The sequence below is a fragment of the Magnolia sinica genome, chromosome 3 (genome assembly GCF_029962835.1).
Source record: "Magnolia sinica isolate HGM2019 chromosome 3, MsV1, whole genome shotgun sequence".
In the NCBI taxonomy this organism is placed as follows: Eukaryota; Viridiplantae; Streptophyta; class Magnoliopsida; order Magnoliales; family Magnoliaceae; genus Magnolia; species Magnolia sinica.
The window spans coordinates 107,572,325-107,644,413 of record NC_080575.1 but is presented as its reverse complement, the minus strand read 5'-3'; the positions used below and the strand labels follow the sequence as shown (position 1 = coordinate 107,644,413).

At 39.0% G+C, this 72,089-nt stretch overlaps 4 protein-coding genes and 2 long non-coding RNA genes across 7 annotated transcripts in view; all 6 read right to left on the bottom strand.

Moving 5' to 3' along the window:
• LOC131240603 (probable leucine-rich repeat receptor-like protein kinase At1g35710) overlaps window positions 1-993 on the bottom strand; it is a 2,258-nt gene extending 1,265 nt beyond the window's left edge. For both annotated transcript variants that reach the window (XR_009168825.1, XM_058238911.1), the window contains exon 1: window positions 1-993. This exon is cut by the window's left edge and continues 115 nt beyond it. Coding sequence is in view for 1 of the 2 variants with exons in the window: in XM_058238911.1 (XP_058094894.1) it covers window positions 1-168 (168 nt within the window). In the remaining variant the exon portion in view is untranslated.
• A 1,329-nt stretch (window positions 994-2,322) lies between these two features.
• On the bottom strand, window positions 2,323-4,234 carry LOC131238686 (uncharacterized). The gene is made up of 2 exons (XR_009168023.1): window positions 3,931-4,234; window positions 2,323-2,597 (listed from the first exon to the last, which is right to left on the bottom strand). It is a non-coding gene; the product is annotated as an uncharacterized LOC131238686 (long non-coding RNA).
• Window positions 4,235-38,382: 34,148 nt separating this feature from the next.
• Window positions 38,383-43,037, bottom strand: LOC131239062 (probable leucine-rich repeat receptor-like protein kinase At1g35710). The gene is made up of 3 exons (XM_058236621.1): window positions 42,202-43,037; window positions 40,160-42,111; window positions 38,383-39,104 (listed from the first exon to the last, which is right to left on the bottom strand). Exons 1-2 carry the CDS (start codon window positions 43,035-43,037, stop codon window positions 41,505-41,507), a joined length of 1,443 nt encoding a protein of 480 aa, XP_058092604.1. The 3' UTR covers window positions 38,383-39,104; window positions 40,160-41,504.
• Window positions 38,749-41,069, bottom strand: LOC131239063 (MDIS1-interacting receptor like kinase 2-like). Its single transcript, XM_058236622.1, has 2 exons — window positions 40,160-41,069; window positions 38,749-39,104 (listed from the first exon to the last, which is right to left on the bottom strand). Exons 1-2 carry the CDS (start codon window positions 41,067-41,069, stop codon window positions 38,749-38,751), a joined length of 1,266 nt encoding a protein of 421 aa, XP_058092605.1.
• Window positions 43,038-51,918: 8,881 nt separating the features above from the next.
• On the bottom strand, window positions 51,919-56,277 carry LOC131239061 (MDIS1-interacting receptor like kinase 2-like; the record flags this gene model as incomplete). The annotated part of the gene is made up of 2 exons (XM_058236620.1): window positions 53,487-56,277; window positions 51,919-52,115 (listed from the first exon to the last, which is right to left on the bottom strand). Coding segments are annotated over exons 1-2 (2,934 nt in total), but the record flags the coding sequence as incomplete, so codon positions are not given.
• Window positions 56,278-70,921: 14,644 nt separating this feature from the next.
• The window catches only part of LOC131238685 (uncharacterized), a 1,923-nt gene continuing 755 nt past the window's right edge, over window positions 70,922-72,089 (bottom strand). Inside the window, exons 2-3 of the long non-coding RNA XR_009168022.1 lie at window positions 71,710-71,815; window positions 70,922-71,287 (exon numbers count right to left, since the gene is read on the bottom strand). This is a non-coding gene — a long non-coding RNA (uncharacterized LOC131238685). The remainder of the gene's footprint in view (window positions 71,288-71,709; window positions 71,816-72,089) is intronic.

The following is a 72,089-nucleotide window of genomic DNA, read 5'->3' as shown; positions in this document are numbered from 1 at the left end:
AACGTTGTTGCTCAATAAGTCCTGATGAACTATAGAAGGGGTGCGATCATGGTGCATGTATGATAATGCATGGGCTACTCCTCTAATAACCTTCATTCTCTTCACCCAATCCAATTCTACAGCTCCTTCACTGTTGCTGAGGATGCCAGCCAAGCTTCCCCTCTCCATATACTCGTACGCTAGAAATGAGCACCGAACATGCGAACAAAAACCATAGAACTTCACGCTGTTGCGATGTCGAATTTCTGTTAGTGCTTGTATCTCATTTCTAAAGCTTCTTTGATCAACTTGCTCACCACCCTGGGACGAATGAAGTTTTTTTAACTGCTACTACTTGACCTGTGGGCAGATCTGCTTTATAAACTCTCCCGTGGCCTCCCACCCCAATGCAATATTTATCGCTGAAATCCTCTGTTGCCCTGATGACGTCTTCATATGCAATCTTTCCATCAAAATTGCATATTGCAACTAGATTTCCATTGTTCACTTCTACATCCCTAATCTCTGCATTTCTTGTTCTCTTAAGAAAAATGGAGCAAATGATGGCAAATACAAATCGAAGAAATAATGTTGCCACAATAGGAATAACGACGATGATCACAAGCTTGGGGTCTTTCCTACCACCAACAGGGTTTATCGAAGAGGAATTACATGGTAGCATACCTTTTACTTCACCGCATAGACCTTTGTTTTCAACGAATGCTTCCAACAGAGCCAGATGGAAGGCTTTGCCGTCGGGGGGAGGGCCCTCCAAATCATTGTAAGAAAAGTCGATGGAATATAAACAGATCATCTCTTTGAAAGACGACGGGATGGAACCAGAGAGTGAATTGTGGGAGAGATTTAGCTTTTCCAACATTTGCAGTTTCCCAAGTTGTTGGGTTCTCTCTCCCAAAAGTAAGTTACAGCTGAGATCCAAGGTAATCTGTAGGCCTCTTAGATTACCAATCTGAAACGGAATGCTTCCATTCAAATAATTCTCACTCATGCTCGAATACCACTACACCAAAATCGTCATTTAGGAACGGTTCTAAACCGCTCCTAAATGCTTCAGGAACGGTTCAATACCGTTCCTACAAGAGGCGTCGCAGAAAATCAGGAACGGTTCAGAACCGTTTTGGGTACCGTTTCAAAGGAATTTTAGGAACGGTTTTAAACCGTTCTGGTGCCAACGGTCACATTTTCAGCATAATTTTAGATATGGTTTTGAATGCTTGTTAATGTTGCCAACGGTCAAATTTTAGGAAGGAATTTTAAGAACAATTTTAAACCCTTTCATTCATTGTATTTTGGATCTTCCATGTGAACAGTAACTCGTCCATGGTAGGGTCTAGTAGGTGCTGGGTTCTAATAACCTCTCAACCATACAAATCGTATACCTCGGCCTTGGGGAGATGTTACGGTAGAACCATCTCTACAAAGTACACGTGGCAGAGAAATGTATAGATCAGGACCGTTCATGTAATGGCCTTTATTATTATAATGAGTGGTTCATTTTATTTATTATTATTTGTTTTAATCACATTTGCCAAAATATTTAGCCATTTACTACTTTCACCTCAAACCGTCACTTTGAAGGAAGGCCATCCATCTTTCAAATGTGAGAATTAGCAAGTAAGAGTAATTTCTGGTTTCATCTAAACTGGTACTTATAATTTGGACCAGTTTATTTTGAATTATTTGTGTTCCAAGTTTGCAATTTCTCGATAATTTAGAACTGCCTGCATATAATCCATCACACTTTGCCAGAGTTTAAAGTATCTCTCATTCAATGTAGTCGACTGTATGGGAAGTTCTCATACATTTGAGCCGTGTCCGGGCCATTGATATATGTGTGCCATCAACCCATTTTACATTTTTTTCCTGCCGTGCGACTCACCTGAGTTTTGGGTCAGCCCATGGCACAACTGATGGATAGACTGGTTGCTACACAAACATCACAGTGGGCCCCATAGAAGCTCAACTGCATGGGAACTTCCCATATATTGGATTATTCCATTTGTGAACACTTGTTTGTTGAAATAGGACTGTTGGATTTTCCCACCATTGTTAACCATCCAATAAATGTCCACCAATCCAATAGTCAAATAATCAAACAAGCTTAATTTTTATTCATGATACATCTACTGGGAACGCCATAATTTGGACGGCATAATTTGACTTGTATGCCATGTATGCAATTTCTAAGTAATTTCAAGTGCCTGCACATTATCCATCACACTGCCAGAGTATCTAAAGTTTCTCTTTTTCAAAAGCAACCACCTATAATCCGTTCAAGTGCCCAAGCAAAGATGAGAAATGCTAGCCAAATGTAGATGGGAATGGGAAAACTGGAAGCCATTTTCAGATAAATGGAATACAAGCACAATACATTGTCTAGTTAGTAATTATATTTATCATGTTGAACATGTTTGCTTTATCGCCACCAGAAAAGACGAGGGGAAAAAAATAATAATAAAGAACGTGCCATTGTAAATAATCAAAATACCATGAAAATAAACCCAAGTATACAGATGCCTAACAAGGTAGAGAGAGTTGAACCTGGACTACCATGGGTCAATGCTAACTTTGTCCTGCATTCTCTACTGTTGATTTCTCTGAAAAATAAAAATTTAGAGTCAAAATCTATCAAACAACAACAGGATACAATCTCAGTGAGGTCGAGTCACGACCACAACCAAGTTTCCCAGTGATGCAGCTAAAAATCTCAACAAGTCAGAGTTTACTCCCTCGAGTTTTGAGTCGAGTCATCAGTGAGTTTTTGAAATGTGCAATAAAAAAGCCAAGAATTGATATATCCAATGGCCTTTGTAGAAAAATTCTAAGAGAACAGTGAGGTCTCTACTATTTTATCTAAAGGATATTTGGACCTACTTATCCAACCAGAATGATGGTATGAGCTTTATATCCTATTTTTAATTAAAAAGGGACCAAGTGAAGTGAATAATGAAATCAAACTCCTAATTACAAGAAATATCAGCCCCATGCACTTAAAGGTTGCATTTCCATGTCCTGATTTTTTTGCCCAGGCAGGATGCTTTTCTCCCCAAATCAACATCCCCAGTGTTTCACATCCAACCTGAATCTGGATACTGATTTGGCGCACACAAGGCTGAAAAATGGGACCTTCGATAATGCAATTTCAAAAAACTTGCACCACTCCAAGTGTCAGATGGAACAAATAGCCATCTTTTAAGCCAAAAATTCCCATCGATTTGCAATTTAGATGACAACCAAATGCATCATGATTGTCTGAGAGGACCACAACTAAATTTCCTACCTCTCCCTAGACATGATTGAAGAAAAGTATAGTGCCTGCCTCATTAGTTAGTCACAACAGCCAACAGGGTTGCAGTTTAAATTAACATGCTCGAGGTCTAAACTATCATCCCAGTCTACCACGTCATTTTTCTTTTACCAATTCCAAGTCCACATTCTCCTTGTTGTGGCAGATTAACTACTACAGTCTATAGTATGTATTAGTAATGGAACAAAAAAAATAAAAATAAATAAATAAATCCAGTTTAATTAATGCAGTGTTTGAAACCCAAACTGGACCAGAGAGTCCCAGTCGAGACCAGTTGGGAAATCCCGGTTAACTAAGATGTTCATTTGCTTTCTTTTAAAAAGAAAAACAACTCTATCAGGTAGAGTTCGATCCAACAACCTCTAATTCAAAAATAATTGCCAAGCCAATGACAGATATGTATTATTCGTTATCCTTTTAGTTACTTTCTTCTAACTCGAGTAGATTTTCAGATTGGGTAAAAACAGTCTGAAAACCCCACAAAATGCAAAACTACATGTTCATAAACGTTTATAAATACACCAAAACAAATATCTATCGGAAGATTATAACATGCACATTCATGATGAGAGATTCTAGAAGACGTCGTTTCAATTTCATGGAGTAAGCAGACGTCACATTACCTTCTTCCACAGATTCAAATGCACGACTGCATCTTTCATTTGAGAGGAAATGCAGGGAGAGGGATGTTGCAGGGAGAGGGAGATCGAGAGAGGGAGGGAGAGTGAGAGGGAGATCGAGAGAGAGAGGGTCGAGATCGGAAGAAGGAGAGGGAGATCGAGGGAGAGGGAGATTGAGGGAGAGGGAGATCGAGAGAGAGGGTTGAGATCGGGAGAGGGCGATCGAGAGAGAGGGTTGAGATTGGGAGAGGGAGATCGAGGGAGATTGGGAGAGGGAGATCAAGGGAGATTGAGAGGGAGAGGGAGACGCAGATGGTGATGGTGTAAGGAAATGAGGGATTTAGGGCGTTTTGGCGGAAGGAAATGAAGAAAAATATTCGGTATATACAGTAACGTGGCTCTCGGGCCATGTGGGGTCCACTCAGAGGTTACTTATAGAATCCATTCTGTCCATCTGTTTCAAAATAAAACAATAAAGCATAATAATAATAAATAAGAACATCAAACACTCAATTAGGACACACCAACAAAAAAATGGAAACAACAGAGTATAACAGCAACTAGCCGAGTACGGTTCATTACCGTTTCAGATCAGAAACGGCTCTAAGCCGTTTCTGAACCAAACATCCAGCCGTACCAGATACACGATTTTGGTGTAGTGTACCTCAATTTGGAGCTGTCCCTGAGTTGTTGAGGCATCGGCCCACCTAGTTTGTTCTTCGACGGGTTAAGAATCTCCAAATTGGATAGTTTTCCAATTTCACTCAGTACCCAACCAGATAGATGGTTATTTTCTAAACTCAACTTATAAATAATAGACAGCATCCCAACTGTATTGGGAACCTTTCCTTCTAAGCCGTTCGATGAAAGATCAAGTTCTCGTAGCCTACTTAATAGCCCAATTTGCAGCGGAATTGTACCAGTGATATTGTTGTTGGAGATTTTTAGCAGTTGTAGATTTGGACATTCTCCCCAATTTGGGGAGAGCTCACCATTCAATCTATTATAACTCAGGTCAATGTACCATAAATCAGGATATACTCCGAAGAAGTGGGACAAATTTCTGGTGAGATGATTATGTTCAAGCCTAACTCTTGTTAAGGCGTTGCAATTTCTCAGGCTTTTAGGGATGGGACCAGTGAAATGGTTGTTTTCCATATTGAAGTGTGTGAGTGATCCACCTTGGCATACTTGAGGTAGGTGGCCAGAGAAGCTGTTGCCACCCAAAAGGAACATCTGCAAACGTGTTAGATTCGATATCTCTTGAGGTATTGAACTAGATAACTGATTATGAAATAGAACAAGTGAAGATAGTCTACTCAAATTGCTGATAGACGGAGGAATTGGACCACTGAGCTGATTACTACATATTTGTAGATGGTATAGATTCTTAAGATTGCCAAGTTCTTGAGAGATCTGTCCAGAAATCTGATTTCCACAAAGGTATAAGAAGGAAAGCTCAGTTAAATTTCCTAAAGTGTAGGGTAAGGAACCAGTTAGAATGTTATTGGACAGGTCTAGCTGATTCAGTTTCGTAAGTTTTCCTAATTCTTGAGGGATTGGACCGTTTAGAAGGTTACCGCCCATGACCATGTATATCGGATTCCTCAAATTTCCTATTTCCTGAGGGACAGGGCCCGAAAGTCTTTTCAAAGAGGTACAGATTCATCAGTTGGCTCATATTACACAGAGATGGAGGGATGACACCCGTGAGACTGTTTCTGCCCAATGTTAGGGTGAGTAGATGTTTAGGTGTTCCTATTTCTGGAGGTGTCGAGCCAACTATCTGATTATCGGAGAGGTCTAAGTAACAGAGATTTCTCAGCGGGCTAATTCTTGACAGAACTTGTCCGGTGAGTTGATTGGTATGGATTTCAAGGGAGGTGAGTCTGGTCCAATTGGTGAAGAAATGAGAGGATATTACACCAGTTATCATGATGTTAGAAAGGTGGAGCTCTAGAATGCGAGTAAGATTAGCTAGTGAAGAAGGCAAAGCACTTGATAGTTGATTGGCAGACAAATCTGTTGCGCAGCACGCGAACAACGCAGTGAACCAAGATCCAATCTCCGGTCTCACCCACAAACAATAAACAAGAAGAAATATCGACTAGAAAAAGAATCAAAGCATTCCAAACAAACTACAAGACAAGATATAAGTAGAAAAACCCCAACAAGGGCAAAAACCACGGATGCGAACTTCCACTATGAAGAAAAACGAAGATTACAAGGCAATATACTAACCTCTCCCTCGGAAGTATAGAGAAAACCCTTTGCCCACGCCTTAGAATTATTTCCCATCATACCTAGAAAAGCCCTAGGAACCCCTATTTATAATTTAGGCAACTCTCCTTTCGCACCCTCGTGAAAACCGACTCAAATTTTCGCAGTCCGTATCAAATCCGGACTCAAATCTGCGTAAGCTCGACTGGTCGTGCGGAATCTCGAGCACGTCCCACGACTGGTCGAGCACCTCGGAAATCAAAAATCTTAACTCGCTGGAAAACGAGTCGAGTCAATCCACGACTAGTCGAGCGGGTCACTCGACTGGTCGAATGGCCGTCCAGATGTGGCTCCACATCTCAACAATCTCCTACTTGGAGACACATCGCCAAAACCTTCATCTTCTACATCCGGAGTGCATCAACTCCCTGTCTTCAAACCTGAAGACCAATCAAAGCATAACAGAGCTTCAGCTTCTTCTGTGTGACCGCCCTGGTCAGCATATCCGTAAGATTCTCACTTGTATGAATCTTCTTCAGAGCAATCGATCCATCTTCCAGTAACGAATGTATAAAGTGATATCTGATGGCAATATGGTTAGTCCTTGAATGAAAGGTTGAATTCTTAGCCAAGTGTATTAGACTCTGATTGTCACTGTACAGCTTGAAATCTGCTTGTTTCTTACCTAACTCTTCCATGAAACCTTGCATCCATACCATCTCCTTTGTAACACTCCAAATTTTCAGGACCCGAGTATATGACTCGTTTCCCAAAAACCCGAGTGTTAACCTTAAAGGATGGTCAAATTCGAGTGTAAATTTTTTTTCTTTCATCAGAGTAAGCAGAGGAGCGTAGTATGGACAAATCGACATAAAAGAAAATTTCTTTATCATTCAAATATACAAGTTGCCCATAATGACTTATACAATCCAATGTCTCCATTCTTACAAACACAAAATGAAACAACATTACATGTGAAACAATGTAAATTTGCAACAATCTTGAGCTGTGAAATCCTGTAGCAGCCCTTAGCAAATATAATCATGCACCCTTGTCAACCATAGCCTGCTCCTCACCAATATGAATGTGAACATCATCAGGGCCACCTGTGCTACCTGTACAATTATATTTATTTGATGGATGAGTGGCCAACTCAGTGTGAACTCCCTTTAAGATTACACACCGCCGCGTTAGGTAAGCATAGTTATAAAACAAAGCATATAAAATAATACATGATGCAGGTCTTATTAGATGCATGGATGCGTGAATGCAATCATCGCCCCGGGGATGCTCATCCGTGCAGACAGTGGGTCGTCACCCATGCAATCATCGAACCTGGGAAACATCATCCAGTCGGAATCATCGAATCTGGGAAACATCATCCGGTTGGAACAATACGTGCCATGTATGCATGATTAGCCCAGTCATTATTAGTTCATTTACAATCAACCAATTTAGATAAGCTCAAAGGTCACTACGGGGAGCACATGGCCCAGCGTAGGCCGACGGCTCGAGCATAGTGTCCTATTACCACCATCCCCGGCCCATGAGGCTACCATCTTAGGATGTTTAATGGAAACCTGTCAACTAGTGACCAATCATATTACAGTATATAGGGCTTACCATCACATGGTTGCACGGTATAAAACATCGAACCCACATAGGAAAAATACTAGAACAAAGCCACATAGGGCGATATCAAAACAGCCACGTAGGGCAATTATCAAAATAGGCCACATAGGGCGAGTGTCAAAACCATGCGATAAAAGACCATTCTTGAAAATCATTGGACACAACAACCCTGGATGGTAGGCCCACATCAATGGTCAATTTAAACTACCCTTCAATAACCTCTAAGCCGAAGGTCCATTTCAATCACAACCAGTCGGGTTACATCTCAAGTATGGGTGTACATTTATAAGTGAGGGTTTCCCACTAATGTACCAGTTTAAAGTCTATAAGCAATCCACCAATAATACACAAGCATGAACAAATATACAGGATGAACGTTAGGCATGGAATATAGCAATTCAATTTCAACAATTAACACATGTGCTTATAGAATGGAGATATCATTTATAAATTAAGATAAAACTAAAACTTAAGCTAATGAGAAGATGGAAAGCTCAAGGGGAAGAATCATCACCTTATACTTTGAATCGCCTCCTAGTGTCGCTAAGTGTTCGCGCTCTTAGAATTGTATCCTACCACAAATCATGAACTTATACAATTAGGTCCAAATTCTACATACTAACTAGGGTTTAAGATCATAACCTAGGGTTCAGATTACTTTTAGGGTTTTAGTATAGAATTAGAGCTTCATGCTAGAGTTTAGTCATAGGCCTAAGATTTTAAGACTTAAATTCTAGGTTAGTATTCCTATTATTATTATTATTAACATTGTGCAATGGGTTAAATATTCCTAATGGGAGTATTAATCTATTAACATTAATAATGGTCGACATTACCTAACATCTTTATAATGACCAATAATCTCTCAGATCATACAAATAATAATAGTAGGATATTTTTTAATGATAATACAATAAGGACTAATGCTAATGATAATACTTTCTAATGATTTTAAATCATAACTATCAATTCCAGTTACGATAATGGATACTATGATTTACCGTGAATAATGAGGTCCTACAGTTAGATCCAACCCTAACCCACTACTTAGGGTTAAGGTCTCAATCTAGGGCTTAGATTGCTTAGGCTTTTAGGGTTTTAGTCCTAGGGGTTGAACTATAGCATGTGTGTAGTTTTAGCAAAATGTAATAATATGGTTAGTCATCATTCATCGTTGATGATATATATATATATATGATTAATACTTGCAATCATGGTAGTAACAAGTATTACATTGGTAACAAATATTATAATCTATTACTAATGGTAATATATTTCAAGTGATGGGTGGCATACTAATATCATTTAATAGTTAGTTTCTAATACTAACGTAGACGGTGTGGTGATGGTTATCCATGAGTAGTAACTATCATGACAATGTTTAGGAGTAACAAATGAAGCACTTATACTTAACCATTGTAACTAACATAGTATAGGTAGTTTATTAATGGTTAATCATGTTTAATAAATCTAATGACGATTGTAATGATAACAATATAATCGGAATAATCTTTATATGAAAAGGAAATATGGCTCACCTAGTTGACTTGGTTGAGTCAACTCGACTCAACACATGCCCTCTCTCTCTCTCTCTCTCTCTCTCTCTCTCTCTTCTTCTTCTTCTTCTTCTTCTTCTTCTTCTTCCTTTGTCTCTCCCTGCCTTTCCCTCTGTTGGAGATCCAGCAGTAGCAGCTAGATGCTCAGAACGACTCGGTCCAGTCTCGACTCGGTTCGAGTTGAGTTGACTCAGCGAACTCACGAGAACAGGCAGCGAGTCGGCATCAACCCGAGTCTCCTCCCTCTTTTTCCCCTCTCTTTTCTCCCTCTGACTGCTGGAAACGTCCAGCGTGGGTGTCGAGTTTGGCGTTTGGCCCGACTCAGCCCAACTCGGCTCGGTTGAGCTTAACCCGGTAGCCGCCCTCTCACCCTCTTTTCTTTTCCATATTCTTTCCTCTATTTTTCTTCTCTCTCTGTTTCTCCTCTTACTTCTTTTCTTTCTTCTTCTTCTTTTCCAGTTGGAGACGCCCCGTTGGGACCGGACATGGTCGGGTCAGTGGGGTGCGGCACCCACTAACAATGGCCTGTTGCACGCTGTCTCGATTGGAGCTCCACCTCAACAGTCCCTGATCAGCTTTGGGACGATTGGTTGTGATCGGATGAGCTTCAGGAGGCCCGCCTGATGGAAATCTAGTGGCCACACAACTCAACAGCGGCCGTTTCTCGACGACGAAGGAGACCCGCTGTTAATGGCGGATGTCAAACGGGAGTTTCTTCCTCCAATACGCCTTCTTCAGACTGTTCATGGGGACCCTAGGAAGCTTGTAGAAAAGGATTTTCGAAGCTTGGGAGAGCTTTGGGCGGTGGGTTCGTGAGTGGGAGGAAAACGGCGATTTTTGAGTTACGACTGCCAGAATGGAGGGCGAGCTCCTGTTGCCCGATCTCTACGCTTCTTATGCTCGCCCTAATCCCCCCTAAGCCTTCGGATCATCAACAAGTGGTTCGGATTTTCTCTGGCCAAGACCGCCTATGAAACCGTGGGTAGAAAACCGCCGGTTTGTCTTTGGTTTGCTAGGAAAACCCTAAGTAATGGATGGCTGCGATGTGTTGCATCTCACAGCTGAGATTGAGAGAAGCCAGCGGTGAGGGTTCGACACTACGAAAATAGGATTTCCATTTTTAGAAAAATCCACCGCAAGCCATAGCCTTGCTCCTGTCACTGTGGACATGAGTGCGTTCTTGAATGAGAAAAGATGACATGATCTTGGTCAGGACGTCCCACCCAACGCGATGGACGGTTTAGATCAGAGATCCGACTTCATTTGGTGGGCTACCGATCAAAATCGCGGACGCCTGTCCGTTTGAAGCAAAACCGAGCGGGAGAGCTATTTTAAGATAGTAGTGGGTCAGCGCTGGTCAACCAGCATACCACGGTCTGGTGCACTGCATGCACACCGCTCGTGGTGCATGCGCACCCTGATGTGGGATCCATTGAGGTGTATTTTCTAGATCCGCCTCGTCCATTCCACTTGGAGGTCTCCATCAAGGCACCTGGTCAAAGATCAGGCTTACCCAAAACTCTGGTGGGCCATACTCTTAAGTTTCGACTTCTAATGGTTGATTTTTGTTGATCTAATAGTTGGATCATTTTGAATTTGAATTTCAGCGGTTAAAATGGTCCTAGGGGTCACTTAGTTGAGAATCGGCGGTTGAATTAGGGATTCGATGCCCTCTCATGTGTTTTAAAGTAACCAGTCAAATATTCTTAACAAATCTGTAAACATGTACTTAATCAAACTAATCAAATATTTTAATCAACCTAAGATATGCATTTAAGTTAACCTATCAGGTATTCTAATCCATTCCAAGACATTTGTTAAGTATTCTAACTAACTCTAGGCATTTGTTTAAGTAGCTAGCCAATCCCAAGACATTTATTAAAGTAACTAAGTAAGTATTCTAACTAATCAAATCAATTCTAAGACATGTGTTTAAGAGAGCAAATCAAATAATCTACTCATGTCTAAGACATAAGTCCAAGTAAGCTTCCGAATGATTAACCTTTTAAGGGTCATTGTTTGTAGTTATAACAAGAACTATCATTAGTCTATTAGTGAATTGAAATCCTAAATTAGGCTTCCATCCTATCACCCGAGTACTAAAAATATGGGGTATTTTATCCTTGCACGTTTCTGTAGCTGCAACATATTCTGCTTCCATCATACCAATAGATACTATCTTCTGTAACTGAGAGACCCAACTGACTGCAGCACTATCCAAAGAAAAAACATAACTTATAGTGCTTTTTCTGCTGTCGATATCTCCTGCCAAATCTAAATCCACGTAGCCTTGTAGCTTGATTTCCGATCCTCTTTAACACAGCCCTACATCCTTAGTACCTACCAGGTATCTGAAGATCCACTTCATAGCTTTCCAATGTTTCTTCCCGAGGTTGTTCATGAACCTGCTAACAACTCTCACTGCTTGAGCAATATCTGATCTCGTGCTCACCATAGCATACATGAGACTCACATTAGCTGACGCGTATGTGACTTTAACCATATAATCTCGTTTCTCCTGCATCTTTGCACCTTGTTCCTTAGAAAGCTTGAAGTGGTTGGCTAATGGAGTACTAACCGGCTTAGCACCTCTCATATTAAATCAATTAAGTACCTTGACTATGTACTCTGCCTGTGATAAAATCAATTTCTTATTTTTCCTATCACACTTTATCCTCATGCCTAAGAATTATTTTGCAGCTCCTAAATCCTTCATGGCAAATTCTCTAGACAGTTATCTTTTAAAATTTGAGATGTCCTTCATGCTTGAACTGGCCACAAGCATATCATCAACGTACAGAAGAAGGATAATGTACAACGCATCAAACTTCTTCAAATAGCAACAGTGGTCTACATGATATCTCCTAAAACCGTTTTTCGACATAAAACTGTCGAACTTCTTGTACCACTGCCTCGGGGCCTACTTCATGCCATATAAACTCTTATTCAGTCTGCACACCTTGTTCTTCGTTCCTGGTGCCACGTATCCTGTCGGCTGATGCATATATATCTCTTCTTCGAGGTCGCTATAAAGAAAGGCTGTCTTAACATCTAGTTGCTCTAAATGTAAGTCCTCTGTAACCACTATACTCAAGACCATGCGAATCGTAGACATTTTCACTACTGGTGAAAATATTTCAGTGAAATCGATACCTGTCTTTTGTTGAAACCCTTTCACAACTAGTCTAGCCATGTACCGTTTCGAACCATCGTGCCCCTCCTTCAGTTTGTAAACTCACTTGTTATGAAGTGTTTTCTTACCCTTGGGTAGAGTGACTAACTCCCATGTACGATTAGACTCAAAAGGGTTCATCTCATCATCCATAGCCTGCTCCCACTTAACTCGTGTATCTGAATGTAATGCCTCTTCAAAACACTCTGACTTACCATTATCTGTCAGCAGTAGATAATGTAAGAAAGGTAAGTATCAGACCGTGGGTCTCCTCTCCCGAGTAGACCTCCTCACAACCGGTGTTTGTAGCTCTACCTCATAATGCTCATGTGCATGATCATCCTGTGGCGCTATAACACCCGTGTCCAATAACTCTTCCAACTCTATGAATTCTTTCTCATTGGCCTTATTTTCTTGCACACTGTCCTTACGCATCACTTTTTCATTGAAGATTACGTCATTGTTTCTGATAATTTTTCTGTTTTCTACATCCCAAAACCTGTAGCCAAAATCATGCTGCCCGTAGCATATAAACGTGCACCTCCTGGACTTCGCATCCAGCTTGTTTCTGTGCTCTGCATCAATGTGAACATATGAAGTGCAACCGAACACTCTGAGATGTGCAAGATTCACTTCTTTCTCAGTCCACGTTTCTTCTAGTAGCCCACCATCCAATGGTGCTGAGGGACTTCTATTAATGAGATATGTGGTAGTATTCACAGCAACTGCCCAAAAAGTCTTGGGCAACCCTACATGTAACCTCATGCTCCTGGCGCGCTCAAGGATGGTCCTATTAATGCGCTCAGCCACACCATTCTTCTGCAATGTCCCTGTAATCATTTTCTGATATTTGATTCCTTTACTACACAATAGTCCTCAAACCTCTTATCACAGTATTCTCCCCCATTATCAGATCTGAGACACTTTACTGTTTTACATGTCTCGTTTTCTACCATAACTTTCCACTTCTTAAATATATCAAATACATCAGATTTGTGTTTTAAGAAATAAACCCACAGTTTTCTACTAGCATCATCAATAAAAGAAACAAAATAACGTGAGCCACCAAGAGATATACCTGTGTCGGTCCCCACACATCAGTATCTACAAGCTTCAACAGATGTGTCTTTGGAGCGCGTCCTGTTTTCTTGAAGCTTACACTCTTCTGCTTGTCATACATGCAGTCCTCGTAAAATTTCAAGTCAATAAACTTTAGCCCTGGTAGCTTCCCTTTTGACAATAGCACTTTCATCTATTTCTCACTCATATGTCCCAACCTCTGATGTCATAACTGCTCATTCACTCCAGTTGATGTGACTGCGAGTGAACTATACGATCCTGAAGTCACGTACAAAGTACCTTCCTTTTTACCTCGAGATATCACTAAAGCACCTTTTATGATATTTCAGGAATCACTGGTGAATGTTGTCATATAACCGGTATCGGCTAACTGTCCCACTGAGATCAAGTTCCGTTTCAAACTCGGTACATGTCTGACATCCTTTAATTTTAAAGTTGTTTCGTCTTTTTGATTTATATGAATGTCTCCATTTCCAACAATACTGCACGACTCATCATCACCCAGGTAGACTCTCCAGAAGTCACCTGATACATAATTACGTAGAACTTCCTTACATGAATTGGCATGAAACGAAGCACCCGAGTCTATAACCCATGACTCATTCCTCGCATCAAGGGACAAGATCAACGCCTAGGTGTCACTCTCCCTAGATAGATTCACTGAATCCTTCCTACCTTGAGAGCTTCCTTCTTGTTTCTTAAGCGCCCTACAATCATATTTCATGTGCCCCTTCTTGCCGCAATGCCAACACTCGTCTTTGTCTTTCGGTCCCTTGGACTTCTTCCTTGACTTAGAATGTCTATGTTTATTGCCACCTTTGTTTAACGATATTCCTCTTCCTTCAACGTTTAGAGTATTCCCTGAATCCCCTAAAACTCCTGATGTTTTTCTTCTAGATTGTTCGCTGAGAATTAGACCGGCCACATCATCAAATTTCAGTTTTGTCGACCCTGAAGAATTGCTCATAGCAATACCAAATCATCCCAACTATCTGGCAAATTGGACAAGATCAATAACGCCCTGACCTCATTCTCAAAAATAATGCCAATGGATTCCAACTGGTTCATGACTATATTGAACTCGTTTAGATGTTCAGCCACGCTCCCACCATCTGACATCTTCATGTTGAATAGCTGTTTTATAAGATGAACCTTTCTAGAAGCCGAGGGTTTTTCATACATGATGGTTAGGGCTTCCATTAATTCTTTTGTAGTTTTCATCTTTGATATATTGAAGGCGACACTCTTAGACAAAGAGAGTCGGATCGTTCTTAAAACCCTCCGATCCAATAAAAACCATTCATCATTTGTCATCCTTTCTGGTTTCTTCTCTTTTCCTCCTAGACGAATATAGATGTCCTTCTGATACAGATAATCCTTCATTTGTATCTTCCAGCAGGCAAAGTTTGAACCATCAAACTTCTCAATTTTAGTCTTCCCTTCTTTTGTGATCGCTCCCAATAGAACTAAAACCAATAGCTTTGATACCAGTTGTTGCACAGCACGCCAATAAAGCAGTGAATTAAGATCCAATCTCCGGTCTCACGCACAAACAATAAACAAGAAGAAATATCGACTATAAAAAGAATTAAAGCATTCCAAGCAAGCCACAAGACAAGATATACATGGTAAAACCCCAACAAGTGTAAAAAAACTACAGATGTGAACTTCCACTATGAAGAAAAACGAAGATTACAAAGCAATATACTAACCTCTCCCTTAGAAGTACAGAAAAAATCATTTGCCCATACCTTAGAATTATTTCTCATCATACCTAGAAAAACCCTAGGAACCCCTATTTATAGTTTAGGCAACTCTCCTTTCGCACCTTTGCGAAAACCGACTCAAATTTTGACAGTCCATATCAAATCCAGACTTAAATCTGCGTAAGCTCGACTGGTCGTGCAGAGTCTTCGATCGGTCGAGCGGCACCTTTGACCGGTCGAGCACATCCCACAACTGGTCAAGCACCTCGGAAATCTAAAATTCCAACTCGCTGAAAAACGAGTCGAGTTAGTCCACGACTGGTCAAGTGGGCCACTCGACCGGTTGAGCAGGTCACTCGACTAGTCGAACAGCTGTCCAAATGTGGCTCCACATCTCAACAAAATCAAAGAGGATGAGTTTTGAAAGAGAACCAATCTGGGTCGGTATGGCTCCACGGAGCAAGTTTTGGTTGAGAATGAGGTCAACGAGGTTGGGAAATGAAGAGAAGATCAAATTATCAAGAGTACCTTGTAAGCTCGTATTCCGCAGGTTTATACCTACTACACTTGGTAAGTGATCACATGTGATTCCGGTCCAGTTGCATGGAGAGCTCTGTCGAGCGGCAGAAGCGTTGGCAATGGGGAATAAGTACCATGAACGGAGAGCCTCTATTTGAGAGAGACTGGCTTTCCATTTCAGAAGAGTTTTTGCTTCCTCATATGCTGATGATGCTGATTCCTTGGAAGAAGTTATTAGTAGTAAGAAGAGAAAAGAGAGAAGGGATTTTTTTGGTACATGTTTGGATCTCCGTTGCTAGTGCCGTGGGTTTGTGTTTGGCTTAGGAGAGGATGCTTCCATTTTATAGGGACGCGGATTTCATGCGAAAGCCTTTCGCAGGAAGTTCCTGCGCAAGGATGGTGGGCAGGGCCTACTGCGACGTATGTGAAAAATACATTCCGTCCATCCATTTTGAGAGCTCAATTTAGAACGTGCGGTCGAAAATTAGGTGGATACAAAACTCAAGTGGGTCACACGAGAGTGAAAATTGGGGAAAGAAATTCCTACCGTTGAGACCTTCCTTGGCTCCACCTTGATGTTTATATGCTATCCAAACCGTTTATAAAGTCCTTTGTAATGCGTCAAGTGAAAACACAAAAAATATAGCCTGATACAAAAGTTTTATGGCCATGAGAATGCTTCAACGGTTCTTACTTAATGTCCACTGTTTCCTTTGGTGTGTCCCATTTAAGAGTTGGATACACTTAATTTTCGGTCTTATATCCTAAATTGAGCTCTAAATTAGGATGGACGGGGTGGATTTCTCAAAAACATCGAGGTAGGCCCCACCTGGCATCCTTGCGCAGGAACTTCCTGCGAAAGCCTCGCCAACTTAGGAAGCGGATTGGCTGATGTACCACACATCAGCTTTATAGCTGGTGTAGGTATGTGTCGTGCGAAGACAAGCGCTGACACTCCTCGAGCTCTGAGTTATGCAAACGGTTTAAAGGAGATCAAAGTTACACGGCCCAAAGTGATGTATTTATTATATCAACACCATTTATCCAATTTTTGAGATTATTTTATAACATATCTAAGATCAACTGAACCACACCACAAATATATAGTAGCGGGGATAATGATTTTCACCGTTAAAAAATTCATAGGGCCCACCATAACGTTTATTTTCCATTCAATCTGATCATAAGGTCACAAAGATCTGGATGAAGAGGAAAAAAAATTCATATTCATCCAAAACTTCTGACCCCTAAAATAGTCTCAATGGTAGATGTTCAATCCCCACTGCTTTTTGCAGTGTGGTCAACTTGATAGTTAGAATTATCTTATTATTCATATCAAGACTTAATACGAGCTCGCCAAATGGATGGACGGTTTGGATATAAAATATACCTCATGATTAGACCTACACCAGCTACATAGTGTGGTACATCAGCCAATCGGCTTCCGCCAACTTATGTTGTTGGCGACGGAAGTCAAGCGCTCTGTCTTGAACCATGATACCCTGCGACACCCATTTGTAGGCAGCGGTTAAAATACCGTCAAGCAAGTGAGCCTGGAAATGGATTGGCTACTCCACCTGCCACCAGCCCGGTGGCATGTGGTCGGTGCTCTGTGGGCCCTCCATGATGTATGAGTTTCATCCATTTTTTAAGATAATTTTAGGGCTTATTACAAAAAATGATGGGGATATAAATCTAAGGCGGACCACACCACAGGAAAACAATAGTGATTGGATATTCACCATTAAAATCCTCCTGAGGCCCGCTGCACTGTTTAATTGATGGAAGCGGCTGGTGTACCTCTCACCAACTATATAGCTGCTGTATTGATGTAAGCAAGTTTTGTAGATCTAATCATGAGATATGTGTTATACCCAAACCGTTCATCCATTTGGCGAGTTAGTCTTAAGGATTGAGACGAAAAATAAGACAGAAATAACTATCAAGTAGACCATACTACAAAAAGCAATGGGGGATTGAACATCTACCATTGAAACCCTTTTTGGGGTCACAGAAGTTTTGGATCAATATGAAATTTGTTTTTCCACTTCATTCAAGTCTTTGTGACCTTATGAACAGATTGGATGGAAAATAACGTTATGGTGGGCCCTAAGATTTTTTTAACGGTGAAAATCATTATCTCTACTGTTGTTTGTGGTATGGTCTAGATGATCTTTGAATATGATTTATTTTTTGAATAATACTCTAAAATGATCTCTAAAAAAAGATGAACAATGTAGATATAATAAATACATAACTTTAGGGCCCATGTAACTTTGATATCTTTTCAACCGTTTATACAACTTGAAGCTTGAGGAGCGCCAGTGGTCATCCTGGCACGACACGTACCTATAGCTGGTGTGAGGTACACCAGCCAATCTGCTTCCTTATTTGACATCCAATCTGTTGATTAGGTCATACAGACCCAGATGAAGAAAAGAAACAAAGATCAGCTTGATCCAAAACTTTTATGGCCCTCAAATTGTTTTTGATGGTCAAAGTTGATTCAAAATTGTTTCCTATAATGTGGTTCACTTGAGATTGTTATATACCTAGTTTTTTGTCTAATCTAAAAAATTAAATGGATGGCATGGATGAAACATATACATCATGTTGGGGCCCACAGAGCACCGACCACCGGACATTGGCTAGTGGCAAGGGGAGCAGCCAATCCGTTTCCTGTGAGCCTTCTAATGTGTACGGTATCTTCAGAAAAAAATAATAATAATAACAATATACAAAAGCCAGTTCGGTCACAACATCAGAAACTGTGTAGATCACGTGGAAAAAACAATTGTGTCCTGACTTAGTTTTAGATCGGTTTGCTTTTTGAAGGGTCTATCATATCAATCAGGGTGAGTATGTCATGGAATACACACGCCCTACAAGAACACCTACGTCCATATCTGATGCCCATTGTTTCCTAGGACGGGATCATTTTTGCCCCAAAATCTAATTTCAAATGTTGAACCTGAAGGAGTGAGCAATTGTCACACACACAACTGACACAGGGAAGGATGTAAGGTTGAGCACCATCTTCTTGGGGGGTAACTGCTCCGAAATCATGGAACTTTTCTGGACTTTTCCCAGAGACTCCTTATAGAGATTTCTCAAATTCATGAGGCAAAAAAAAAAAAACAAACAAAATAGAAATAAATTCTATAAAATTCGTAATGTAATTGATATGAATAAATGAGTTTACACCCATTTAAATATAGATACTAAGTCATGAAGTAAGTTTCGGAATCAAAATGCAACTAAAGCTCTTAGAAATCCTGACTTATTATAAATAGTAAATTTGCTATTCATAGACAGAGTGTACATAATTTCGGCCTGCCAAAAATAGTGTCCTATTTGGCCGTACCATGTTGCTCCCTAACTTTTCATTTTGGATGCAACTCCTAAAGCCAAATGGATGAAGATTTATAACCAAACTAAAAGTTACTATAAATTGTAAAATAGAAATCAAAACAAGATTTCGATCATCAATCTGGTGGTATTTTGCAAATTCGGCGTGGGCAACCCGGCATAGCAGGGTTGGGTGGCTAAAGTAGCTTATCCTACCCCAAAATCATATATGGTATGTTTGATAGGTCATTTTGATTTGCGAGATACCTTTGTTTAAAGTTCTGATGATTGGGATCACTTTTGTTATCAACCGGGCCTTTTTTTTATCCACATCTGTTTTAAGTTTTGACGATCGGGATCACTTTTGTTATCAACTGGGCCTTTTTTGATCCATATCAGCCATGAAACTGTCCACAGCACGCTCTACATCATTTTATTATAAAAGGTGTGTTTCAGGATTGTGCAGGCTCAAGAATTACACAACTCTGGGCTTTACCATCAGAAACTAGCTAGCTACTGCATTCAATCGTTGTTACAATGAGCCTTGGCACATATATCACTTGATACGATGAACCTTGGCACGTATATCAGTTTGCAACGGTGGGTTTCACCTTTTAGTCCATTTAACCTGAGTTAACCTTCGTGATGGTGGGCCATACGATGAATCAGTCAATCCAAGACGTCAGCCAGGAATTGTAGTTAGTCAAAGAAGAGAAATTAAGAAGCCTCTTCATTTGCGCAGCAATAATAATATTCTATGCTGTCTTGGAAGTGGTTGGAAATTTAAAAATCTTTTAAGAACTATTCCTCTTATTTTGAAATTTGTTTTTATTTTGTTGAAAAAAGATGGGCCGTGTTGATCAAGGGTCTGAATTATCTTAAGGATGGGATAATATGATCGGGTGTACCAGTGGACCCACAAGTTTGATACATTCAGAAATTCGTACAGGGATTGGCTGCCAGAATTATAACACATTCGTACTTCCGTGCAACGAGGGTTGCAAATAGTGTGCAGCTTTTAGACAGAGGAGTTTTGATGATGGGATTGCAATTACTGTAGTGCTACGGTGCAACTGGGATTGCAACTCGCATGTAACATGTATATAACAGTGCTGCGTGCTCAATGGAAGCGGATTGAGTCTACTCCCGCTTGGAAGGTAATCGGTCTTGGCAGAGCTCTGTAGGGGTCCACTGTGATGTAAACATCTTATCCACGCCATCCATACCTATTAATAGATCATTTGATAGCATGATACAAAAAATAAAGTAGGTCAAGATCTTCAGTGGACCACACCAAAGGAAGCAGTGGTTATAATGACACCTACCATTGAAACCTCTCTAAGGGCTACTGTGATGTTTTTTACTATCCAATCTATTTATAAGGTCATGTAGACCTGGATGAAGTGAAAACACAAATATCAACTTGGTCTGAAACTTCGTTTTTAATGGTGGCCGTTCAATCCCCACTATGTGGCTCACTTAAGCTTGGTTCTGCCTCATTTTTGGGTTCATACTGTATAATGTTCTTTAAATAGAGATGGACGGCGTAGATAAGATGTTTGCATCACAGTGGCCCCCACAGAGCTCTGCCCAGATGGATTACCGTCTGGGGGTAGTACGCAATCCGCTTCGTCCTGAATTGCATGACCGGAAGAAATTTTCTTTTTTCTTGTTTTTAGTGGAAAGATTTGACAAAGAGAAACTTGACTCTGTCATGGTGGTATCTTATGACAAACAAGAAGAAATTTTTCTTTTTCTTTTTTTCTTGTTTTTAGTGGAAAGATTTGAAAAAGTACTTTGACTCCGTAACAGTGCTATCTTATAACAGACACCAGGAAATTTTCTTTTTCCTTTTTTTTTTTCTTTAAGATTTGACAAAGAGAAGCTTGACTCTGTCATGGTGGTATCTTATGACAGACAGGAAGAAATTTTTTCTCTTATTGGACAGTTACAAGAAAGAAAAACCTCCAAGGCTCCCATTTCAACCAACAAGTACTGTTCATAGATAAGGGTTTAAGATTATTGAATTAATCTGATTTTGAGATCGTGAGTTATCAACGATGGATTCCACAATTTACTGCCCTTAGCCTGAGTTAACCTACAACACGTGTATAATTTTCGAGAGCCTGCGAATCAACCGGCATGGACTGCGTATCTTATAACTCCTCCACAAATGTGGGTGCATTGACATTTATAGTCATCGGAAGAAAACATAAAAAACAGAGTGCGGATGTCCGCTTGGAAGGCACATGGAAATTTGGTGTTTTGTCATTTAGGGAGCGTTTGGATAGTAAGTTATTTTTATCTGGGTTTCTACTTAATCAAAAGATACGTATATTTAATAAACAGCATACTTGACACATCCATATCTCAAGTGGTAGACCAAAAGAAGATACCTCGTTTCAACACTTGAGGTCATGGTATCGATTCCCTAATGGGGGTGGCATTGTCCGTCATGCAGAGCTTGTCTTGGATGTGGGTCATTCATCATTAAGGGCGGACCTTTGATGTCGATCATCTATCATGTTGGGCCATCATCATGTGGGGCTCACTAGATCATTTACTCATTCATTGGATGATTTTCCAATCAAATGAATTTAAAATGGGTTCATGGCCACATAGTATATTTCCTTCAATAATTTCATAAGTTGTGATGTGGCCAATAAAAATAAAGGAAATAATTTACAATTGAAAGTTGAAATATATATATATATATATATATATATATATATATATATATATATATATATATATATATATATATATATATATATATATTGAAGTTGTAAGAGTGGATTAATTTTTTGTTTTAAAGTTATTTATTTAAGTTTAATAATCTAACTAACTTAGTTAAGGAAAGTAAGTTATTAACTTAAAAACACTACTTATTTGGTGATATCCAAATGGACCCTAGTATCTATTTGGTATGCTAGATTCATCTAAACAGTGTTCTACTCCGACCGTGCCCCTTTGCCACTTGCGTGCCAGTAAAATGTTTTGAGAATTAATCAAGAGGCACGTAATACGCCCCCAAAGAAAAAAAAACAGGTACGGTTCACATGCAAGTGAAAAGGGATCAATATTATATGAACAGGATATTAGATCCTTATTGAAATTTTGTTAAAATCTTGATTGAGTGAGCCGCCCTCATGCAAAGGCTCAAAACACGTGTCCCACATCCGGCCCATTCATCCAGTAAGGTACACCACCATGTGCATTCACCATGTGCCCTGTCTGATGAATGGTCCGGATTTATCCCGGTCCATGAAGAGAGGACAGCTCACTTAATATTTCTCTTTTTTTCTTACTGAATGGTGGAAATTAATAAGCATGTCAAGAATATAGAAACATGGCCCACAGGCCGCGTGCTTGTAGAAACTAAATACACGTGCATTGTACAAACTGATAATTGATCCTCTTATGGAAACCGTCATCCAAGCCTATTGACAAATTCGTTGTTGCTGATTTAAAGTCACACGGCATCTACAATTTATTAAGATAATTAGTAATGAATCCGTGATACGCGCTCGGATTTTATGCTTTCGGATTGACTTGAGCTGTAGGTTCCTTTTATTAGAAAAAGTATAGAAATAAAAAAATGTGAATGCCACCCGCTCATGTCCTAACCTTCCAACTTAGATTCATGTGCTTAAATTCACTTTTTTTAGTGTGGTGAAAGGTGTATAAGATTAGTTTGGTTTGGCTTCACTTCCTTGAGTGGGCAATATCTTTTTAACACGGCTGAAATGGCATATTAAATATTTGGAGTAGGTGGAGTCGCAAAAAAAAGAATATGATTTCAGAATTCAGTTAGTTAGGACCTATAGAATCGATTGGAAGACGAGGATTCATAAGATTTCTCAACTCAGTGACTCATTTGTTGGTCTACACCGTAGATTTTGGGTGAGGAAATTAGTTATGAAAAATAAATGGGTTAGACACCCTTTACTTTATGGAGTAGTACAATTTCTTACAGGATTTAAAGGAACTTCCAATGTTGCTAAATTAAGCCATATTGTGATGGTCTTCATGACTCCAAATAGGTAAAATAAATAAATGTATAAAAAGTAGTAGAAATTATGTATGTGTGTGTAGAAGTGGTTGGTGTTCAAGGTATGTACGGAGTAGAATGCGGTTTGATTTGAGATATAAGAAGAAAAAAGGAAAATCAAACCTCTTTCGGTCAAAAGGGAAGACCGGATTTTCAAATTCCAAACCTACTTATCGACTTGAGAATTTTTTTAGCCATGACTTTGATGAGGCAAAGTAACTTGGCAGGGGAGTGCTTCAAAAAGGATAAAGGGTCAGGCATATGCCCTAATAGGAGTAGGGAGAGTATATGTCGTTGTCAAAGCAGATTTTGGCATAGCCTCACTCTTGTGGCCGAACTCTCTACCAACATCGCTCCTCCTATTCCCCCTTACATTCACCGGGGAGCCCCTTAAATGGATGGTGAGGGCCTCTTTTGGCCAATAGATTGGTTACCTATGACTCCGAGCGGTGCACATAGGGATCATGGTAGATTATGATTGGAATGTACATAGGTGGTGACATAGGCCAAACCCATAAATGATGGGTTGACTGTTTTCACTAAAAAATGGTCCTTCCTAGATCTTTTTTGCATGGAAATGATCCTTGGCAGATCGTTTTTGAAGAGAAACTGGCCTTTCTGGTCCATATGTAGCTGGATAGCCTTTTTAAATAGAGTTGGCGTCCTATGGTTATTCTTAGGATCATACCACTAAGAATACAGGTCCTTACCCTTGCCCCAGTGGTAGACTCTTAGGATCAACACCCGTTCAAGGGTTCAAGTACCCATGGGTGGTGAAATTCCACTATGGTGTGAGTGTGTGGGGTGTGGGCATGTAAATAAAAAATTAAAAAAATAAAAAAAATAATAATTTAAAAAAAAAACCCTAAGAATACTTGGGTTCACAATATTTATACTAATTGCTCTCACTACTTATGCAATGTCTTTTTAATTTATTTTTATTTTTATTTTAAATAATCACTTGAACTTTTATTAAAGAGAGGAGCCAAATGGATATACAATATACCACATTTCAGGTGTACCCCCCAAAAAAGGGACGAGGACCATCTATCATATACTACCAAAAAAAAAAAAAAAAGGAAAAAGAAAAACACCCATCCTCCAACCTCAAGTCATAATCTTTGGTTTAAAGATCCTGATGGAACCTAAACCCATATTGTCTAGCATCACCAGTCCTCTAATTAGTTTTGAGAGCTCTGTTGAAGTTATTTTGGGAACTATGCCAAAGTAGTGAAAAGGCCACACAAAAATTCTTAGTTTTACGACCGATATGGTCCGTTGCAAAAAAAAAAAACTTGGATTAGCCGATAAATTTTGCGATAGATCATGTCTGTCACAAAAGCACGAAAAAGTCCCTAAAGACCTACACTGGCAATTTTTGGGTAGGATTCTACGGATTGAAATTCGTCGCAAATTGCTATTTTGCGACCAAATGTTGTGACAGATATATTCTGTTAAAAATTAACTTCTTTTTGTTGCAAAAAAATAATAATTTTATATAAATATATATTTTAAAATTAACTTCTTTTTGTTGCAAAAAAATAATAATTTTATATAAATATATATTTTAAAATAAATATAATATAATATATAAAAGTGTTTGAAAAACACCTCGTGGGTTTAAGGAATAGTCCCACATTAAAAAAAGAAGAGAAAAAAAAATGGTTTAAATGAAAGTGTTGGAGTACTATAATATTTGCTTACCTAGTCCGGAGACAATGGGACTTGCGTACGCACTAGAACACCTGTGCGCGCACTCGCGCTCGGGCTCGGGCACGGTCACAGGATCGGTGCGAGGGTGTGGGCATATGAGGCAATGTGGCTGTAGAGGCGCTAGTGACGCACTTTGCACTTCGCACGTGCGCATCGTGTCGCAGAGGGTCGCTCCCTTCAAGAACCAGAGCAAGACGTGGGCGACCAGTTGGCTAAGGTGAGTGGCTGGTTGGAAGGAAGACTAGAGGACTGAGAGAGAAGTCCGCCAGTATATATAGAGAGGCTGAAAAGAGCTGTTGTAGCAAAAACTGTAACAGTTATGCCATTAGTGCAAGGTCTAGCTGTAACTACTGCATGGCTAGCCCAACAGCTAGAAAACGGCTAGATGTTGTCTCACAACAGTCAGCATACAGCAGCTTAATGACCCATGCACAACAGTCAGAAAACGGCTAGTTTTCTCCAACAGCCAGAAAACGGTCATGAGATTTATTTCCCTGGACCATAACCCCCAGCTACCACAGTCTATATAAATAAGGCCTGGATGGGTTTCCAAACCATCTCAACCCACTCCAGTAGTCTCATACGAACCAAAGCATCTCTTCTTCTACAGACCAAATTATCAGCAGTATAGCAAGGTTAATCAGATCCATTGCTTGAAGAACAGACCAACGGTGTGGTCTAGAATGGTTCAACTGAACCAATAGCTGAAAAACTGACCAGTGCAGTGATCTAAATCACACTTCTCTTCTCTTTTTATCTTTTGTGATTTTTCTTTATTGTATTTCTGTTAGACTGAGTGTAATAGAGTTCCATTTGGTAAGCTTTCGTGTTTGTTGAACGTAGACCCACACCAGGCTCATCATATCCTAGAAGTGGTTTGCCTATAACCTATCAGTGTACTCAATTCACTTGAGTAGGGGTAAATAATGCTTTAAGAACAACGTCCCAGACATGCTTCAGCCTTTCCTTATTCAAGCTAATTTTTATTTTTTGTTTCCACATTATACAGAAATAATATAAATTTGTATAATTTTCAACAATCTTAAAGCGTTATTTTATGGAAGCCGACAGTGTTTCATCCATCAAGTTGATGAATCAGGACTTGATATATCTTGATCGGTTCAATGGAACCAATTTTATAAGATGACAACACAAGCTAAAATTTCTTTTAACGGTACTGAGCATCTACTACATAATAGATCCAAATCTGCAAGCACTACCGAAGCATCCGACACAGACACACCTAAATAGGTTGTTGCCCGCACTAAAAGAGCTAAAAACGAACTCTTGTGTCGAGAACACATTCTGAACGTGCTCTTGACCGCCTGTACAATCTGTACTAACAGACATCATCAGTAAAGGAGATCTGAGCAGCTTTTTCAAATACAAGGCTAAAGAATGAGGAACCAACAAATTTCTCATCGTCAGGTATTTTAACTTCAACATAGTAGATAACAAACCACTACTGCCCCAAATCTAAAAACTGCAACTAATAGTAAATAAAATCAAAGCCATCAAAATTGATCTTCCTGAATCATTCCAAGTCGGGGCTATAATCGTTAAATTGTCACCCATGTGGAAAGACTATAGAAAGAGATTGCTACATAAAACTGAGGACTACACACTGGAACAAATCTAGAAACACCTCAGAATTGAGGAAAAATCCCGTAACCGCGACAGAAAGAATGAACAGGAATGCCTCGTCCAAGGTACATGCAGTATACAACAATAATACAAGAATCCCGAGAAGGATGATTCCCTGAAACCCAATAAAGAAAAATTTAAGAAAAACACCTAAAAGAAGAACGGAAAGTTCGAAGGCCCATGCCATGTCTGTGGAAAAATCGGGCACTATGCTCGAGTATGCCGATATCGCAAATCTAAAAAAGAGGAAGGCGATATTGTGGTTATGATCACTAAGGTGAATACCATCCAAGGTAAAGTTTCAGGTTTGTGGTATGATACTGCCATTATAGTATATGTGTGCTACGACAAATCAGCTTTCAAAACCTATGAGGAATTGACCGATAGTCAAGAATTCCAAATGGGTAATGAAGTCCGATCAAAGGTCGTCGGCAAAGGAACTATCAAACTGATATTCACCTTTGGAAAAAAAGTGATTCTAACTAATATACTGCACATCCCAGACATGAGGCGAAACTTAGTTTCTGGGGATCTTCTGGGTAAACCAGGCATAAGTCATGTAAACTAATTCTGTCAAAGAATGAGAATTTTGTCGGAAAGGGATATGGTTATAACATGATGATTAAGTTTTCTCTGAATAAAAGTAGCACTTCTGTGTATATGGTTGAGTCCGTTGGATTGTGGCATGATAGACTAACACATATAGGGTATAGTACCTTGAAGTTCATGGCTAAGAATAGTTTAATCTCATACACACATAATGAAACCGATAAATGTGAAGTATGCATACGATCCAAAATGATGAAAAAACTTTTTTCAAGTGTTGAAAGATCATCTCAAGTATTGGATCTTGTACACAGTGATATTTCTGAGTTAAACAACATTCTTACTCGTAAAAGTAAACGATACTTCATAATCTTTATAGATGATTACTTTAGATATGTGTATTTTATCTATTAAAGAATAAAAATGAAGCATTGAACATGTTTAAAATATATAAAGCATAAGTAGAGAATCAACTAAATAAGAAGATAAAAATTCTCCGTAGCGATAGAGGAGGAGAATACTTTTCAAATGAATTCGATAACTTTTGTAAAGAACATGGACTAATACATCAATGTACTGCGTCATACACACCTCAACAAAACGGAATAGCTGAAAGGAAGAATATAATATTAGTAGAGATGGTCAACTCAATGCCGATAAAAGCAAAGTTGCCACTAAGTCTATGGGGTGAGGCACTGCTTGCAGCGTATCATATACTAAACAGAATTTCGTCTAAAAAATATAAAATATCTCTATATAAATATGGAGAGGTAGAAAACCTAACCTAAGATATTTAAAAGTATTGGGGTGTCTTGCATATTACAGAACCCTTGATCCAAAAAGAACTAAGTTACGACCAAGAGCTATTAAGTGCGCCTTCATAGGGTATGCACAAAATAATAAAGCTTATAGACTTCTAGACATAAAGTCTAATACAATAATAGAATCAAGAGACGTTGAGTTCTTTGAGAACTCGCTATCCTTGGAGTCAAAGGATAATGAAATCCAAACTCCTAATAGAGAACTAGATAGCACAGCTTCACAGATAGTGGAAACTCCTATTGTACCTCGTGGGAGTCAAAAGATAAAAATAGAGAAGAATCTAGGAGATGACTACATAGACTCACAACACATCGTTTTCCATCTTGTAAAAGGAGATAGAAAATGTTATAAGACAAATACCTATAGTAATTACTATAGAAGATGATCCTAAAACAAATAAAGATGCTGTATCCTCTAGAGGCTCAGCTTTCTGAAAAGAAGCTATAAACGATGAAATGGAATCCATACTATCAAATCAAACATAGGAACTAGTAAACTTACCTCCAGGTTCTAGACCCATAGGTTTTAACTGGGTATTTAGGAAGAAATATCACACTGATGGGACTATCCAAACCTTTAAATCTTGACTAGTAGTTAAGGATTTTAGACAAAAAGAAGGAATAGATTACTTTGACACATACTCTCCTATAACTAGGATAACATCCTTTAGGATATTATTTGCGCTAGCTTCTATACATCATCTTCACTTTCACCAAATGAATGTAAAGACCACATTTCTAAATGGTGACCTCAATGAGAAGGTATACATGAAACAACCTGAAGGATTCGTTCTATCAGGAAATGAAAACAAAGTATGTAGATTAGTCAAATCTTTGTATGGATTAAAACAAGCACCAAAACAATAGCATGAGAAGTTTGATTCCAAAATACTATCTTATAGTTTCATGTATAATATAGTTGACAAATGCATATATTGTAAAGTAGATGGTAGTTGTATCGTTATTATTTGTTTGTATATTGATGACATGTTAATAATAAGTAATAAAATGGAAGGTGTAATTGAAACAAAAAGGCTTCTATTTTCTATATTCAAAATGAAGGATCTTAGATAAGTTGATACCATCCTAGGTATCAAAGTTAAAAAATATTGTGGGAATTATGCTTTGTGTTAATCTCATTATATTGAGAATATATTAAATAAGTTTAACCATCTAAATATAAAGGAAGCAAAAACCTCATTTAATCCAAGTATCAAGCTAAAAGAAAATATCGGAAGAACAATTGCATAATTAGAATATGCGAGTGCTATAGAGAGTCTAATGTATGCTATACAATGCACTAGACCTGATATTGCATATGCTGTGAGTAAACTTAGTAGGTTTACTAATAACTCCAATACTGAATACTGAAATGTAATTAGTAAAGTCCTTAATTACTTAAAAGCAACTAGAGACTTAAGACTATTTTATTCAGAATTTCCTTCCGCATTCGAAGGATATACCGATGCGAGCTGGATATTGAGTGTAGGGGACAATAAGTTTACTATAGGGTGAGTATTAGCCCTAGGAGGTGTAGTTGTATCTTGGGGATCCAAGAAACAGACTTGCATAACGCACTCAACTATGAAGTCTGAATTTATAGCCCTGGCTGCAACAGGCAAAGATGTTGAGTGGCTAATGGATCTTCTATTAGAAATTCATTTCTATGTAAAGCCTATATCGGCTGTGTTACTATATTGTGATAGTGAAGCTACATTAGCTAGAGCTTATAGTGGCACATATAATGGTAAGTCTAAACATATCAGTCTTCGACATGATTATACCAGACAATTGATTCGAGATGGAATCATTGCTATTTCCTATGTGAAATCAAGCAATAACTTGGCAGACCCTTTCACTCTTAGAACTCTTAATGAAATCCAGTTTATACGACAAGTGTCGACACTGGAAGAATTTCACCTATATGAACGTACAGATGGTGCCATCTCTCATGAGAGTTAAGAGTTTTCTCTCAGGATCGTTCACGAATTAGGATTAGCACATGACTATTAATTGTGCTGAGCAAAATTGTGAGAACTCTAACAAACACATAGCGAATATGTTTGTGGTTTCTCCGACTCTGTTATTTAGGAATAACTGGTTCAATGCTACGACTACCAGTCATTTCGATAGAGTTTTGAGAAACTTACACTAAAGGAAGATTAAAATCGAAAGATTTCTTTCTTTATGTATATAAGTTGATTATTTTGACAGAAATATTTTATTGAGAAAATATATTTTTATAAAATTAAGTGGGGAATTGTTGTAAAAAAAAATATTGATTTTATATAAATATATATTTTAAAATAAATATAATATAATATATAAAAGAATTTGAAAAATACCTTTTTGTGGGTTTTGGGAATAGTCCCATATTGAAAAAAGAAAAGAAGAAAAAGTGGTTTAAATGAAAGTGTTGGAGTACTATAATATTTGCTTACCTAGTCCGGGGACTATGAGACTTGCGTGTTCCAGTGCGTAGCATTAGAACACCCGCGCGGGCGCTCGAGCACGGGCACGGGCTCGGACTTCGACATGGTCACGGTCACGGTCACGGTCACGGGCTCGATGTGAGGTCGTGGGCATGTGAGGCAGTGTGGCTGTAGAGGCGCTAGTGGCGCACTTTACACTTCGTACGTGCGCATGGCTAGTTGGAAGGAAGACTACAGGACTCTAGCTATAACTGTTGCATGGTTAGCCCAACAGTTAGAAAATGCCAACTGCTGTTTCACAACAGTCAGTATGCAGCAATTTAATGGCCCATGCACAACAGTCAGAAAATGGCCATAAAACGGCTAGTTTTCTCCAACAGCCAGAAAACGGTCATGGGATTTATTTTCCTGGACCATAACCCCCAACCACCACAGTCTATATAAACAAGGCCTGAATGGGTTTCCAAACCATCTCAACCCACTTAGCAGTCCCATACGAACCAAAGCATCTATTCTCCTATAGACCAAATTATTAGCAGTATAACAAGGTTAATCAAATCCATTGCTTGAAGAACAGATTAACGGTGTGGACTAGAATAGTTCAACTGAACCAGTGGTTGAAAAACTGACCGGTGCAGTAGTCTAAATTACACTTCTTTGGTCTTTTTCTCTTTTGGGATTTTTCTTTATTGTATTTCTGCCAGACTGAGTGTAATAGAGTTCCATTTGGTGGGCCTTCGTGCTTGCTGAATGCAGATCCACACCAGGCTCATCATATCCTAGAAGTGGTTTGCCCGTAACTTATTAGCATACTCAATTCACTTGAGTAGGGGCATATAATGCTTTAAGGACAACGTCCCAAACTGCTTCAGCCTGTCCTTATTCAAGCTAATTTTTATTTTTGGTTTCCAAATTATACAGAAATAATATAAATCTGTATAATTTCCAACACTTTTAACGGACAATATCCATCGAAAAATTCCGTCAAACTTCCTACATTGAAACATTTAGCGATGGGCTCTTTAATATTGTGTGACGGATCATGATCGGTCACAAATCTTGCCAAATTTCTAACTTTTTCCCACACCTCATTATTGTTATTATTATTTTATTGATTTGATGGAAAATTATAGTTTTTAATAAAATAAGATTTTTTAATAGAATTAGTAACTTTTCTCCCAACCTCAATATGAATTTTTTTGGTATGAATTGATTGAATGCATTGATTTTTGTTTTTTGTTTCAATTGAGTGGAATTTAATTTTCGTTTTGCATGGAAATTAATTTTAAAATGCTTGGCAATTACATATGAAAATCATTGTAGTTTATGGGGAAAAAAAAAAAAAAAAGAGATTTAAGAAAAATAGAGATTTTAAAAAAGGAAGTAAATGTGAAAAAAAAAAAATCAAAATTTGACAAAAAATTGACATATTGAAAAAGAAAATTCAAAAGATTAATAAAATTATGATTTTGAAACAAAACGATGAGAAGTTTAAAAAATGACCATGTTTGAGAAATTTTGTAAAAAGTTTTGATTCAATAAAAATTGGTAATTTGAAATAAAAATTGAAAATTTCAAAAATAAAATAAAATTGAAGTTTGAATAAAGTTGATAAATTTGAAAAAAAAAAATGATAAAGATTTTGGTAAAAATTGACATTTTTGTGAAGATTATAAAAATTTGTGATATTGAAAAACAAAGTTCAAAAGTTTTTCTTAAAAATAACAATGTTAGAGAAAAAAATGAGATTTTGAACAGAATTGATATTTAAAAATAACTGAGATGTTGCAAATTTTTGACATTTGAAAAGAAAATGGCACTTTGCAAAAAGTAATTGAGAAGTTGAAAAAGAAATGTGATTTTGAAAAAAGAAAAAAAACTTGGCATCTTGAAAATTTGAGTAGTTTGAATAAATTGATAAGTTTGAAAAAAATTATATTTTAGAAAAAAAAATTAAGTTTTTTAAAATGAAAATGAGATTTTGCATTTTAACAAAAAAAATTGAAATCATTGAAGAAAATGAGATTTTAAAAAATAATAGAATTTGAAAAAAATAAAATTGAGAAGTTCGATAAAAATTGAAATTTTAAAGAAAAAATGAGATTAAAAAATTGAGAGTTTGACAAAATCGTGACATTTTAAAAAAGAAAATTAAGAAAATTAAGAAGTTTAAAAAAAATTGTGATTTAAAAAATAAAATAAAATTGACAATGTTTGAGAAAATTGGGATTTCAAAAAAAAATAATTGAGGTTTAAAAAAACACTGACATTTTGACAAAAATATGTCATTTTGAAAAAGAAAATTGAGAAGTTGATATATTTTTTTATTTTTATTTTTTTTTTTTGTAATTTTGAAAAAAAATGGCATGTTGAAAATTTTGAAAAGTTTAAATAAATTTAGTTTGATAAAAAAAGATTTGATTTTGGACAAAATATCGAGATTTTTAAAAAGAAATCGAGATTTCGTATTTTGAAATTTTTTTTTTTGAAAAGTTTGATAACGAAAATTAAGATTTTGAAAAGAAATAGAATTTGAAAAAAAAATTTTGAAAAGTTTGGAAAAAAACATTTTGAAAAAGAAAATGGACAAGTTCAAAGAAAATAGAAATTTTGAATAAATAATGAGATTTAACAATTAGATATTGAAAAAACATATAGATTTTTTTTTTTTTTTAAATTGACATTTTGAAAGGAATTGGAGATTTTAAAAAATAAAAATTGAGATGTTGTATTTTGGAAAAAAGTTGAAAGTTTAATTTAAAATATGAGAATTTTATTTTATTTTATTTTATTATTTTTTTCAAAAAAAGATCTAAACAAAAAATCAGGAAGTTTAATAAAAAAATTATGGATATTTATTGGACAGTCTCAATTATTTGGGACATCCACTAATCGAATGTCCAACCCCTCATGCATACACACAAGTTCACTTACAGAAAAAATAATGGCCCAAGTATAATAAAATGTAATTGCAAGAATAACTTATAATGATGAGATTAATCAAAGTTTATTGTCGGGTCATCCTATCATTGATCTGAATGGTCAGATATGCTCGGATATAAAACAAATTTCAGTCCAATGTAACTTGAAACGAATTTAATCCATCCAAAATACTCTTTAAATGGGCATGATCAATTTGACTAGGTCTAGACAGATTTTAGACAATCTGATAAGTATAGACTGAACATTAAATGACTTCGGATGTTTAGATTAAATTTCACTCAAATTTGACCGTTGGATTGCAAGATATGGCCCATAATATTGTTGATCAATCTTGTTCGCCCAATATCTTTCTCATCTGAAACCTGATTAAGGCCAGAGATCAGTCAAATCTAAGATCTTGATGATTAGAATAGAGTGAATTGATCATACTTCTAAATTGGGCCAAAATTTTAGGTTAAAATTGTAGTAGTACTTGTTGACCTTAGGAAAATTCAAGAAATGTGCAAGCATTGCACCCAAACTCTAATCCAACCATTGAGATTTGGATCTTCTTAAGGTTAGGTATAAAATGATATTAAAGAACAAATGGACGGGATGGATATACATAGAATGCATCAACTTAACTCACACGGTTATAATGGACACGATTGGCTAGTGACCTGCAACTAGCCAGTGACTAGTGGTCATGTAGTGCTCTGTGAGCCCCACCACGATGTATGTGATTCATCCACGCCGTCCATACATTTTTTTTTTAGTTCATTTTATGGTATAAACACAAAAATTTGGTGGATCCAAATCTCAGTGGACCACATCACAGGAAACATCGTTAATTGATTGCCCACCATTAAAACTTTCTTGGGGGCCATGGAAGTATTAGATCAAGCTGATATTTGTTTTTTTTTTTTTTCATCCAGGTCTTTATGATCTACTCAATAGGTTAGATGCCAAATAAGATTACAGTGGGCCTTAGGAGGTTTTTAATGATGGATATTCATTCACGACTATTTTCCCATAGTGTGGTCCACCTGAGATTTAGATCTGCCTCATTTTTTGGAATCAAGCACTAAAATGCTTTGTAAGAATGAATGTACGGCGTGGATAAAACACATACATCATACTAGGTCACATAAAGCATGTGCAGCGTCACTAGCCAAACCCCATCGTAGGCTATGTTTTGGGTGCAAAACCCTCTCCCCCCTCTTTCGATCTCTATTCTCGCCCGGACCCTCTCCCTCCTTTGTTTTTTAATTTTACTCGTCTCCCTCCTTTTTTTTATTTTTTATTTTTATTTTTTAACACACGCACACCCACACCACCACACGCTCACGCATTAGTGGAATTTCTTTTTTTTATTTTTTTATTTTTTAACACACGCACAACCACACCACCACACACTCACGCCTTAGAGGAATTTCACCACCTATGGGCACTCGAACCCTTGACCAGGTGTTGAAACTCCTGAGAGTCTACCACCGGAGCAAGAGCAACCCTCTCCCTCTCCCTCTCCCTCTCCGTTCAAGACAAACAGCGATTCTCAAGCCTTTGATCTAATCGAGCTTCCGACGTTTGTATTTTGCAGGTTTGGAGCAGCTCGAGGTCTAATCTGTACCGTATTTTGGGGGATTTTTCAGTTTTATGGTTTTTTTTTTTTAAAGGGTCGAAAGTGGTTTTTGGAGTTGGATTTAGGGTTTTTAGTGCATAAATGGAGCATCCCCACTCTTTGCGGCTGATATTCCTCTTCTTTCAAGGTCACTTTCTGTGGCATTACTATTTCTCATGCCTTCTCTGCCCAAGTGAACAGCTACCGTGATTCAGATATGCTTTCTTGCCTTTATATTATGATTTTGATGTGTATATATATTCTATGAGTTTTTGCAATCCACGCATTTGCATGATCATATATGCTTATGATTTTGATGCACCAAAAACCACCCATGCAATCTCAGCCCTGCAAATGAAACAGGAACTTGATAGTTGTCCAATCATGTGATTCTCAACCAAATAGCCCATCCACACTATCATAATGGATCAGCAGCCCCTGATTATGGAAAATGGTAGCTGTCCTTGCTTTCAAATAGGTTTGGGCCACCCATTAGTTGGTGCAAAGGATATCACTTGCTCTGTCCATAACGTTTTATCCTCAATGTTAGGCCCTAAGGACAAATATAAGCTAGATCAACAACTCGAATGGGCCACACGACATGAAACGTGGGGATATGCCAGATGAGTTTTTAATCAAACTTATCCTTTGTGTGTGGTTCTAATGATGGTTATAACACGAATACCTGATGATGAATTGGATTTAGTTATACAACATGGTAAACCCCACAGATCAAAATGCACTGATGCATGCCAATACAGTTTTGGCCTCTGGCAAGTCATACTTTGAAACTAATCCATTTTAGGAACTGTCATTGAACGGTTGGGGTGCAGTGTGCAATATCATACTCGAGTTCTAGTCAATGCTGAGTTGGGCGTGTATTCAGAGAAAATGATCATTCAAGCAATAATCATTCAACAAGCGATGATAGAATGAGACAAAAAGCAAAGTGCTAGAACTGTAATGAGTCATATTTTTCAGGTCAATAATCACACAGAAGGACAAGTGTTTTTGTATAGTTATCCTATGTGGCAGGTAAGAGACCCACCAGAATCTGAATCTAATAGAATTCTGGATTTCTTGGTGCCCAAACATAGCCCTAATACAAAGTCATTGTTCTTTTTTTTTTTTTTATTCTTTCTTTCTATGTTGAGAGGTTCTGGTCTGGCTGAAACTTCTTATTGCATAACAGAAAAGAAAGCATCCTAATAGCCAAAAGAGAGCAAGTGTCTCTGTCCTGTCTTGTGATTTGCAGTTTTCTTAGAAGAGTTTGTGTAATGGTTGATAGGTGGGCTTAGTGACTTTCAAGTCATGATAGAACAAAAATAGCGTAGATGCTTGTTGAACGCGGATTGCGTGCTACCCCGCTCGTCTCCAGCTGGGAACGGGCAGGAGCTTTGAGTGGCCACCGTGATGATGTATGGGTCTTTTCCACACCGTCCATCCGTTTTTTCGTATCATTTTAGGGTAGAAGCCCAAAAATGAGGCACATCAAATTTTCTGGATCATTCTATAGCATGATTTATGTGTTAGATCCACACGGCCCATCAAATTTCCTAACCATCCATTTCCTTTTACGTGCGTGGCCCACCTTTTGAATGGACTAGCCACTTTTTTTGTGTGCAAAAGCATTCCCTGTTTCTGATTCTTGTGTCTTGGGACAAAGTGTCCTTAATTAGGATCCTGAACAAGAGGGGCCCTGATAAAGTGATCCATGATGTTGGTTCGATTGCCTGTGGATAGGAGATGACCCCAAATTCAAATGGATTAGAAGGTCCTAATTCCTTGACTTAAAATCAGTGGTTCAAAGTATGACAAAATATACTAGAAGGTATGCATAACATGCCTTGGTTTTATGTAAAAGTAGAGCCCGTGGTTCAGTTATCCAGACGATTGGTTTGATTACACTCTCCCTTTCTTGACAATGCCCCCAAAATCCATTACATTGAAATAACGTGAGTTGTTGATTTGTTTTTCTTCTGAACTGGCTATTCTTCTGAGTGAGGATGGGATCATCCCTCTCATTTTTGGTACTGGTGTATCAACAGTGGGGCCCAACAAGACTGATGATCTATAATACTGAACAATGCCAAGGCTAGTAAGCCGGAGTATATATTCTCTACCTTAGTGCCACAGATTCCATGATTCCTTCAGACAATATAAAGGTGCGTCTTACAAGCCTTATTTTAAACTTGTGTATAATGGATTCTAAAATACCATGTGGTCGTCCACCTGAAAGGAGAGTAGGTTCGGCAAGCGCAAATGCCCTTTTGGTTCCTTAGCTAAGTTTCACTAATTCAAAACTCGAAGGCTTTTATTTAGATGTTTATTAAAGACATTGTTGACTAACATGCGATTAGTCACAATGAGTTGATTGAGTCAAAAGGCCGACTTGATGAGTCTTCCCGATTCGGGATGGAGTAATATTCAAGAGAGAATTTCCTGGTGACTTCAGCTTAAAATCTTGGCTCGTCTAGTTGACCAAGCTAAGCAGCTTTAAGACGGTCATCAAGTTTTAGAACCATGCTTAATATCCACATTGTAAATTTTTTCACATTCAAAATAATTTTTATCACATACCAACCATAGCAATGGCAAAAGATTTCATGATCATGGCCTGAGTGACAAAAGCGTCATGGTGGTCATATGAAGTTGTCTTCATTTTTGTAAAAACACTACTTCAATGAGCATTGGGAAAGAAACATAATCTTACTCAGCTCTATATCAATATTTACACATGTACCACAGTATCTATGCCATGATTGAAGGTGCTAAATATATTTGGACTTTCTTTTTCCCTGAAAGGTGAGAGCATACCACCTATAAATTTATTAAAGGTAAAATAAGAAAATACAAATATCATGAGGAAGCATAAGCAAAGACAACAGCTAAAAAGGAAAAAACCCAAACAAAAGAAACTAAAGTGGACGAAAGCATAACAAAATAAGCTGCGATTACAAGCTAGAGGGCCCTGTTTTATTACACGAAACCACATGCTTCACTTGAACCAGGAGTTGCCATCCCTCTTCAAAAATCGAATCCTGTGTAGAGCACAAAAATATATTTGGACTCGATTGCTAAATTTTGAAGTAAACCTCATACTTTAATAACGTGTAGTGTTTGTTGAATTATTATTGCTAGTCATTGATATTCAAGTCATTTATCAAGCACTCAATCTCTGTACATATGGTGTACATGTATTAGATTCACACCATTCATCTGCCCCAATCATGGATCCAGTGTACCCCAAAAATCCAAGATCCTAGCTGTTCCATGAAAGATTTATGAGACTTCCTAGAAGGAATTAACTCCTATCACTGGTCTATAGTCAATAGGCAGAACTTCTTCAATCAGCAGCTCAGATTATCTTACCCATGCGATTTTCTGGATTATGATCCATTCATGGAGGATCTAACAGATGAACGGATTGAATTTACAGTGCTCAAGCCCACGGAGAGCACGTGGTAACAAAAGTAGATGGTAGAGTTTTCCTTTCATTGACCACACGTGCCAATATGGAACAGCTGGACCAGATCCGAGCTTTCCATCAGGTCCACAACACTGTTAACAGCTTTTGGCCTGAAAATCAGGACGTTCCCTTCTTCAAGGTGGACCCCAAAATGCACGTAGTAGTTGAAATTTTGTTTCAACGATTCTTATGTTCGTTGCATAATATCAGCCGCTCTAATGTTCTGTAAATCATATACATATTTGCCCACTTGAGTTCTAGGACAAAAGATCCAAACAGTGTGGCCCACCTGATGGAAGGTAGGATCTCAGATGCCTGTTCCATATTGGCATGGGTACCTGACACACGTGTACACGGTTAGCAAACCTTTTATGTCTGTGCATCTAACAGTTGACCCAACGTAATCATGTGGAAAGCACCAAGGAGTGGTGCCTTGCCAGTGGATAGCTCGTGAGACACGTGGCGCATGGATGGCCGAGATTGAGGGCTGGCATGTAAGCATGCAAGTGCCAACGTGGCTGTAGAAACCAAACCCTTCATGTTTTCAAGCGTGGGAGGAGGGAGGCGTTGGTCCAATACATCCATCAGCAGTATATCTTGGCCACCAGACGTTGCCAACGATGAGAGAAGATCTCCAGGATGCCTTCCCATTATCACTTCAAATGCTACAACACCAAAGCTATATACGTCGCATTTCTCAGTAACTCTCATTGTGTAAGCAAACTCTGCAGCAAACATAAAAATAAGATCATGTTTCCTAACCTACATCCATCTGTACTTGATGCTATGTCTACTTCTGCTCAGACCTAAGTCTGGTGAGACACCCATTGTATGCAGCGCTTAAACTACCCAAGAACATTTTATGTGTTTGACATTTACTACGTCCATCAGGTGGGGTTTCTTGTATTCGCTGTATAGCCAAAAAGGAAACTGATTCAAATGTCAAGTGCGCCATACCAAGAAGAACCAGACCACTCCTAAGACCGCATTTACATGCATTGTGTTCCAATTTAGTTTTGAATCAGGGTTATTTTTGGAGTGTATGTTGATCCTGCAAGGCACAACTGATGAATGGGTAGGTGGAAATATGAGAGAATGCTAATGTTACACGTATCATTCATCATACCGAGACATACATGCCAAGCTGGAACACATGTCAACTATCTGAGGGTGGTTTTGTGGGTTGGTCTTATGGGTGAAAGTTTGATTTGAATAGGTGAGAAATGTACATAAAACCCTTCTTTTTTTCTTTTTTTTTCTGTCATTCTGTATATCAATTTTTTTGGGCCGGGATTGGCTTGGTCATTTTAGCGTGACCTATCTCGGCCCAGTAGACTGCACATGCATCGTACATATAGAACAAGGTTTTCATTTTACTAAATGTGTGGCCCACCTAATCAAGGGATTGATTAGGAACATTCACCATGGAGATGAGGATTTGATCAATCTGGGGAGGATCAGGCCCAAGCCCAACCAATTTTTTCAGGCTCGGGCCTTGGGCCTTATAGTATCTAGCCTGGTCATCCATTTTCACCACTAAATTATATATGAAAAATCTTTAAATAAGATGTGACTTTAAAGTAGTTTCTCTACTGACAAGTAGGAAATTCATGGAAATGTGATGATCATTAAGCATTTCAAGTAACAATTGAAATAGAAGCAACTTTTTGAAGTCATGTTTATCTCTTATGACTATACATTTAGACATTCCATGTTCCATGAAATTATCTAACATGAACAAGTAGAAGAAAATTCAAGCAACATTACCATAAGTGCATACCTGGAGCTATGTATCCATAAGTGCCTGCGAGTGTGGACCAATTGGATGAATCTGGCTTTATGAGTCTTGCGGTGCCAAAGTCAGAGACACAGGCCTCACATTCTAAATCCAACAAAATGTTTTTACTTGATAACTCCCGATGAACTATAGGAGGAGTGCGATCATGATGCATGTATGATAAAGCATCGGCTACTCTGATAACTTCCATCCTCTTCACCCAATCCAATTCTACAGCTCCTTCTTTATTGCCGCTGAGGATGCCAGCTAAGCTTCCCCTTTCCATGTACTCGTACACCAAAAATGAACACCGAGCATGGGAACAAAACCCATAGAGCTTCATGATGTTGCGATGTCGAATTTCTGTTAATGCTTGTATCTCTTTTTCAAAGCTTCTTTGATCAGCTTGTACGCTACCTAGTGATGAGTCAAGTTTTTCCACAGCAACCACCTGACCCATCTGTAGATCTGCTTTATAAACCTTTCCATATCCTCCAGCCCCAATGCAATATTTGTAATTGAAATCCTCCGTTGCCCTGATGATGTCTTCATATGCAATCTTTCCATCGAAATTACATATTGCAAATAGATTTCCATTTTTCACCTCCAGGTCCCATTTCTCTGCATTTCTTGTTCTGCGGGATCTTTGTAGGAAAATGTAAAAAATGGTGGCAAATACAAGTAGAAGAAATAAGGCTGCCATTATAGGAATAATGATCACAACCTTGTGGTCTTTCTTCCCATCGCGAGGCTTTATCGAAGAGGAATTACAAGGTTGCATGCCTTTTGCTTCACCGCATAAACCTTTGTTGTGGATGAATGCCCCTGACGGAGCCAGACGGAAGGCTTTGCATTCAGGGAGAGGGCCCTCCAAATCATTGTATGAAAAGTCGATGGAAGATAAACTGATCATCTATTTGAAAGATGATGGGATGGAATCTGAGAGTGAATTGTGGGAGAGATTTAGCTTTTCCAACATTTGCAGTTTCCCTAGTTGTTGGCTTATCTCTCCTGAAAGGAAGTTACAGCTGAGATCCAAGGTACTCTGAAGGCCTATTAGATTACCAATTTGAAACGGAATGCTTCCATTCAAATAATTCTCACTTATGCTCAAATTCCCCAATTTGGAGCAGTCCCCCAGTTGCTGTGGTATCACCCCCCTCAGCTTGTTCTTTGATAGGTCAAGAATTTCCAAATTGGATAGTTTTCCAATTTCACCTGGTACCCAACCAGATAGTCTGTTATTTTGTAAACTCAAGTTGTAAAGCAGGGACAAACTCCCCAGGCTGCTAGGAATCTTTCCTTCAAGGTTGTTCGATGAAAGGTCGAGCTGATGTAGCTGACTCAATTACCCAATTTCTGGTGGAATTCTACCAGTGAGTTTGTTCTCAGATATTTTTAGCAGCGTCAGGTTTTGACATTGTCCCCATCTTGGTGACAGCTCACCATGCAATTTATTATAACTCAGATCAATGTACTCTAAACTTGGATATACTCCGAAAACTTGGGATATATTTCCTGTGAGCTGATTATGCTCGAGCCGGACTCTTATTAAGGTAGTGCAGTTTCTCAGGCTTTCAGGCATGGGACCAGTGAAATAGTTGTTACAGGCAGTGAAGTGGGTTAATGATCTGCTTTGGCATACTTGAGGTAGGTGACCAGAGAAGTTGTTGTTACCCAAATGTAGCCTCTCCAAACGTGTTAGATTTGAGATTTCTGTGGGTACTGAACTAGATAAGGGATTATCGAAGAGTTGAAGTACAGTTAGGCTTGTCAGATTTCCGAGAGGTGGAGGGATTGGACCGGTGAGCTGATTTAGAGCTAGGGAGAGATCGGTTAGGCTTCTCAAATTTCCAAAAGATGGAGGGATTGGACCAGTGAACTGATTTTGAAATAGGTAGAGATTGGTTGGGCGACTCAAATTTCCAAGAGATGGAGGGATTGGACCAGTGAGGCTGTTTGAGGATAATTCTAGATCAACTAAGTGGTAGAGATTTCCTATCTGTGGAGGAATTGAGCCATGGAAGTGATTTTCAAAGATCAGCTAGCTCTCGAGTGTGGTCATATTTTCTAGATTAGAAGGAATGGAACCTGTTAGAAGGTTAGTACAAACTTGAAACCAAATCAGCTTTTTAAGGTTAGCTATTTCACTTGGGATGGGGCCAGAAATTTCATTGCTGCAGAGGAATACGAAGACAAGGTTGGTCAAGTTTCCTAGAGTAGCAGGAAGGGAACCATTTAACAGGTTGCCAGACACATCTAGCTGTTCCAGAAATTTGAGATTTTCTACTTGTTGAGGAATTGAACCAGATATCTGATTATCAAACATATATAAGTTAACGAGGTTGGTCAAGTTTCCTAAAGAGGATGGGATAGAACCTGCTATATGGTTATTTGACAAGTTTACCATTGTCACCTTCTTCAACTCCCCTATCTCTTTAGGAATTGAACCAGAAAGCTGATTTGAAGAAAGGTCAAGGGTGATTAGTTCAGAAAGAGTGCCAATTTGAGCTGGGATGGTTCCAAGGAGTGCATTCTGGTCGAGAACAATGTGGGCCAGGTTTGGGAAGGAGGAGAAGCTCAAATTATCAAGCTTACCTTGCAAACCTGCATCATGTAGGCTTATTCCTGTTACTCTTCCAGCACTGTTGCATGAGATTCCGGTCCGGTTGCATGGAGAGCTATCTTGGGTGGTAGAAGCATTGGCGTTGGGGAGTAACGACCATGAACTGAGTGCCTCTCTTTCTAATAGACTGGCTTTCCACTTGAGTAGAGCGTCCGCTTCAGCTTGGGATTCCAGGGAAGCTGCAGAATTGTTAGAGGAAAGTACCATTGCCCATAGAAGAAGCAAAACAAGGGACAGGGATTTGTCCCTGGCCATGTTAGCTATGTATGTGGAGGTGCGAGTTATCCATCACGTGTTAGAAAGCATTGAATAGGGGCTTCATAAACAAATAATCCTTATTTTTCTCAAGAATGCTTTGTGAGTCGAGTTGTATTTAGTTGCATTCGGTTACTCGGACTGTCAAATCATTGATCTGGACCGTTCATTAGGTCCAAAGCACATTTCATCAGCAACCATAAAAGCATCACACCAATGATCTGACAAATATTGACAATTCCATTCTTGATATGTAAAGTTAAAATCATTTACACAAAGATAGGTCCAATCAATAGCGTGTTTCTCGTAGCAACAAATGACAGACGGTTAATTGCAGCTCATGACTTTCGATACACATTGTTAATTGTCCATCAGATGGAAACCATAGACGATACCAGTCCTGACCATCTTAATTCTCGGTATCAAACGGGGGCTAAAGTAAAATAGTACTGACGAGTACAAATTCTGAGGAAAAATCAGAGGTTACTATCGGGTTCTCAGTGTCTTTATTTACACTCTGCCCCCATCTACCACTATATCATCAGTAAATGGGGATGTGACTCAGATTGCCTGCAACTAAGTTGGAGGAGATTCTTACAATCCTGCCATGGCCCATTGAAAAGGCGTCATTTGCCGCCATTGAATGCTCATTCCACAACTCCAAATATAGTGAGCCTTTTGTAATGTTTTACTTATATCCACTATGTCTATCCATTTCAACAGCTCATTTTAAGACATGAGCCCAAACATAAGGGAGATCCTAAATTGAAATGGGCCACACTATTAAGAAATAGTGGGGATACAAACACACTCTTGGAACCTTTACGAGCCCAACTGTTCTATGTTTATATGCCATCCAACTTGTTGACCATGTGATTCACACATGGATGGGAAAACAAAAATGTCACCCTCATCCAAAATTCAAAAAGGTTTCAATGGTAGGCGTTCAATTTTTAGTTTTTTTTTTTTTTTTGCTTTGGGCCACTTGAGTTTTAGACGTCCTTTGATCGTGCCCATGCCCTAAAATGGACTAGAAAAGATATAGCATAAACTTCATGGTAGGCCTCACAGTGCTTGGGTTGTATAGGCAGGTAATTCGTGTCCACTGTTGGATGTAATGGAAAGGGTTAAATTGTTATTTGCTACAAGAAAATATTTGATTGTCACTGTAAGGCTACATCTGACACAACTTTTTAGGTGGACCACATGGAAGCGGATTGCGTGTTGTGCCACACACCACGGACATCTTTGGTGTGTCGAGGTCATCAAGTTCTGTGGGCTCCACCATAATGTATGTGTTATATATTCATCCATTTGGCAAGATCATACTAGGAATGGGCCAAAAACTGAAGCAAATCCAAAGCTTTACTGTACCACACCAGAAAAGGTAATGGGAATTGAATGCCTAACATTGAAAACTTTTTTGTGCCAAAGAAGTTTTGGATCAAGCTGATATTTGTATTTTCCCTTCATATATAACCTTATTAACAGTTTGGATGCCAAATAAACATTATGGTGGTCCCTAAAGAAGTTTCAACGGTGGATATCACTATCTAGACTGCTTTTTGTGGTGTGGACCACTTGAGCTTTTGATCTTTCTCATCTTTAGGCCCATGCCTTAAAATGATCTCACAAAATGGATGGACAAGGTGAATATAATACATATATCATGGTGGAACCCATGGCAATTAGTGACGTCAACACACCACTGAGGTGGGCGGCACACCACGCAATTCGCTTGGTAGAAATCCATTACAAGTGATGTAAACAATTCAGTTACAGGTGATGTGACCACCCTTATTGCCTTGCAACTATGCCGTGTGAACCAATAAAAGTCTAGATCACCAACGTTATTTCACATGGATAGAAATAGCAAAATCGTGTTTCTCGCATGCCTTTGGTTGGTCGATTTTCTCGTTGCCTTGTCATCTCACCAGGCACGGTAATATTATTATTATTATTATTATTATCATCGCGCGCGCACACACACCCCCACACACTCAAGCTGTAGTGGGATTTCACCACTTATGGGTACTCGAACCCTTGACCAGGTGTTGAAACTCTTGAGAGTCTACAACTGTAGTAAGAGCAAGGACCCAGGCACAGTAATATAATTGTGCTTGTGGATGTATGAGTCCACAGATATGTAAGTGACAAATCCAATCCGTCCATCTGTTTTGAAAGACTACAATAGAACATGGTTCTAAAATCAGGTAGATACGATAATCAACTAAACAGTGGGAACAAAAATGTCCACCACTGAAACGTTGTTAGAGCTGACTACATATGCTGTTTGAGTTTATACAGATTAATGTATTTCTGTATAATGTGGAAATCGAAAAGTGTAAAATAATCAGAAATCAGGACAGGCTGAAGCACATCTGAAACGCTGTCCTTAAAGCGTTATTTGCCCCTACTCAAGTGAATTGAGTATGCTGATAGGTTACAGGCAAATGGCTTCTAGGATACGACGAGCCTGGTGTGGGTCTGCGTTCAGCAAACACGAAGGCCTACCAAATGGAACTGAATTACACACTTTCTGGCAGTATTACAATATAAAGGAAAAAATTTCAAAAAAAGAGAAAAAGAGTTTTGACTTCTGCACAGGTCAGTTCAAGTCTTCAGCCACTGGTTCAGTTGAACCGTTCTAGACCACACCGCTGGTCTGTTCTTCAAGCTAAGGTATAAAGCCTTGTTATGTTGCTGGAAACACTAGAATATATGAGTGGAGAGGGGCTGGCTGTCTCAGTTCGTATGAGTTTGCTGGAGTGAGTTGAGATAGTTTGGAAACCCATCCAGGTCCTCCTTTTATAGGCTGTGGTGGCTAGGGGGTTATGGTTCAGAGACTTAAATCCTATTAAGCCATTTCTAGCTATTGGAAAACTAGCCGTTTTATGGCCGTTTTCTGACTGTTGTGTATGGACCATTAAGCTGCTGCATGCTGACTGTTGTGAGACAACAGCTAGCCGTTTTCTAGCTGTTGGGTTAGCCATGCAGCAGTTATAGCTGGACCTTACACTATGGCTCAGCTGTTTCAGTCCCTCTATTGTTTTCTAATTCATGCTTATGAACTTCAGACCATCAAAGTAACCATTCCTTTAGGCTAGAACTCGAGGAAGTCAGGGTCAAGGTGAGAAAGACTTGCCGGGTCTTTTGGATGAGTGCCAGACTCTAGACCGCCAGCAATGAAAGCATCACTCACGTCAAGGTCAAAGTCTCGTAGACTGGAATCATGGTCTACAACTCCCAATGCGCAAAGCACCAGCTCCAACCATGTTGAATAGGTAAAATTCCCTTCGTCCATCGGAAGCGGATTGGCTGATGTACCACACACCAGCTATATAGCTGGTGTAGATACGTGTCGTGCGAAGACAGGCGCCGACGCTCTACGAACGGTTCAAAGGAGATCAAAGTTACATGGCCCACAATGATGTATTTATTATATCCAAATCGTTCATCCATTTTTTGAGATCATTTTAGAGAATTAGACAAAAAATGAATCATATCCAATGCTCAATTGACCACACCAAAAATAGCAGCGGGGATAATGATTTTCACCCTAAAAATTTTGTAGGGCCCACCATTACGTTTATTTTCCATCCAATTTGTTAATAAGGTCACAAATACATGGATGGATGAAAAGGATTTTATTATTATTATTATTTTTTTTTAATATTGATCCGAAACTTCTGTGACCCCGAAAGGGTTTCATTGGTAGACGTGTGGACCAAGACTAAGACTATTTGAAAACCACCCAGATTAGAAGATGATACACTTTTATCATTAGATTATTTTCCTTTGATATTTTCTCTTTAGCAGTTTGGGTTCTAAATTGTTAATCACGCAGTCAGGATAATTTCTGAAAATTAGATATACGGAACCTTTTTTTTTTTTTTTTTTTTTTAAACACATGCACACACACCACCACACACTCACGCTATGCTGGGATTTGGGACCCAGATATATGGGACCCTTGATATGGGACGCAGCTTCAATGGATCCTTGACTACAGGGCCCACCGTAATGTGTGCCTTATATGCAATCGGTCCATCTGCTTTGACAAATCATTTTAGTGCGTGATCCAAATAATGAAGCAGATCTAAATCTCACATGGACCACAGTCCACCAAACAGTGGTCATTGAATACCCACCATTAAAACTTGTTTGGGACACCGGAATGTTTATTTGCCATCCAACTTATTGATAAGTTCACAAACCTAGATGAGGGATCACACAGATATCGGCATGACTCAAAACTTTTGTGGCCCACAAGAATTTTTCAATAGTCGATCACCACTCTTTCATGTTGTATGGCTCGCCTGATATTTGGATATGCTGCATTTTGGTCTCATGTCTTAAAATGAACCCACAAAATGAATGGACGGCATGGATATAAGATACCTATATTGTGTAGCCCCACAGTCAAGGATCCACCAACCTCGGTACACCAAAGCCACCTCCCTTGATACGTAGTTGCAGTACATCAACTTGCGCTAGGTCATTCACACACCCCTTAGTTTGTGGCTCCCAGTACTTGCAAGATAATAAACCAGTAGCTTTTTAGATAAGAGATACTTTAATAAGTTATTATTATTTTAGATAATGTTTTACACTAAACTCGTTTTGTAAAAACACTTTTTAATTTTTAATTTTTAATTTTTTTTTAAAAAAACCTCTCATTTGAAATAAATATATTTAGTAAACATTTATAACTAAGATTTTTTATTTTTTTGGATAGTTAATGTCATTTTTAAAAATTACAATAACTCCATTATAAAAATATTCTAAATGATTGCTTTGATGGATCTTATCATAGATGGCAAAAGAATGAATTATTACAATATTTATGTTTTAAGCTATTTGGGACGTCCATCGCGTCAAAAATTAAATATAAATTAACTATTATATGTATTCCACGTAACACCCTGGTCTTTTCAATATTTGAATATAAAAATTCTTTGAGTGTTACCATTAGAATCCAAGTAGTATACATATGTGTGTGGGGGAATTCGTAAACCTGCACTTAACTTTTATTTAGGTATGTTACACACTTGCATGTACAAATGGAGTCACAAACACACACTTGGGTGCACTTTGTCATCATAGTGAACTCAGGGCCTTCATATATCTTAAAATATTCGAGAGTTTATCAAACCAACTATTAAATCAACCATTCACAGGAAGCTAAAGACATTTGACCATCTACTTTAAATTTGGACCACCCAATCTTAATAAATTAACCACTAGATCTTTATATTTGCTCGTTCACATATTAAATCAAAATTATGATCCGCTCATCTTATTTGTCATCTATAAATATGCTTAATCAACCATTAAATATACAATTGAAGCAATTTACATATGTGAACAAGTTAATTGTTTCTTTTACTCTGTCTTTCCTTCACGGTAGGCCTCCGCCCTAGTTTTTTGGTTGGCAGAAGCCTAAAACCGCATCCATGGTTGTAAATTTTTTGGTGGATGAATGATACTTGAGATCCTTTTTTTTTTTAAAAAGGTCAATTGAGTCTAAAGGTTTATATTCTTAACATAATCACATCCAAAAACTACTTTGTATGTATCCATTTACAAAATTGACAACCTGTATACATGATTAAATCCCTAATCATACTTTAATTTTAGCCATTCGTTTGACTATTTATCACAATTGCATCGGCCAAATGAGCTACCTAAATATCAAAATAAACTATTCATTTGGAGTAGATTCCACACGGATAACACGGTGGCCCCACAGGGCTTTTCTGTTGCAGCCTATATAGCGCAGGCATTTGGCAAGCACGGAGAATCTGTTGGAATGGTTGATTTGTGTCGTTATCGGCAGTCCGAAGACAATGATTGCAAGGAGTTTGGCGATTTGTCAAAGTGAGCTACCGCCTGGCTCTGATACCATCAAATCCAAAACATCACAAGAATGTTGTGAGACAAGTGATCGTCATTATCCCTTCTAATCTTCCTAAACGTTATTTTCTTTGATATTTCGATTTTTTTTTTCCTTGATATTTCGGCTGTTTTTCGTTGGGCTCTGTTTGCCCCTGTATGTATCAGGCCGTATGATTGATTACATGCCTCCAACCTACAGAATCATTCTTTCCATTTTGTGTTCAATAACTGATTTGAAAATAAATATTTAATTATTTTGCGAAATTTTGTTTAGATAAAAAAATAAAAATAAAAATTTAAAAAATTTAAAAAAAACCCAAAATCCTACCATATATTGAGATCCTCTTTTATTCTCCATATTGCATTCAGCCAAGGGTTCAATAGTACCTGTACTCTGTCTAAGCTGAGTTCGTGTGTTGCCAGTTTTTGGTCCTTCCTGCCCGGGTCTATTTCTTGAATGTCCGGACCCAAATTCGCTCGGGTTTTCATTGGGTGTTTGGATCCGGGCTTTAAGTTGAGTTTCTTACAAATAAGAGCATTTACATAGTTGTGCCTACTGAAGGATGGATTAGATCGCACAAACGTGCCACTTTGATATGCGCATAAATGGTCTCTCCAACATGTGCGTGGAATAGGAAACGTCATTTGTTTTGCTAGAATAATCAATATATATTAAATATATGTAATTTATTTATTAAAACTAACTAGACCTGAGCCGGACCAACTAGCCTGACTTCAACTGGGTCGTGACCCAAATTTCCAAAAGATGGAGGGATTGGACCATTGAGGTTGTTTGCGGACAATCTTAGATCAGCTAGGTTGTTGAGATTTTCTATCCCTGGAGGAATGGAGCCATATATCTGATTTTTAAAGAGCAGTAAACTTGTAAGTTTGGTTAAGTTTCCAACAGTGGAAGGAATGAAACCTGTTAGACAATTACCACATCTGTAGATGGTACAGATTCTTAAGATTGCCCATTTCTTGAGCCATCGGGCCTGAAATCTGATTCTCACAGAGGTATAAGAAGGAAAGCTCAGTCAAATTTCCTGAAGTAGAAGGCAAGGAAGCAGTTAGAAGGTTACTGGACAAGTCTAGATGATACAGTTTGAGGTGCAGGTAGTTGTTTAGATTGTTCAAGGCCATGCGCGTTTCTTCCAAATTCTTCATATTTCCTATTTCCCAAGGGATGGGACCTGAAACTTGTGTTTCAAAGACATGCAGATGCATCAGCTGGTTCAAATTACCCAGAGATGGAGGGATAAAACCTGCGCGATTGTTTGTTTTGCAATATTAGGGTGAGTAGATAAACCATTAACTGCTCCTATTTCTGGAGTTATCGAACCAATTATCTGATTTTGGAAGAGGTGCTAGTGATGGAAAATTCTCATTGTACCAACTTGGGATGGAATTTCTCCACCGAGTTGATTGGTATGAAGTTTAAGGGAGATGAGTCTGGTCCAATTGGCAAAGAGATGAGATGATATTTTGCTAGTTAGCATGTTACTAGAAATGTGTAGCTCAGAAATGCATAAAGATTAGATAGTGAAAGAAGTAGGTTACAGGAGAGTTTATTGGAAGACGAATCTAGGAATGCTAGTTTGGAGAGCGTGCCAAAGGGATGGAATGGTTCCAAGGAGTGAGTTTATACTAAGATTGAGATGGACGAGCAACCATAGAAATGGAGAAAGATTTCATGATCATGGCCTGAATGACAAAAACGTCATGGTGGTCATATGAAGTTGTCTTCATTTTTGTAAAGACACATAATCTTACTCAGCTCAATATCAATATTTACATATGTGATTGAAGGTGATAAATATATTTGGACTTTCTTTTTTCTTGAAAGGTGAGAGCATACCACCTATAAATTTATTAAAAGTAAAGTAAGAAAATACAAATACGAGGAAACATAAGCAAGGACCACAACTAAAAGGGAAAAAACTCAAACAAAAGAAAATAAAGTGGACCAAAGCATAACAATGTAAGCTACGATTACAAGCCAGAGGGCCCTGTTTTATTCCACGAAACCACATGCTTCACTTGAACCAGGAGTTGTCATCCCTCCTCAAAAATCGAATCCCTGTGTAGAGCACAAAAATATATTTGGACTCGATTAATAAATTTTGAAGTAAACACGTGACTCATACTTTAATAATTTGTTGTAGCGTTTGTTGAATTATCAATGCTAGTCATTGATATCCAAGTCATGATTTATCAAGCACTCAAATCTTTGTACGTATGGTATATATGTATGAGATTCACACCATTCATCTGCCCCAATCATGGATCCATTGTACCCAAAAAATACAAGATCCTAGCTGTTCCATGAAAGATTTATGAGACTTCCTAGAGGAAATTAAGTCCTATCATTGGTCTGTATTCAATAGGCAGAACCTCTCCAATCAGCAGCTTGGATTATCTTACCCATGTGAATTTCGGGATTATGATCCATTCATGGAGGATCTAACAGATGAACAGATTGAATTTATAGCGCTCAAGCCGGCGGAGAGCACGTGGTAACAAACTTAGATGGTAGAGTTTTCCTTTTATTGAGCACACATGCCAATATGGAAATCAGGACGTTCCCCTCTTCAAGGTGGACCACAATGCACAGAGTAGATGGAATTTTGTTTCAACCATTCTTATGTTCGGTGCATAATATCAACCGTTCTTATGTTCTGTAAATAATATACATATTTGCATGCCCACTTCAGTTCTAGGTGAAAATCCAAACTGTGTGGCCCACCTGATGGAAGGTCGGATCTCACATGCCTGTTCCATATTGGCATGGGTACCTAACACGTGTACACGGTTAGCAAACCTTTTATGTCTGTGCATCTAACAGTTGACCCAACGTAATCGTGTGGAAAGCACCAAGGAGCGGGGCCTTGCTAGTGGATAGCTCATGAGACACGTGGCGCATGGATGGCCGAGATTGAGGGTTGGCATGTAAGCATGCAAGTGCCAAAGTGGCTGTAGAAACCAAACCCTTCATGTTTTCAAGCGTGGGAGGAGGAAGGCGTTGGTCCAATACATTCATCAGCAGTATATCTTGGCCACCAGACGTTGCCAACGATGAGAGGAGATCTCCAGGATGCCTTCCCATTATCACTTCAAGTGCTACAACACCAAAGCTATATACGTCGCATTTCTCGGTAACTCTCATTGTGTAAGCAAACTCTGCACAAAACATAAAAATAAGATCATGTTTCAAAACCTACATCCATCGGTACTTGGTGCTATGCCTATATATGCCTACTTCTGCTCAGACCTGAGTCTGGTGAGACACCCATTGTATGCAGCGCTTAAACCACTCAAGAACATTTTATGTGTTTGACATCCACTACGTCCATCAGGTGGGCCTTCTTGTATTCACAGTATAGCCCGAAAATGAACCTGATTCAAATGTCAAGTGCGCCATACCAAGAAGAACTAAACCACTCCTAAAACCTCGATTTACATGCATTGTGTTCCAACTGAGTTTTGAATCAGGCTTATTTTTAGTGTGTATGTGGATCTTGACGAGGCGCACCTGATGAATGGGTTGGGGGAAATATACACACCATAGTGGGCCCCCACACAAACTTATGGTTGCATATGAGAGTATGGTAATGTTACACGTATCATTCATCATATTGAGACATACATGCCAAGCTGGAACACATGTCAACAATCCGAGCTGTCCATCATGTGGGCCATGCAATGTAGATGACCTGGACTGGCCTGATCTTTCGGCTGTGGCTTCTAAATGGTGGGACCCACTTGACATATGGTCAGCATCAAGCAACATGGTCGCCATGTAGAGGGATTGGGATCTACACGTGTGGATAACTCGTGAAATCTGGTAGACATGTTTACGGGTGAGTCGAACTTTGTTTATGAGGGTGCTTTTGTGGGTTGCTCTTTTGGGAGAGTTTGATTTGAATAGGTGAGAAATGTACATAAAACCCTTCTTTCCTTTTTTGTCTTTTCTTTTCTTTCTTTTTTTTTTTTTTAAAAAAAAATAAAATAAAATTGGCATGCTGTATATCAATTTTTTTGGGCCGGGCTTGGCTTGGTCATTTTAGCCACACCTATCTCGGCCCAGTAAGCTGCACATGCATCTTACATATAGAACATGGTTTTCATTTTTATAAATGTGTGGCTCGCCTAATCAAGGGATGGATTAGGAACATTCACCATGGAGATAGGGTTTTGATCAATCTGGGGAGGATCAGGCCCAAGCCCAACCAATTTTCTCAGGCTTGGGCCTTGGGCCTTATATAATCTAGCCTGGCCATCCCATTTTCACCACAAAATGATATATATATATATATATATATATATATTGAAAATGCTTTAAATAATATGCGACTTTAAATTAGTTTCTCTACGGACAAATAGCAAATTCATGGAAATGTGATGGTCATTAAGCATTTCAAGGAACAATTGAAATAGAAGCAACTTTTTGAAGTCATGTTTATCACTAAATTTAGACATTCCATATTCCATGAAATTATCTAACATAAACAAGTAGAAGAAAATTCAAGAAACATTACCATAAGTGCATACCTGGAGCTATGTATCCATAAGTGCCTGCGAGTGTGGACCAATTAGATGAATCTGGCTTTATGAGTCTTGCGGTGCCAAAGTCAGAGACACAGGCCTCAAATTCTAAATCCAACAAAATGTTTTTACTTGATAAGTCCCGATGAATTATAGGAGGAGTGCGATCATGGTGCATGTATGATAAAGCATCGGCTACTCCTCTGATAACTTTCGTCCTCTTCACCCAATCCAATTCTACAGCTCCTTCTTTATTGCCGCTGAGGATGCTAGCTAAGCTTCCCCTTTCCATGTACTCGTACACCAAAAATGGACACCGAGCATGCGAACAAAATCCATAGAACTTTATGATGTTGCGATGTCGAATTTCTGTTAATGCTTGTATTTCTTTTTCAAAGCTTCTTTGATCATCTTGTTCGTCACCTAGTGACCAGTCAAGTTTTTTCACAGCTACAACCTGACCCATCTGTAGATCTGCTTTATAAACCCTTCCATATCCTCCAGCCCCAATGCAATATTTGTTATTGAAATCCTCCGTTGCCCTGATGATTTCTTCATATGCAATCTTTCCATCGAAATTACATATTGCAAATAGATTTCCATTTTTCACTTCTAAGTCTTGTTTCTCTGCATTTCTTGTTCTGCGGGATCTTTGTAGGAACATGTAAAAAATGGTGGCAAATACAACTAGAAGAAATAAGGCTGACATTATAGGAATAATGATCAAAACCTTGTGGTCTTTCTTCCCATTCTGAGGCTTTATTGAAGAGGAATTACAAGGTTGCACGCCTTTTGCTTCACCGCATAAACCTTTGTTCTCGATGAATGCCCATGACGGAGCCAGACGGAAGGCTTTGCTGTCAGGGAGAGGGCCCACCAAATCATTGTATGAAAAGTCGATGGAAGATAAACTGATCATCTCTTTGAACGACGACGGAATGGAGCCTGAGAGTGAATTGTGGGAGAGATTTAGCTTTTCCAACATTTGTAGTTTCCCAAGTTGTTGGGTTATCTCTCCCGAAAGTAAGTTACAGCTGAGATCCAAGGTAATCTGTAGGCGTATTAGATTACCAATCTGAAATGGAATGCTTCCATTCAAATAATTCTCACTCATGCTCAAATACTGCAATTTGGAGCATTCCCCCAGTAGCTGTGGTATCGGCCCACCCAGCTTGTTCTTTGATAGGTCAAGAATTGCCAAATTGTATAGTTTTCCAATTTCACCAGGTACCGAACCAGATAGTCGGTTATTTTGTAAACTCAACTTGTAAAGCATGGACAAACTCCCCAGGCTAGTAGGAATCTTTCCTTGTAGGTTGTTTGAAGACAGGTTGAGTTCCTGTAGCTGACTTAGCTTCCCAATCTGCGGCGGAATTCTACCAGTGAGATTGTTCTCAGAGATTTTTAGAAGCGTCAGGTTTTGACATTGTCCCCATTTTGGTGACAGCTCACCATGCAATTTATTATAACTCAGATCGATGTACTCTAAACTAGGATATACTCCGAAAACTTGGGATATATTTCCTGTGAGCTGATTATGCTCCAGCCGGACTCTTATTAAGGTGGTGCAGTTTCTCAGGCTTTCAGGGATGGGACCGGTGAAATGGTTGTTATGGGCAGTGAAGTGCGTTAATGATCTGTTTTGGCATACTTGAGGTAGGTGACCAGAGAAGTAGTTGTCATCCAAAGATAGGATCTTCAAACGTGTTAGATTTGAGATTTCTGTGGGTATTGAATCAGATAACAGATTATCGAAGAGAGCAAGTACAGTTAGGCTTGACAGATTTCCAAGAGATGGAGGGATTGGACCAGTGAGGTTGTTCTCAAACAACCTTAGATCAGTTAGGTGGTAGAGATTTCCTATCTGTTGAGGAATTGAGCCATGGAAGTGATTTGCATAGAGTAGCAAGCTCTTGAGTTTGGTCACATTTCCTAGATTAGAAGGAATGGAACCTGCTAGAAGGTTTCCACACACTTGAAACGTTGTCAGTATTTTAAGGTTGCCTATTTCACTTGGTATGGGGCCAGAAATTTCATTCCCGCAGAGGAACACGAAGTTAATTCTGGTCATGTTTCCTATAGTGGCAGGAAGGGAACCATTCAGCAGGTTAGCAGCTGCGTCTAGCTGAACCAGAAATTTGAGATTTCCTAGTTGCTGAGGGATTGAACCAGATATCAGATTATTAGATATGTATAAGTTAAAGAGTTTGGTCAAGTTTCCTAAAGAGGATGGGATAGAACCTGTTATATTGTTTTGTGACAAGTCTATCATTGTTAGCTTCTTCAACTCCCCTATCTCTTTAGGAATTGAACCAGAAAGCTGATTCGAAGAAAGCTGAAGGGTGAGTAGTTCAGAAAGAGTGCCAATTTGAGCTGGGATGCTTCCAAAGAGTGCATTGTGGTCGAGAACGATATGGGCCAGGTTTGGGAAGGAGGAGAAGCTCAAGTTATCAAGCTTACCTTTCAAACCTGAACGATATAGGCTTATTCCTGTTACTCTTCCAGCACGGTTGCATGAGATTCCGGTCCAGTTGCATGGAGAGTTATCTTGGGTGGTAGAAGCATTGGCGTTGGGGAGTAACGACCATGAACTGAGCGCCTGTCTTTCTAATAGACTAGCTTTCCATTTGAGTAGAGCTTCCGCTTCAGCTTGGGATTCCAGGGAAGCTGCAGAATTGTTAGAGGAAAGTACCATTGCCCATAGAAGCAGCAAAACAAGGGACAGGGATTTGTCTATGGCCATGTTAACTATGTATGTGGAGGTGCGAGTTATCCATCATGTGTTAGAAAGCATTATATAGGGGCTTAAAAAAAACTCCTTATTTTTCTCAAGATTGCTCTGTGAATCGAGTTGTATTTAGTTGCATTCGGTCACTCGGACTGTCAAATCATTGATCTGGACCGTTCATTAGGTCCAAAGCACATTTCATCAGCAACCATGCAAGTATCAATCCAATAATCGGATAAATATTGACAATTCTATTCTTGATATGTACAGTCAAAATCATTTACACAAAAATAGGCCCAATCAATAGCGTGTTTCTCGTAGCAACAAATGAAAGATGGTTAATTGCTGCTCATGACTGTCGATACGCATTGTTAATTGTCCATCAGACAGGAGCCATGGGTATCAACCGGGGGCTAAAGTGAAAAGTGAAGAGTACAAATTCTCTGGAAAAAAATCAGAGGATACTACTCTAAGGTTCTCGGTGTCGTTATTTACGCATCCATTGGATGCTCATACCACAACTCCAAATATATTGGGCCTATTATGATGTTTTACTTATATCCACTCTGTCTATCCATTTCAACAGCTCATTTTAAGACATGAACCCAAACATAAGAGAGATCCTAAATTGAAATGGGCCACACCATTAAGAAACAGTGGGGATGGAAACACACTCTTGAAACCTGTATGAGCCCAACCGTTCTATGTTTATATGCCATCCAACTTGTTGACGTTGTGGTTCACACATGGATGGGAAAACAAAAATGTCATCCTCATCCAAAATTCAAAAAGGTTTCAATGGTAGGTGTTCAATTTCTATTTTTTGTTATGCTTTTGTCCCACTTGAGTTTTAGACGTCCTTTGATCGTGCCCGTGCCCTAAAATGACTAGCAAAGATATAGCATAAACTTCATGGTAGGCCTCGTGCCCTAAAATGACTAGCAAAGATATAGCATAAACTTCATGGTAGGCCTCACAGTGCTTGGGTTGTATAGGAAGGTAATTCGTGTCCACTGTTGGATCTAATGGAAAGGGTTAAATTGTTATTAGATACAAGAAAATATTTGATTGTCACTGTAAGGCTACATCTGAAAGTGGACCACATGGAAGTGGATTTATATTTGGTGTGTTGAGGTCACCAAGTTCTGTGGGCTGCACCATAATGTATGCGTTATGTATTCATCCATTTGGCAAGATCATACTTGGAATGGGTCAAAAAAATGAGGCAAATTCAAAGCTTAAGTGTACCATTCATTGGTTTTGAAAGACCATGATAGGATATGATTATAAAAATCGACAATATCCAAAACTCAGGTGGGCCTTTCTATCAAAACACCGGAAACAATAACATCTACCATTTAAACTGTAAGAGAAAATATCATCTAATACAAAACTTCTATCACCGTTTCGCCAAACAAAAAAAAAAGGCATGCTTTGAGCTCAAAAATCAAATTTTAGGAAAAAAATTATTATTTCTAATAATTCCGATTTTTATATTATTATTATTTTTTTAATTTTAAGAATATTAGATTTTTAATAATGTAAGACTATTTTAGCAAAAGTATATTTAGAATTTTTATTTTTAGAATTAACATTTATAGGAGTTTTACTATAATTAGTACTTTTATTAGAGTTATAATTTTATTATTTTTGGTAATTACGAATTTTAGTTTAATTTTTTCTTTATTAACAGTGTAACTGAGACATACATTCAATAATTATTGATTAATAAAATTCTAAAATTTTTATCGTGCATTCAAGAAAATACCTCGTGGATTTAAAGTTTGGATTATTTGAAATAGCCGTGTGATCTTTCTTTTTATCCCTTTACGGTCTTAGTTACAATGGCCCAACAGTATCAAGGTTAAATTTGTCATTTGATGCAAGGATATCTTTGATTTTCACTTCAAGGTCCACATCTAACCAGGAGCTTTTTCGGTGGACCCGTCAGGATTGCAGGAGTCGAATGCAGGTGTTGTGACCGTCCGTATTGCCTTGCAACTATGCCATGTAAACGTTCTTAAACAGATGGGGTAGGAATAATAAATTCGTGTTTCTCGATAGCCTATTTTCTCTCTCATGTCATCGTGTTTATAATTGCATTGTCTTTTATCGGTCAATGCATTCACAACAAAGCGCACCAAAAGCTACTTATGTTTTAGCACAACGTAACTATTGGGCAAGTCTCCGCGTTTAACAGTACCTGAAAAGCATGTGGTGCAACTAAAGGCTCCGTGAGGCCACCGTGCTGTGTGTAAGTTGCTCGCCCAAGCTTAAATCTTTCCGGCCCGCCATCATATTTATATGACACCCAAACACTGGATAAGTTGAGTTCATCCGGGATGAAGGAGAAAAAAAAAAATTCCAGCCTGATCAATGGTATACATCCTGTCATAATTGTTATATGTAGTGCAGTGCACTTGAGTTGGGTTTTTGATCCACATGATTTCTGGGTCACCTTGCAACATGAGCCGGCACAATTAATGATGAACGGATCAGATCTCAAATGCACATCTCACAGTAAAACGCACGATAGATTTTGTTGCACCGCTGCCTGGTACTCCTTCCTCTTTCCAACCATTTGGATAAAGTAAATTTGACGCACCCTATAGACTAGCATAGATCACCGAAAAGCATTTGCTTAGTGTTTTTCGCATGGGAGGCAAGTGGAGCAATAAGCGAACGAGGGAATTACCAATGGCAATGGGCTGACCTAGGGCAAGACAAGATCAGCCGACCCTAGAACCCTAAGACCTGCTCCAGGCCATAATAGACTAAATAGTTCCGCCCAGCCCTTTAGAGGCCAGACTAGGGCTGGGTTAGGTCTAAGAACAAGGCTAACTTATATTAAGTAATTACGTTACTTTTTTCGCTTAGGGCATGTTTGATTTTCCAAATCCAATGTAAATGCAAGATAGTTTTGATAAGCATAATTGTAAAGGTAATTTATGTGCAAAAATCTATTTATCTTATTAAGTAATGTTTTTAGCCTTTCAACTTATAACTTTTCTACTCCTCTCTCATTGTACATGTCAAAGAGTTTGTCTCACTGTTCATGTCAAAGCAGGCCATATGTGGACAGTTTAAATTGAAGGTGTGGCTCATATGATGGACAATCCACATCAAAGGTGGACCCACATAATGGATGACCCCATATTAATGTAGGCCCACATATGGTTAGTCCACATCAAAAGGCCATAATAATAAAAAGCTCACATCCAAAGTGAGCTGGTATGATGGACGACTCACTTCAAAGGTGGGGCCTATGTGATGGATGGTCAACATCAAAAGTGGGCTTCAACATGATGGGCAATGGACATTGAGGTGGCCCCACACGATGGATGACTGATATTGAGGTGGCCCCACATGATGGACGGTCCACATCAAACGTTGGCCTCTAATGATGAATGACCTACATCCAAGGTGAGCCTTGCATGACAGGCAACCCACATTGAAGCTGGGGTCCGTATGATGGATAGTCCACACCAAAGGTGAGCTCCACATGATGGAAAATTAATAATGGTGGGCCCCACAAGATGATTCATATCAAGGCAGGCCCCACATAATGGACAGTCGACATCAAAGGTTGTACCTAATGATGAGTAGCCCATATCCAATGTGGGCCCTACATGATGGATAGCACACATGATGGACGGTCTACATCAAAGGTGGGCTCAACATAATGGATACTGGATATTGATGATGGGCCCCACTTGACGGATGACTAATATCAAAAGCGAGCCCTACGTAATAAATGGTACACATTAAAGATTGGACCATAATGATGAAAGGGCCACATCCAAGGTGGGCCCAGCATGATGGATGGCCCACATCAAAGGTGGGGCTCACACAATGAATGGTCCAAATCAAATGTTGGCCCCACATGATAGATGATGGATGTGAAGGCGACTAAACAAACAAAGGGATAATTACTTGTGATGTTGGAAACTATATATGCTTTTCTACTTTTTAGTTGATAAGTATGTTGTTTACCAAACATACTTATTGGCTGAATAAGTAGAAACCACAATAAGCTACTTAAATGGCATAAGTAGCTTATTTAACTTATGATTCAAACGCCCCACAAGTTATAAATAAGTTACATATAATTGGTGTGCATTCAGTGCGTGTGCTTATTTGTGAACTATTATGTGCTCTTCCCAAGTATTAGAGTTTTTTTTTTTTTTTTTTTTTTTTGAATTAACCAAGTGCATACCCCACCCAGTTATCCACCCGATGCATATACTATGAGGGCATGAATGAAATGTTCACGGTCTAAGTGAGGTCCACAATTTGGATTGTTAAGTGACTGCTGATCATCCATCACTACAAGCACAAGTGTAACAACTCCATAATCTGCATTACTAATACCTATGTATTATATGGTATACACCAAGGCAATGGATTAGACCAAACCATTCATCATTGGCCTGGCCTAGCATGGTATGGACACCAAGCCTAGATTTCAAGCTAACCAGCCCTTGGGCCAAGCTTTGGTGGCCAACACCTGTTTTACAGGCTTATTGGGTTATACACTGGATGTTAGCTCAAGAGGTAAAAAATTATCAACATCCACAACTGGCCACACCACATGCACTAGTGGGAATGGGATGCCAACTATAAGTTTGTGTGTGGACCACCAAATATTATATCTTTCATCATACCCGTTAATCAGATCTAACTCACTAGGATGAAGAGAAGATACAAAAATCAGCTTGGTAAGAAACTTAAATGGACCACACCTTGTGAACATAGTGATTTTGGGAGCAATTTTATTTTGTGTATCCCATGTGAGTTTTTAGTTGGACTCATCTTTTATATGATTCAAATTGGTTTGACGCCACAGAGCATCCCAAGGTCTCTTCTTCTTATGGGCTACATGCAGAGAAGAGAAGTCATGCCATGCCAGCTACAATATTAGAAAAGAAAAAAGAAAGAGGAAAAAAAAAGAAAAATAAGTGAAGCGGGTTTAATCTAAGCAATCACTTTTGAAACAAAATCTCAGCTATTCTTGTGCACTAGCTACATTTTTATGACAAAAATCCTGAAGAATAATTGGGAAGGACAAAATATCCAAAGCTATTGGCGTCATATATTGTAGATGCTCAATAAAGGACAAAACAACGTGTTTCTCGAACTGGAATCATCTACCGCCCCGTATTAAGGAGCACATAAAGCACCCAAGCTCTCCGGGCCCGGCCACCATGTTTTATTTGTTAAATCCACTCTCCCCATCCATCAGCTGCTTTTGTTGATGTTAGATCCTTAAGAAAAGACTCAGACAGATTCACAACTCAGGCGGACCACACCACAGGGAACAATAGGGATGGGTTGGGCCCACCATTGGTTTGTGTAGACTAGCGTGCTTGAGCTGCATTTCAAAACTCATATTGATTTACATGCAGAGATGCTTCGTCCATGGGACCACATGTACATGTGGATGACACAACATCCAAAACCCTAGGAAAGAATGAAAATTCATACGTGGAATTGCTGTGCTCAGAATAGGATGTAAATAAAATCTACTGACAAAAGTATGCCGAAATACCTGTTTGGTAGCCACTTAAACATGAGTTCATCTCATTTTAGTTAAATAGTAATTATGTATTAGATATTATATAAATTGCTGGTTATGAGGATTACTTTTTAATCCCCACAAAAAATAAAAATAAAAATGAGGATTATCTTTAATATATAATTACAATGAACTAAAATAGATGAGCTCATTTTTTTAAGTGCCTGCCAAAAAGGCCCCAAGATGATCATCTTATGGTTTATGGGAATTAACAAATTAAATGAGATGGTTCTATTTCTGAATTTGGTCTATGAATCTAAAATATAGGTGAGGATTCCTGATCTCTCAACTCAAGATCAAGGAGTTGAATTGATCACCCAACCACGGGAGTAGCCGGATTTTGTAAATAGTGTCCCATCTGGTCAGTAGACCAGCCTCATTTTCTAAAAAGTGTCCCATGTGGTAAGTGGACCAGCCTGATTTTTCAGGTCAGGCGCATCTAGATTATGGAGCCTATCTGATAGACGGCTTAGATCTCACAGCTTGGTACCAAATGGAAGACTCTCCTTTTGAGTGGGTACCTGGGGTAATTCACAAGGGAGAGAGTACTTGCGGTCGTTGACGAGTTCTAGTCTCTGACCGAAAGTCTCATATACTGGAATTGTCTACACTCACTCGTTTTACGTCAGCTTGAAGCATCCAAGCACTTTACAGTCCACATGGTGATCACTAAATCTCCACTGTTTCCTTTCGTATGTAAGCCTTGAGTTTTGGATCCACCTGATTTTTGTTTTGTTGTACTAGAATGATCCGGCAAAACGGATGGACGGAGTGGATTTCTCTTCCCAGCGTGCAGGAACTTTATGCGAAAGCCTTCCGACAGGAAATCTGCGTCGTGTTTTATGCCTGGAGCATCAAAGCAACTCTCCTTTTGAGCCGTGAAAGGGAATTGAAATCTGCGTCGTGTTCTACGCCTAGAGCATCAAAGCAACTCTCCTTTGGACCACTGCCAGCAATGAAAGCGAGAGTCAAGATAGAGAATTTAACCTGATTGACGGAGTGAATTTTACATGTACATCATGGTCGGGGCCACAGACTTGGGTGTTTTGGGCCTTGAGAATAACAGTATCTCTCCCTTTCGGTGGGAACGTGAGGGAATTGAGAGTCAAGGTGAGAAAACTTTCTGGGTCTTTGGTCAGGTCTATATGCTTGGCGACTTCAACAATTAAGGCTAGAATAAAGAAGGTCTTCTGGACTAGAATTGTCTAATGCACAACGTGAATCACGCAAGCTCTGTGGGGCCAATCATGTTGTATATGTAAAATCTCCCTTTCAGTGGAAACTTGAGGGAATTGAGAGTCAAGGTGAGAAAACTTTCTGGGCCTTTGGTTAGGTCTATATGCTTGGCGACTACAGCAATTAAGGCTAGAATAAATGTGGTCTCCTGGACTAGAATTGTCTAATGCACAACGTGAATCACACAAGCTCTGTGGGGCCAATCATGTTGTATATGTAAAATCCTCTCCGTCCAAGAGGAAATAATAAGGGGCCAGTCATGTTGTATGCGTAAAATCCCCTCCGTCCATGAGGAAAATAATTTATTATTTAGACCGTATATAGACAAAGCTAAGCCCGATTAGCAATTCAGATGGTCTACACTAATTAGAATAAGATAAAAACTATATCTTAGAACCATTTGTAGTACCCTATTTCTCGCAATTCTGAGAAAGTCAATATGAGGGTGACATGTGGCATTGTATGAGCTAGAAATAAGAAGTGAGTAAAAAAATCTTCAAAGATTTGGAGTGCTTTTTGCAGGTTTACAGTTGGTCAAAAGTCTTATTTTATACATTAGTGGATGGTTGACAAAATGTTATGGTCGATATATAAGAAGCATAATCCAGATATTGAAGATATAAAAGGTGACTAAGGGTAACCAAAACAAAACCTTAGTTGGCAAAAATGAAGCAAGTAGTCAATATGCGTTTGGAAGAGGAACAGTTAGGAAGAAGAAACGTAATAGAAATAATGATATATAAAGAGGTTTTTTCAGCTACTGTAATCATTGCAATAATGGAAGAAGGATATGGAAGAATAAGCTCAACAAAAATCTATAAATTGTAAAGAAATTCAATAGAGATGAACACAACCTATCCAATCCTACACAACAAACAAACTTATTTATCAATTTACTTTATTTCGGTTATTTTAAGAGCAGTAGTAATCAAGTAGGGGTAATTTTTATTTATAATATTTAGTTGTAATACAAGCTTATGCTCATACGCTAGATTTGTTCTTTATCCAACATCAAGTAGTTCTTTTAAGAGATGTATTCTTATAGTTGCTCTCAATGACCAATTATGAGTTTTTCTTTTTATTTGATTTTCACTAGTATTTTGAAAGTTCTTTCTTGTAAATGGCATAAAGTAACACTTTCATGAAAATAGAAATTTTGTTCATAAGGCCAGGAATCAAGGAATGCCATGTCCTACATCAACCTTGCTACAACATAATGCATACACCAAAACTCCCATGTGGCTGAACATGTTTACTGTTAATAAACAAATATGTTCATATTCACCGAAAAGAGGCTAACTATTCTACACCTAGGATTTTTATTTTGGGGGGCCTCATCACATCAATGGTCTAGATCACCGTACCATGGGTGACGCTTTAACAAAATTAAAACCTAACCTTACCTAGACCAGGCTGATTTTGTAAATATAGTGTCACATCTCGTATGTGGACCAGCCCCATTTTGTAAAATGTGTCTCTTGTGATGAGCGGACCAGCCTCATTTTCTAAAAGTGTCCCATGTGGTAAGTGTACCAGCCTGATTTTTCAGGTCAGGCGCAGTCCTTGCTGGGTCGTAGACGAGTCGTGCTCTCTGGCCGGCAGAGACCGCAGTAATGAAAGAGTGCATGAGAGAGTGCTTGCTGGGTCGTTGACGAATTCTCGTCTGTAACCTGCAGCAATGAAAGCGAGACTCACGTCTGTCTCAGCCAGACCGGAATTGTCTACACCACTTGTTTTACTCTAGGCTTGAAGCACACAAGGTCCACATGTTGTATACGTCAAGTTCACTCTGTCCATAGGCGAGAATCCGTATTTGGACCTTACATACAGAGGATAAGTCTGATTAACAACTCACTTAGCCCACACTAATGAAAACAACGTAGAATTTCCCCCAAACTGCTATCATCCTAATATTTCTTATCTTCTCCTCACCTTCATGAGTTACGCCTGATTAACGGGTTTTATGAAAGATTTACACCATGGTTGCCCCACTCACAAACCAATGGTTGGCCCAATGTATCATGTGGTGTGGCCCATCTGAGATATGGATCAGATGACATTTGGCCTAAGAGCCTAACATCAATGATTAAATGTGATCCACGGATTTAATTTTGCATATACATCATGGTGGACCCACATAATTAGTTGTTTTAGGATGCCGATTTCCAGCATAAGCGTTTCCCAGGAAGTTCGTGGGATGGGATGCTACGTGACGCCCACCTTGATGTTAGAGAGAAATCCACTCCATCCATCCATTTTGCTGAATCATTTCTCTCCATCCATCCGTTTTGCTGAATCATTTTAGCACATCAGAGCAAAAATAAGGTGGATCAAAAACTCTAGGTGGCCATACGAGAGGGAAAACTAGGGAAAGAGTTGCCTAAAGGCGAAACCTTCTTGGGCTCCACCTTGATGACTATATGCCATCCAAACCGTTTAAACACTAAAAACTCAGACTGAAACAAGAAACTTTTGTGGCTATACAAATGTTTCAATGGTGGTCACTAAATCTCCATTGTTTCCTCTGGTATATGGGCTTGAGTTTCGGATCCACCTAACTTTTGGTTTATTGTCCTAAAATTATCCGGAAAAACAGATGGACGGAGTGGATCACACCACAACAACCTCCTGCGAATGGCTTTAACAGTAAATCCACGTCCGGTGTTTTAGGCATAGACTGGAGGATCAAAGTGACTCTCCTTTTAGAGAATTTTCTAAGCCTTTGGAAGTTGGACGCGGATTGCGTCCTACCCCCGCCCGGACTGTAATCCGTCTGGGCGGGGCTCTGTGGGGTCTAAAGTGACGCAAATATTTTATCCAAGCCGTTAATAGCTTTTATCAGATCATGTTTAGGTATGAGCCAAAAAATTAAGTAGTTACAGGGCTTAAGTGGACCACAAAGTGGGGATTGAACCTCCACCATTAAAAACTTTTTGGGAGTTGGAGAAGTTTCAGATCAAGATGATATTTGTTTTTTAACTTCATCCACATCTACATGACCTTATGAATAGGTTGGATGGTAAAAAAAAAACATCACGGTAGCCCTTAGCAAGGTTTCAACGGTGGTTGTCATTACCACTGCAGCTTTCTTTGGTGTGGTCTATTGGAAAAGTGGACCTGATTAAAATTTATTCTGATACCTTAAAATGATCTAAAAAACACGATTAACAGCGTGGATAAAACACTTACATCACGGTGGGCCCCACCGATCCCTGCCTGGACGGATTACCGTCGGGGCGGGGGTAGGACGCAATCCGCGTCGACCTTGGAGGTTTACACGTTGGACGACTGACAGCAATGAAAGTCTTTTAGACGAACGTGGATTTCGTGCTACCTCCCCGTTGAAACTTTTCTAAGCCTTTTTCGAGTCGTGGTGAAGTCTTTTGGACGAACGTGGATTTCGTGCTACCTTCCCTTTCGAGTTGGGAACGGTTAGGAGCTCTGAGTGTCCACCATGATGTATGGGTTGTATCGACACCGTCCATCCATTTGGTCACAGTATTTTATGGAACAAAACCTAAAGTTAAGCAGATCTAAGGCTCAAGTGAACCACACCACGGGAAGCAGCGCGGATAATGATGCTCACCGTTGAAACTTTCCTAGGGCCCACTGTGATGTTTATTTGGAATCCAACATATTCATAAAGTTACATAGACGTGGATGATGAAGGGGAAAAAAATATCAGCTTGATCCAAAACTTTCGTGGACCTCAAGAAGTTTTCAACGGTAAGAGTTTAAACCCCCATTGTGTGGTCCACCTGTATCATGAGGCGAAAATCATTATTTACACCAAACATTCAAAAGCTATACCTAGATAACGACTCAGACTATCTACGGTAATAGGAACAACCCAAAACATTTCAAGGACAAAGATCCGAACAGTGTGGCCCACCTGATGGAAGGTCGGATCTTACATGCCTGTTCCGTATTGGCATGTGTTCCTGATACACGTGTACACGGTTAGCTAGCGAACCTTTTATGTCTGTGCATCTAACAGTTGATCCAACGTAATCGGGTGGAAAGCACCAAGGAGCGGGGCCTTGCTAGTGGATAGCTCGTGAGACACATGGCGCATGGATGGCCGAGATTGAGGGTTGGTATGTAAGCATGCAAGTGCCAACGTGGCTGTAGAAACCAATCCCTTCATGTTTTCAAGCGTGGGAGGAGGGAGGCGTTGATCCAATACATCCATCAGCAGTATATCTTGGCCACCAGACATTGCCAACGATGAGAGGAGATCTCCAGGATGCCTTCCCATTATCACTTGCTACATCTCATTTCTCAGTAACTCTCATTGTGTAAGCAAACTCTACACCAAACATAAAAATAAGATCATATTTTATAACCTACATCCACTGGTTCTTGATGCTATATATGCCTACTTCTGCTCAGACCTGAGTCTGGTGAGACACCCATTGTATGCAGCGCTTACACCACTCAAGAACATTTTATGTGTTTGATATCCACTACGTCCATCAGGTGGGCCTTCTTGTATTCACTGTATAGCCCAAAAATGAACCTGATTCAAATATCAAGTGCGCCATACCAAGAAGAACCAAACCACTCCTAAAACCTCGATTTACATGCGTCGTGTTCCAACTGAGTTTTAAAATCAGGGTTATTTTTCAAGTGTATGTTCATCCTGATGAGGCACGCCTGATGAATGGTTTGGGGGAAATAAAAATACCATGGTGGGCCCCCACACAAACTTATGGTTGCATACGAGAGTATGCTAATGTTACACGTATCATTTGTCATGTAGAGACATACATGCCAAGCTGCCACACATGTCAACTATCTGAGCTGTCCATCATGTGGGCCATGCAATGTAAATGACCTAGACTGGCCTGATATTTAGGCTATGGCTTCTAAATGGTGGGACCCACTTGACAGATGGCCAGCATCTAGCAACATGTTCTCCATGTAGAGGAGTTGGGATCAACATGTGTGGATAACTCGTGAAACCTGGTAGATATGTTTATGGGTGAGTGGAACTTTGTTTACGACGGTTGTTTTGTGGGTTGCTCTTATGGGTGAAAGTTTGATTTGAATAGATAAGAAATGTACATAAAACCCTCCTTTCCTTTCCTTTTCTTTTTATTTATTTTTATTTTTTATTTGGCATTCTGTATATCAATTTTTTTGGGCCGGGCTTGGCTTGGCCATTTTAGCCTGACCTATCTTGGCCCAGTAGGTTGCACATGCATTTTACATATAGAACATGGTTTTCATTTTTCTAAATGTGTGGCCCACCTAATCAAGGGATGGAATAGGAACATTCACCATGGAGATAGGGATTTGATCAATCTGGGGAGGATCAGGCCCAAGCCCAACCAATATTTTCAGGCCCAGGCCCTGGGCCTTATAGTATCTAGCCTGGCCATCCCATTTTCACCACTAAATGATATATGTGTGTGTGTGTGTGTGTGTGTGTGTGTCAGAAAGTTTTTACAAACTTGAAACCTAGTCATCTTTTTAAGGTTAGCTATTTCACTTGGGATGGGGCCAGAAATTTCATTGTTGCCGAGGAGTGGGAATGGAAGGTTGGTCATGTTTCCTAAAGTGGCAGGAAGGGAACCATTTAACAGGTTATTGGACACGTCTAACTGTTCCAGAAATTTGAGATTTTCTATTTGTTGAGGAATTGAACCAGATATCTGATTATCAAACATATATAAGTTAACGAGGTTGGTCAAGTTTCCTAAAGAGGATGAGATAGAACCTGTTATATGGTTATTTGACAAGTTTACCATCGCTTCACCTTCTTCAACTCCCCTATCTCTTTAGGAATTGAACCAGAAATCTGATTTGAAGAAAGGTCAAGGGTGATTAGTTCAGAAAGAGTGCCAATTTGAGCTGGGATGGTTCCAAAGAGTGCATTGTGTTTAAGAGCGACACGGACCAGGTTGGGAAGGAGGAGAAGCTCAAGCTATCAAGCTTACCTTGCAAACCCGCATATTGTAGGCTGATTTCTGTTACTCTTCCGGCGACATTGCATGAGATTCCAGTCCAGTTGCATGGAAAGCTTTCTTGGGTGGTAGAAGCATTGGCGTTGGGGAGTAAGGACCATGAACTGAGTGCCTGCCTTTGCAATAGACTGGCTTTCCACTTGAGTAGAGCTTCCGCTTCAGTTTGGGATTCCAAGGAAGAAGCAGCATTAATGTTAGAAGAAAGTACCATTGCACATACAAGCAGCAAAACAAGAGATATGCTGAAGGAGACACTACAAGAAGTACAAATGTATCAAGCTTAACAAATATCAAGGCAAATGTAAACTCAAAAAAGCAAAGAAAAGAAGAAACAGTATCCCAGATATGAAGATAGTAAGAAATGATGAGTACATAACTACCACAACAAATCACACTGACAAATAGCCATAAAGCGACATTGCTTAAAACCCAAAAAAAAATCATACCCTTTTTTGGAATTCAATCCAGTTCCCATAGCAGTACCACCCTGCGCAAGCTGCTCAAAAGAAACATTCAATGGGTTGACAAAGGCACACATGAATAAGGTTTTCCAAAACTGCAATTTCTTTCAAATGTATCCCAGGTTGAATCGGATGGTATAAGATTTCTTAATAAGCTAAATCACATAAAGTTTTCCAAAACTGCAATTTCTTTGGTAAACCACCAGTAGTCACAAGGAGTAGAGTACTAGGAAAGGCATCTGAGATTTTGAAAGTGAAGACAAGACACAAATGCCAATGATGATGGATATATCCCTTAGAAGTGTAATCTATGTGGTGTGCTAATGATAACAACTGGAACAACTCAAGGTGAGGTTCAGTCGATTTTCTAGCAGCAATAATGTCCATCTTGGTTCACCCAATGCTCGAGGAAAGCCACATCAGCAAAGAAATTACAATAAGAAACAAGAAATAAAATAGGCGGAAGATTACCTCAAAGTTGGGAAAGAAACCAGGACAGAGACCAGTCCACACAGGAGGATGCTCAGGTGCCATGGTGAAGCATTGAGGTACTGAAGTTGGGTTCTCAGCCTGTCAATAGAAAAACTGTCACTTAAAACTAGCTTTTATGCGAGACAACATGAATTAACAAGTAGACTTCCAGAATGACATTGAACATCAACAAGGTTCAATATCTGCATGTTGGAAAGAAGGCCCAAAACCAGTTAGAGATCAATCAATATCTACAAAGGTAACATGTGCAGTAGTAAAGTATCCATCAATGATGAGAACCCTGTAAAGAGATGAGATTGATTGGCATTCTAATTAGTTTCACAAGCTTTTAACTAGATCTGTTGATAAACTAATTTGGGAAATGTTCTAGCAAATGTGAACTTCTAAAGAAGAAATATTAGCTATGCATAGCATGTTCCATTAGACCTGTATATGGGAAAAGCATCAGGATGTTTTTGGAGATTTTGGGTTAAGTCTAATGGTATATAAATGTAATATAAATTTTTATAAATGTAATAGAACAGGTTCCTCATCTGAAAAATCCATAACAAATATACCATTAGGCTTAAATCCTAACATGATTTTTCTCAAATGATGGACGGAGTGGATGTTGCACTAGCATCACAACGGATCTCATTAGGCAATGTACCTGCTGGATAGTGTGGATCTCATTCACATTAGTTGGCATGCCTGCATTTTTCCACATGAGAGCTATGCTAGAGCAGTCCTAATAAAATGAGATTGTCATCCAAACTCTTCAATTGTTGGCCATCTATTGTATAGCTATAATCTGTATATGAGAGAGAGAGAGAGAGAGAGAGAGAGAGAGAGAGAGAGAGTATCCAAGTGCATGTAGAAGTTCAAAATAAGACCCAATTGAGAAGACAAGCAATACCAAATATTCAAAGAACAAATGAGAGAGTCCAAGTGCATTTACAAGTTGGAAGGTGCAGCTTTACATGAAAGGTTGGCAAGCCGTGCTCTCTGTCAGCTGCACACCATAAAATAGTGAAAGTTTGATCCTCTGTCTTGCATCCGTACTACATACTACATACTACAAAGGTTGAAATGTAAGCTTCTGAAAGTAGTTGTATTTTCATTGGAGTTGGGAACATCACTTATTACTCTCATTCCAAAGAAAAAAGGAGTGGGTCCTTGAGGGATTTCAAGCCAATCAGGTTGATTGAAAGTCCCTACAAAATCCATGCTAAAATACTACCATCCACTTACAAAAGGTGCTAGGAAATGTATCTCGAAGGTGCAGGGAGCTTTTGTATATAGCAGACAGACTATAGATGGAACTTTGATTGCCCACAAGTGCATCAATTCCCAGTATATCGGAAGCTCTTCAACCAATTTCTGGCTCAATTAGTAATTATGCATAAATGTCCATTAGATCCAGAACAACAGACCGAGGAGTCTGGAGTCTGGACCCAAGCCCGAGTGGGCCTGACCGTTCACACCCTTAACAATGAAATAGGAAATAGATATTAAGAGAAGAAAAAGAAAGGCAATGAAGTAGTAACTAGTTATATCGTGTTGCACTTGCATAGATGCAATCCTAGGGTAGCATCTAAATGACCCAACCTTTCCTAGTGCCTTAGATCGAAAGTCACACAGGCTTCAAAAATAGAACAGAATAATAGATAGACAATGGACTCTATTTCTGATTCTGCTTTTAACTAGTTTCAAGGCCATACCTAATTCAAGATGGATCATAGACAAGATGATACAAGGACACCACACTAAAGAAAAGCATTAAGCTAACCTTGCATATCAAAAATGGATTCATCCTAAGTTGTTTGTTTGAGTCTTCTGAAATTTCAGGTTGTCCTCATGATGCTTGATCTTTAATCCCAACTTTTGCAGATCGTCTTGAAGCTTCTGCAAGTTATTAAAGTTGATTATTGTTATGTGGGATCGAGACAGTTTGAACTCAAGATCGGTTATTATCACATCAGGATAGTCTATTTGCCATGGACTTTCATCAAAATGAATATCAGCAAACTTTAGCTCATGAAGTTCTAGAGCCAACTAACATGGTATATAAAACATCCACAAAATGGAAATTTCGCTTATCGCATTTCATCCATTACAAAGGCATCACCTAACTTATCACATTTCGCTTCCAAGCGATCCTCCATATCA

Coding starts and splice junctions, on each gene's coding strand:
- LOC131239062 (XM_058236621.1), bottom strand. CDS start 43,037: ATGGCCAGGGACAAATCCCTGTCCCTTGTTTTGCTTCTTCTATGGGCA. Junction 42,112..42,201: donor ATGACCACACTCGAGAGCTA/GCTGATCTTTGA, acceptor ATCCTCAAACAG/CCTCACTGGTCCAATCCCTC.
- LOC131239063 (XM_058236622.1), bottom strand. CDS start 41,069: ATGATCAGTTTATCTTCCATCGACTTTTCATACAATGATTTGGAGGGC. Junction 39,105..40,159: donor TTATGGATACATAGCTCCAG/GTATGCACTTAT, acceptor TGTTTGCTGCAG/AGTTTGCTTACACAATGAGA.